Source organism: Bidens hawaiensis, unplaced genomic scaffold, assembly GCF_021521415.1.
Source record: "Bidens hawaiensis isolate Kalapana, Puna unplaced genomic scaffold, B.hawaiensis_p1.1 tig00019187_1, whole genome shotgun sequence".
Classification (NCBI taxonomy): domain Eukaryota; kingdom Viridiplantae; phylum Streptophyta; class Magnoliopsida; order Asterales; family Asteraceae; genus Bidens; species Bidens hawaiensis.
The window spans coordinates 1-65,897 of record NW_027492906.1 but is presented as its reverse complement, the minus strand read 5'-3'; the positions used below and the strand labels follow the sequence as shown (position 1 = coordinate 65,897).

Sequence of the window (65,897 nt, the reverse complement as noted above, 5' to 3'; positions counted from 1 at the left end):
AACTAAGACGTAAATAAATCTACGCTATAAGCATATGCAACGTTCATCTTTTTATATAAGTAAGCTTTCGGGTTAAAGTGATAACAGGCCACTTGAATGAAAAGGGAAAAGCAGATCAGATCACAATTTTGTCTCTTTCGTTTACCGATTAAAATTTACTGCAAGTGATATCTGTTAACGGGTTCTAAAGCTTGCAAGTTGCAACAGAATTTGTTCATCTTTTTAGCCATTCAAAATTCAAATAAGCACATATACATGCTGGGTTAGGTTATAATAGGAAGTATAGTTTTTGTAGGAAGGATATGAAGTAATATTGTCCATTGATTTTGAACATGGAAGGTTGAGATTAGTTAGGGGGAAATCAAGTGTGAACATAAGGGAAATGGTATAAAAAAAATAACACATTTGTTGACTTTCTCTCTCCACATACAAGACACATGCCAAATTCCTCCATCATTTTAAAACGTCCATAACTTTTTTTTACGACGTTTTTATCGAAAAACAAATTAACCATAATAACGAGTGTCTTTTTATCTTTTATATGAGTACCATATTGTTAAATAAAAGTTAAAAAAAAATAGTGGGTTTTCTACGTATTGTGTTTTACCAAAATTGTGTTATACAATTGTATTTATCATTGTATTTTTTTTCTCATAGTACTTTTTTCCATTGTGTCATACAATTTTGTTTTTTTATTGTGTTTTTATCATTATGTTTTTTTTTCATAGTGTTTTTTTCCATTGTGTTTTTAAGTTGTGTTTTTCATAGTGTTTTCCATTGTGTTTCTATCGGCGGCCGCTTTCCGGTGACTTTTTTTCGACGATTTTTCGGTGAATTTTTCAGCCATTTTTTCGGCGAAATTTCTCGGGAATTGCTTTCCGACGACTTTTGCGGTGAACTTTTCCGGCAAAGTGGTGGCGGTGGGTGACGATTGTGGTGGCGGTGGGCGTTGGAGTGGTGGTGGTTGTAGGAGATGAGTGAAGATGTAAGTGGGTTTTTGAAATTAAGTTAAGTGGGTTTTGAGATTAAATTAAGTGGGTTTTGATATTAATGTATTAAGGCTAAAATACCCTCCTTCCTAGCCTTCTTAGGAAAATCAAACTTCTTATTTAAACCTAACCTTATATATGCATACGGAAATCAGATTCATAAATCACAATATACAAATGTGAAATAATAATACGAATTGATAATACGTTATCTCAATGATGTATTTTTTAACACAAACATCCACTTATAATAGAAAACAATCATATACGAAAGATAAAGCATATGAAATATGTACATTTGACTTGGAATCAAACTTTAAACTTATATGAATTTAAGATGCATGAACAAAATAGTTCACTATTAACAAAAAAAAAGTCATTATTTCTTTATAATGATGACAAACAATTAACTGTATCCCGTGTTTTTTTTTTCACATTAAAAAGATTACACACAAAAATACGTGTCATTATTTTTTAAGATTTTATAAAAATTTGATATTTTTTATGACTCGTGCTTTTTTTTACGCGTCATAAAATCAATGTGTGTCATTCTTAGCTTGTCATTAAAGGTATATTTTCTAGTAGTTTCTAGTAAGAATGCACTTAGATTAACCATTCATTTTGGTTTTATACTTTGATTTTCAAAGGATGTTTACTTGTGTAACTTTTAGTTTTTTTTTTTTTTTTTGCAATATGGATGTGTAAGTGTAAAATTTCTTATATAAAATATAGTATTATTATAAAATCTTTTGTTTATATACAACTTGTTTTTAAGGATCGATTTTAACTTTAGATTTCTTCGTTATTTTTGCATTATATATAGTCTTTAATTAGTTTAAAAGAACTTTTACTCGGTTTATAGATAAAGATCTTTTAATCTTTATAAAAATAAAGTCATTTTTAATTTTAATAAACCTTATTTTTAACACGCTTCAATTATTACATCTATTGGAAAGTTAAAATACAAAGGATAACAAAATAAGAATGGTGAGAAGGAATCTAATCCATTGATCTTAGATTTAAATGGTGAAAATAAATTTAAGAAAATAAATTGATGAAAATGGCATAAAGGTAATAACCCACTTTTGTTGACTTTTTCTTTTCACATGCAAGAGACATGTCAATTCCCCCACCATTTTAAAACCTCCATAACTTTTTCATGCAACATTATTTTTTTTAAAAATTTTTCACCATAATAACAATCGTTTTTTTATCTTTAATATGAGTACCATATTATTATAAAAAATATAAAAAAAAAATTAGTAGGTTTTTTATATTGTGTTATTGATTGTTCATTATGATTTTTAATTGGGTTTTTCTATGTATTGTGTTATAGATTTTGATTATTGTGTTATCAGCTGATACTCATATTAAAGATAGCAATTAAAACAAAGATTACGTAATTTTGTCTTTTTGTTTGTCATTGTGTCTTTGTGCTCATCTGTCTTACTACTTATCATTATGTTTTAGTCATTGTGTATTACGTTCATGTCATTGTGTAATATGTAGTTTCCATTGTGTTTTACGTTTCAGGTCATTGTGTTATATGCATTCACCGTTGTATTTTACGTTTCAGGTCATTGTGTTATATGTATTCATCATTGTGTATTACATTTCATGTAATTGTGTAATATGTATTCATCATTGTTTTTATGTATTAGATAATTTGTTGTTATTTTATCATTATATTTACGTATTATTATTACACAACCATATTATTAGCATTTAAAAAAAACACAATGATGATTTGAAAAATACAATGACGAAAAAAAACACAATAACATACAGAAAGACACAACGACGAAAAGACACAATCACGTAATTTTTTTAAAAAATTTTTATATAACAAAGTGATACTTATATTAAAGATAAAAAAAACGCTTGTTATTATAGTGAATTTAAAAAAAAAAAAAATATTACATGAAAAAGTTATTGACATTTTAAAATGATGGAGGAATTGACATATGATTTGTATGTGGAGAGAGAAAATATATAGTATTACTTTTACTTTTATACCCTTTTACCTTTGGTCCTTGACACATGTCAATCAACTATGGCTTCTCACACTTCTCATTTTTGTTGGCCTTTGTAGAATAACTCAACCCTACATCTATTATACTGAATGATGTGTAAACATTAAATACGTTTTTTGACTTGAGAAAGTCTCGTATCTAATTGTAAAATGGTGTCTCATATCTGGCCAGCACATTTCTAGTTGTTTTTTATTTAATATTATTACCTAAAGAAATTAGAAACATGAAAATTAAAGGAAATGAATTAGTAGATTATTTTATTACTGAGGACAAAATCATAAGAATAATATAAAATATTTACGGATTTGGTATAGGTAAAGGGGTATGTATGTTTCATGTAATTGCCTAGGTATCACCTAATACCACAATTAGAAAAACTGTTAACTATTCGCATACTCAGTTACTTGCCCGAATACTAATCTCATCATCGGTGTCTAATGTTTCGGGCTTTCTCTTCTGGTTCAATCAAATTGTTATTTGTAACTCATAACTCCACTATATAAGTAATATTTATTCTGTTAAAAAATAATATTTTTTGATTTTGCTTCACATTATTAGAATTAAACTATTTGTACTCTAATATTTAATGAAAATAGTTTAATGATCATTTATTATATTGTCAATATTTTTAGCACCATTGATTGTTCATTATAGAATCAATGGGCAATGGTGAAAAAAAAGATTAATAGAACAAATGGTCATAATATACTAGAATACAAATAGTTTAATTTTAATAAATGTGACATAAAATCAATAAATATTACTTTTTTTTGTAGGCTATAAATAGCACCAAAACTTGTTTCATGTGATAAACTTTCCCTAGCCATTTTTTCTCCCTTGTTTTACAATGAAGGTTTTTGGTTTTCTTTGGGTGATGATGATGATAGTTATGACAAATTTTATGGTGCAAATGTATGCAGATGTGGCGGTACATTGTGACCCAGAGAAAGTACTTCGTCTATGTTTTCCTCTTCTAATCATTAATGGTACAGAAGCTCTACACGAAGAGTGTTGCAAAGTTCTTCATGAACAAGAAGATTGCCTTTGTTATTTCAACCAGCCCGGACCACATCAAATTCCTGGCATTATAGAAGCTGTAGAAGGTTGTAATATGCAGTGGCCGTATTGTTTATTTAATTAGTTAGATAAGTTAATCTATGAGAAGCTATTTGATTATGGTTTAATTAGTTACGAATAATTGTTGTTACGAGCTCATTTGAATACAATATAATTTAATTTAATATATGTTGGACTCGAGTATAATTGGTTACATGGTTTTGGTTTTAATGTTTTATTTGGGACCAAAGATCCAATGAAAGGAATATTAATCAAAATGCCTTGACAAGATTGTGAGTCCTTTTTGGTTTTCATCAAGTGTTATACGTCATACGTGTACACAAACAGAATACAGATTACAGTGTAAGAAACTTAGGCCTTGTTTGGTTTGTGGAATTCAATCAAGAACACTTTGAAAGTCAAAATAGAAAACAATAATTAATGAATTCAAGGAACTGAGATTGAAATTAAAAAATAAAAAAAACAAAAAAAAAAACTAATCACATAATCCTTTACCAAAGCTTATTTCAGAAAGTGATTAAATATAAAAACAAACCAAAAAATAATATAAAATTCAACCAAAGGTTCAGATAAAAAAACAATGATGATTATTTTTTGGGCTTGTAATCATGAAAAAAAAAGAGATATAACGATAAAAAAACAATGATGATTATTTGTTGACTTTCTCTCTCCACATATAAGACACATGTCAAATTCCTCCATCATTTTAAAACGTCCATAACTTTTTTTTACGACGTTTTTATCGAAAAACAAATTAACCATAATAACGAGTGTCTTTTTATCTTTTATATGAGTACCATATTGTTAAATAAAAGTTAAAAAAAAATAGTGGGTTTTCTACGTATTGTGTTTTACCAAAATTGTGTTATACAATTGTATTTATCATTGTATTTTTTTTCTCATAGTGTTTTTTTCCATTGTGTCATACAATTGTGTTTTTTAAATTGTGTTTTTTATAGTGTTTTCCATTGTGTTTCTATCGGCGGCCGTTTTCCGGTGAATTTTTTTCGACGACTTTTCGGTGAATTTTTCAGCCATTTTTTCGGCGAAATTTCTCGGGAATTGCTTTCCGACGACTTTTGCGGTGAACTTTTCCGGCAAGGTGGTGGCGGTGGGTGACGATTGTGGTGGCGGTGGGCGTTGGAGTGGTGGTGGTTGTAGGAGATGAGTGAAGATGTAAGTGGGTTTTTGAAATTAAGTTAAGTGGGTTTTGAGATTAAATTAAATGGGTTTTGATATTAATGTATTAAGACTAAAATACTCTCATTCCTAGCCTTCTTAGGAAAATCAAACTTTCTTATTTAAACCTAACCTTATATATGCATACAGAAATCAGATTCATAAATCACAATATACGTGTGTGAAATAATAATTCGAATTGATAATACGTTATCTCAATGATGTATTTTTTAACACAAACATCCACTTATAATAGAAAACAATCATATACGAAAGATAAAGCATATGAAATATTTACATTTGACTTGGAATCAAACTTTAAACTTATATGAATTTAAGATGCATGAACAAAATAGTTCACTATTAACAAAAAAAAAAGTCATTATTTCTTTATAATGATGACAAACAATTAACTGTATCCCGTGTTTTTTTTTTCACATTAAAAAGATTACACACAAAAATACGTGTCATTATTTTTTAAGATTTTATAAAAATTTGATATTTTTTATGACTCGTGCTTTTTTTTACGCGTCATAAAATCAATGTGTGTCATTCTTAGCGTGTCATTAAAGGTATATTTTCTAGTAGTTTCTAGTAAGAATGCACTTAGATTAACCATTCATTTTGGTTTTATACTTTGATTTTTCAAAGGATGTTTACTTGTGTAACTTTTATTATTTTTTTTTTTTGCAATATGGATGTGTAAGTGTAAAATTTCTTATATAAAATATAGTATTATTATAAAATCTTTTGTTTATATACAACTTGTTTTTAAGGATCGATTTTAACTTTAGATTTCTTCGTTATTTTTGCATTATATAGTCTTTAATTAGTTTAAAAGAACTTTTACTCGGTTTATAGATAAAGATCTTTTAATCTTTATAAAAATAAAGTCATTTTTAATTTTAATAAACCTTATTTTTAACACGCTTCAATTATTACATATATTGGAAAGTTAAAATACAAAGGATAACAAAATAAGAAGGGTGAGAAGGAATCTAATCCATTGATCTTAAATTTAAATGGTGAAAATAAATTTAAGAAAATAAATTGATGAAAATGGCATAAAGGTAATAACCCACTTTTGTTGACTTTTTCTTTTCACATGCAAGAGACATGTCAATTCCCCCACCATTTTAAAACCTCCATAACTTTTTCATGCAACATTATTTTTTTTAAAAATTTTTCACCATAATAACAATCGTTTTTTTATCTTTAATATGAGTACCATATTGTTATAAAAAATATAAAAAAAAATTAGTAGGTTTTTTATATTGTGTTATTGATTGTTTATTATGATTTTTAATTGGGTTTTTCTATGTATTGTGTTATAGATTTTGATTATTGTGTTATCAGCTGATACTCATATTAAAGATAGCAATTAAAACAAAGATTACGTCATTGTGTCTTTTTGTTTGTAATTGTGTCTTTGTGCTCATCATCTGTCTTACTACTTATCATTATGTTTTAGTCATTGTGTATTACGTTCATGTCATTTTGTAATATGTAGTTTCCATTGTGTTTTACGTTTCAGGTCATTGTGTTATATGCATTCACCGTTGTATTTTACGTTTCAGGTCATTGTGTTATATGTATTCATCAATGTGTATTACATTTCATGTAATTGTGTAATATGTATTCATCATTGTTTTTATGTATTAGATAATTTGTTGTTATTTTATCATTATATTTACGTATTATTATTACACAACCATATTATTAGCATTTAAAAAAAACACAACGATGATTTGAAAAATACAATGACGAAAAAAAACACAATAACAAACAGAAAGACACAACGACGAAAAGACACAATCACGTAATTTTTTTAAAAAAATTTTATATAACAAAGTGATACTTATATTAAAGATAAAAAAAACGCTTGTTATTATAGTGAATTTAAAAAAAAAAAATATTGCATGAAAAAGTTATTGACATTTTAAAATGATGGAGGAATTGACATATGATTTGTATGTGGAGAGAGAAAATATATAGTATTACTTTTACTTTTATACCCTTTTACCTTTGGTCCTTGACACATGTCAATCAACTATGGCTTCTCACACTTCTCATTTTTGTTGGCCTTTGTAAAATAACTCAACCCTACATCTATTATACTGAATGATGTGTAAACATTAAATACGTTTTTTGACTTGAGAAAGTCTCGTATCTAATTGTAAAATGGTGTCTCATATCTGGCCAGCACATTTCTAGTTGTTTTTTATTTAATATTATTACCTAAAGAAATTAGAAACATGAAAATTAAAGGAAATGCATTAGTAGATTATTTTATTACTGAGGACAAAATCATAAGAATAATATAAAATATTTACGGATTTGGTATAGGTAAAGGGGTATGTATGTTTCATGTAATTGCCTAGGTATCACCTAATACCACAATTAGAAAAACTGTTAACTATTCTCATACTCAGTTACTTGCCCGAATACTAATCTCATCATCGGTGTCTAATGTTTCGGGCTTTCTCTTCGGGTTCAATCAAATTGTTATTTGTAACTCATAACTCCACTATATAAGTAATATTTATTCTGTTAAAAAATAATATTTTTTGATTTTGCTTCACATTATTAGAATTAAACTATTTGTACTCTAATATTTAATGAAAATAGTTTAATGATCATTTATTATATTGTCAATATTTTTAGCACCATTGATTGTTCATTATAGATCAATGGGCAATGGTGAAAAAAAAGATTAATAGAACAAATGGTCATAATATACTAGAATACAAATAGTTTAATTTTAATAAATGTGACATAAAATCAATAAATATTACTTTTTTTTGTTGGCTATAAATAGCACCAAAACTTGTTTCATGTGATAAACTTTCCCTAGCCATTTTTTCTCCCTTGTTTTACAATGAAGGTTTTTGGTTTTCTTTGGGTGATGATGATGATAGTTATGACAAATTTTATGGTGCAAATGTATGCAGATGTGGCGGTACATTGTGACCCAGAGAAAGTACTTCATCCATGTTTTCCTCTTCTAATCATTAATGGTACAGAAGCTCTACACGAAGAGTGTTGCAAAGTTCTTCATGAACAAGAAGATTGCCTTTGTTATTTCAACCAGCCCGGACCACATCAAATTCCTGGCATTATAGAAGCTGTAGAAGGTTGTAATATGCAGTGGCCGTATTGTTTATTTAATTAGTTAGATAAGTTAATCTATGAGAAGCTATTTGATTATGGTTTAATTAGTTACGAATAATTGTTGTTACGAGCTCATTTGAATACAATATAATTTAATTTAATATATGTTGGACTCGAGTATAATTGGTTACATGGTTTTGGTTTTAATGTTTTATTTGGGACCAAAGATCCAATGAAAGGAATATTAATCAAAATGCCTTGACAAGATTGTGAGTCCTTTTTGGTTTTCATCAAGTGTTATACGTCATACGTGTACACAAACAGAATACAAATTACAGTGTAAGAAACTTAGGCCTTGTTTGGTTTGTGGAATTCAATCAAGAACACTTTGAAAGTCAAAATAGAAAACAATAATTAATGAATTCAAGGAACTGAGATTGAAATTAAAAAATAAAAAAAACAAAAAAAAAACTAATCACATAATCCTTTACCAAAGCTTAATTCAGAAAGTGATTAAATATAAAAACAAACCAAAAAATAATATAAAATTCAACCAAAGGTTCAGATAAAAAAACAATGATGATTATTTTTTGGGCTTGTAATCATGAAAAAAAAAGAGATATAATGATATTTTCCTTTGGGGGTTACTTTTGTCTTTTAGGGTTTTTTTTAACATTCTTTTTACATTAACTTACCAGCCAAACACGTTAAAAGCTTTAAGAAATTCATTCAAAGGATAATTACATTTCAAATTCCAATTCATTTACAAAACATTTCACGAACCAAACGACCCCTTAAGGTTTACTTTTATTTAATCATTTTTAAGCTTCTTTTTAGAATAGCTACTTAAAAATTCAAAATTACATATTTTTTCAATTGTTAAACTTGAACTCTCATCATCTGAAAAGACAAAGTTTTATATGACACATCGATACCGTTATGTCAAAGGCCCTTTAGTAATTAATATGTAAATATCTTTAAATGCTATATATGTATATTCACAAAAGTTAACTTTTTTTTTAAACCACAATACACACTCTATACTCTATTCCTATGTAATCGCCACACCTGCACAAGATCTGAACCCAAAGCCACATGGTCGGTTGGTTAGTAACTGAGTACCACTTACCACAATGATAATGTTAACTTTTAATGTCATAGATTCTAAATATTAATAAAAATGATAGGCAACAACATTAACTGATCATTAATTACAATTGAATACAATAATTTCTACACTCACAACCACTTGGTTAGGGAGTATACCGCTTACCATAACGATAATATTAACTTTTAATGTTTTTAAATATAAGTATAAAGGATAGGCATCAACATTAAATACTGACTATTGAGGCCATGCATTTAATAGTCATATCAACGCCACCTAATCATTTTCACCACTTTTGTTAACGAATTTGTGGATTATCAAACGGAAGAATAAACTGATCAAAAGATTCAATCAATTGCTCAAAAGATTTAACTCTCTATTGAAACTCTAATTGTTTACAGTGAAAGAAACGAAAAGCTGATTACAAGAGATGAACCAGAAAACAAAAACTAATCTAACAGAATTAAGAACTTGAGTTTATAAAATCCCCCAATCTGATACAAGCCCTAATTCCTCATAACGGCTCGTAACAACTTTCTCTCTCAAAGTTTCAGAATTAGTCCTGAGTTACAAAGTAGTAATATTCTGAACTTTATCTAACTTGTCACTTTCAGCCCAATACTTCTAACATCTTATTAACCAACTATGGTTAACCAGTCTTCAATTTCCATCTCAATACTTAACAATCTCCACCTTTGAGTTGAAAATTGAAAAATACCAGATATACCCTTGTACCTAAGAAATATGCAGCAACTCTAAACAGTGCACAAACTTAGTTCCAGAAACAATCTTTGTCAACGTATCAGCTGCATTATGTTGAGATTCCACATACTTGACTTGAATTTCCTTTGAATTTATTACTTCTCTAATCCAGTGCAGCTTCACATTAATGTGTTTTGATCTGTTATGAAACACCTGATGCTTAGACAATTGTATTGCACTCATATTGTCACAATGCACTAATGCATTCTCAGCATTCATGCCCATCTCAGTCATGAATCCTTTTAACCAAATACACTCTTTCATTGCCTCTACCAAAGCCATAAACTCTGCTTCAGTAGTGGACAAGGCTACTACTTTCTGCAAAGTAGCCTTCCAACTCACAGTTCCACCAAAAACTGTTAACACATATCTTGTTACTGACTTCCCACTATCAACATCTTTAGCAAAATCAGCATCTACATAGCCCTCCACCACTCCTGATTGCTGCAATTACCAAACATCAAACCAACATGTCTAGTGCCACTCAGATACTTTAAGATCCATTTTACCCCTTCCCAATGTTGCTTACCAGGGTTAGATAAGTACCTACTCACAACACTAACAGCATAACCAATGTCTGGTCTAGTACACACCATCAAATACATAAGACTGCCCACAGCATTTGCGTATGGTACATTAACCATTTTGCCCCTTTCTTCTTCATTTTGTGGACTATCAAGTTTTGACAACTTAAAATGTAAAGCAAGAGGTGTAACTACAGCATTGCAATTATCCATATAATAATTTCTTAGTACCTTCTTCAAGTATGATTCTTGAGACAACTTAATAACACCAGCTGATCTGTCTCTTTGAATCTCCATACCAAGAATCTTTTTAGCTTCACCAAGTTCCTTCATTTCAAAACCTTCCATCAGAAGTTGCTTAGTTTTATGTATTTGATCCTTATCTTTGCATGCAATCAACATATCATCCGCATATAATAATAAGTATAAAAACTCATTATTGAAATATTCCTTATAGTAAACACAAGTGTCATATTCACTTCTTTTAAACCCATTTGACACCATATGACTGTCAAACTTTAAGTACCACTGCCTTAGTAACTGTTTAAGTCCATATAATGACTTTTTCAACAAATAAACCTTTCCCAAATTACCCTTTTCCTCAAATCCCGGAGGCTGCCTTATATAGATCATCTCTTCTAGATCTCTATGCAAGAAAGCAGTTTTGACATCTAACTGTTCTAACTCTAAGTTAAAAACAGCTGTTAATGACAGAATTGCCCTTATGGATGCATGTTTCACAACAAGAGAAAATACCTCACAATAGTCAATACCTTGTCTTTGTGTGAACCCTTTAGCAACTAACCTTGCTTTAAACTTGGGTCATTCTCCTGGCAAACCATCTTTCACTTTGTATATCCACTTACAATCTACCAGTTTTTGATTTTTAGGCCTATCAACCAAACTCCAAGTTTGATTCTTGTACAGAGAATCCATTTCATCTTTCATAGCTGCCAGCCATTTTACTTTATCAGAAGAATTAAGAGCTTTTTGATAAGTTAATGGCTCAACTGTACTTTCCTCAGCTGCAACATGAAATGCAAAAGCTAATAGGTCTTCTTTATACCTGATAGGTGCTATAATGTTCCTTTTTGGTCGGTCAGCTGCAACACTCTGACTATGATCTGGTCTACTAGAACACTCTGGTTGTTCTGTAGTTTCAACATAACTTTCAGTCTGACTTTTCTCAGATGACTCCACCTCAATCTGAACTCTCTTATCACTTTCCTGGTTATTGATAGATTTACCCTTGGTGTCTATATACGTGATTTCTTCTCTAAAGACTACATTTCTGCTCTCTTATCACTTTAGGACTCACATCATCTAACTTCCATAACCTGCAACCCTTAACTCCATCTGGATATCCTAACATAATACACTTTTCAGCTCTTGGATCTAACTTACCTTGGCTAACATGCGAGAAAGCAAGACAACCAAACACTCTAAGATGACTATAATTGGTTTTCATTCCTGACCATTTCTCCATATCAACATCATATTAATTGCAGATGATGGTGACCTATTCACCAAATAGGCTGCAGTTTTTAATGCCTCTGCCCAAAAACTTCTAGTCATTCCAGCATTAAACAACATACACCTGACCCTTTCTAAAAGTGTCTATTCATCCTCTTAACAAGGCCATTTTGTTGAGGAGTTCCATGTATGGAATGATGTCTATCAATGCCTTTCCTTTTGCAGAAACCATCAAACTCCCTATTACAGAATTCTAACCCATTATCAGTTCTTAACTTTTTAATCCTCTTTTCTGTTTGTGTTTCCACTAACACCTTCCATTCTTGAAACTTACTAAATGCTTCAGACTTGTTCTTAAGTATGTATACCCATACTCTCCTTGAATAGTCATCTATAATGGATAAGAAATATGAAGCCCCACCCAAATAAACATGCTTAGTAGGGCCCCACAAATCTACATGAACATAATCTAGTACACCTTTAGTTCTATGAATCCCTTTTGAAAATGTGACCCTCTTGGCTTTACCCAATACACAATTATCACAATCTCCATATTCACAACTGACGACCATATTGTCTATCACCCCTTGTTTCTTTAACTCCACCATACCTTGACTACTCATATGCCCAAGTCTCTTATGCCAAAGCATTGCATTACTCATTAGTTCTCCTTCTGCAATTGATACAGAACCAAGAACTACTTTTCCATCAAGCACATAGATATTGTTTTCTTTCCTAGTGCCTGACATAACCACCAAAGAACCTTTAATGATTTTGACCTTTCCATCCCTCATGTTAACATGATAACCTTGTTTTTCAAAGGTTCCTAAAGAAACCAAGTTCCTTTTCAACTCTGGGATATATCTCACATTATTGAGATCAACTACAGTCTCATTATCCATCTTGAAAGATATAGTCCCTAGCCCTTTAATCTGACAAGGTCTATCATCTGCCAACTGAACCACACCCTGATTTTCTAACACCAAATCCTTAAAGAACTCTTTATTTGGTGACACATGATAACTACAGCCTGAATCTAACACCCATTCTTCTATTGACCCTTTGTTAGACACAACATAAATTTCTGCACTATCATATCCATCTTGTGCTTCATCAGATGAACCACTGTTTCTCTTTGCAGGCTTTGATTCTGGCCTCTTTTTCCTCCACTCAAGACAATCACGTTTGAAATGATTTTCTGAGTTGCAAACAAAACACCTCTTCTTTCCTTTGGACTTAGACCTGCCGAAACCATTCTTGTTCTTGCCACTTCTCTGTTCAGGCCTACCTCTAACATACAGACCATCAGACCCTTCATCTTTCACCTCTCCCCTTTTCTTCAACTCTTTTGAATTCATGGCTACCACAACCTCTTCCATGGACAAACTATCTCTTCCAAACATAAGAGTATCCACAAAATGCTCATATGAAACAGGTAAAGATGACAAAAATATAATTGCCCTATCCTCCTCATCTATTTCAACTTCAATATTTTCTAAATCCAATACAATTTTATTGAATTCATCAATATGATCTTCAAGAGATTTACCTGATGTCATCTGAAACATATACAGCCTTTTCTTCAAATACAGGCGATTTGCAAGGGATTTAGTCATGTATAACTGTTCTAAATTGGCCCACACACTAACTGCTATGAGTTCTTTGGAGACTTCACGAAGAACACGATCTCCTAAACTCAATATGATTGCACTGTGGGCTTTCTCGAGGATATCCTTTCTTTCTTTATCAGCCAACCCCCCTGGCATGTTTGGCTCGCCTAACAGAGCATCGGAAATACCCTGGTGAACCAGTAGAGCCCTCATCTTTACACGCCATAGACTGAAATCGTTCTTCCCGTCAAACTTCTCAATATCGAACTTTGCTCCAGTAACCATGATTGAACCTTCAATCGGAAATCAAGAAACCCCTTTCGTAATCAAGAGCCGAAGCTCTGATACCAATTGTTAACGAATTTACGGATTATCAAACGAAAGAATAAACTGATCAAAAGATTCAATCAATCGCTCAAAAGATTTAACTCTCCATTGAAACTCTAATTGTTTACAGTGAAAGAAACGAAAAGCTGATTACAAGAGATGAACCAGAAAACAAGAACTAATCTAACAGAATTAAGAACTTGAGTTTATAAAAACCCCCAATCTGATACAAGCCCTAATTCCTCATAACGGCTCGTAACAACTTTCTCTCTTAAAGTTTCAGAATTAGTCCTCTGAGTTACAAAGTAGTAACATTCTGAACTTTATCTAACTTGTCACTTTTAGCCCAATACTTCTAAAATCATACTAACCAACTATAGTTAACTAGTCTTCAATTTCCATCTCAATACTTAACAACTTTCCATTCCTTTTAATTTTATTTTTATATTAGTGAGAGAGAGATGAGATATTGTAGAGAGAGAGAGAGAGAGAGAAACTGAGAATAGGTTGATGGGCTAGACCATTATCACCACACCATGGCAAAATGGAATTAATGAAGAAGCGTGGTTTTGCATATGACCATTCTTCTCCCATCATTCACACATATCCTATAGCCTAACTAAAATTAAACACAATGATATCTAAATCTACGACCATTTGGTTGGGAAGTACGCCATTTACGAAACAATAAGTTAACTTTTAATGTAAAGTTCTAAATATAAATAAAAAGGATAGACAACAACATTAGTTGAATATTAATAATTATCATGGTCGTCGAGAATCGTTAAAAAATTTTCGGTTGAAAGTGAGGAAAAAATTTGGTCTTAAGTAAAGGGGGTTTTTAATTGGATTTAAACAATTAATTTAAATTGGTTTACTTGGTTATGATTTGAGTTGTGCATTATTTATTTATTTTTATTATATAAATGGTTTTAAATGAATTGAGTAAACTAGATTAAACGTTAAGAATACATAATTCTTTTAAAATAATAAAACTAAAAAAAATTAAACTTGCATGTGTTAAGAAGAAAATGAAAAACACATCATTATATTATGCATGATCTCGTGGACACTGAGAGCAAGTTCTAACTTGAACATGAAGCAACCTTTTCATACTCAAAATCTTGACCCACAAATATATATATATGAAACAAGAAAATAGGAAAAGGTTGACTAATATATATATTATAAACCCCCAAAACCCTAATCCGTATTCATTCCCATCCCAATGGATTAAGAATATATTCTATTCTATTCTATTCGGTCTAAAGATATCAAATTTATACCTCATACAATATTATGTTATAATTAAGTGCTTGTAATCTTGATATAAATTAACATTGTGGTTGGTAAGTGCTAAGCTAATTGTTTTTGTGTGTAATCTTGATTCTTGAAACTGAAAACCTAATAATGTTGTGTCAAGTGTAGTCATGAGTAACTTGTAATTCCATTTATTTTGTTTATTTATTTACTTTTTTGTGTGTGTTAATTGCAGCTTTTAATTCTTTGTGTGGGCGCAGCGCTGATGAAGTGAAGGATATGTTCAAGGCGTGGATGATTGAACATAAAAAAGTCTACAACAACCAAGCAGATAAGGAGAAGAGGTTTCAGATTTTTATAGAAAATACGGGGTACGTAGAAAAACACAACTCCAACGACAACCCTTCCTACAAGCTACGACTCAATCAGTTCGCAGATATCACTGATGAATCCCAATAACTTCGTTGAAGAGTTCTTGTGCAAGTATTTCAACGTTTCCCTACCCGTCCCAATAACTCCAGGTGTCCTTAAACCATAAATTTTCAAACTATGTTTTTGATTTCTTTCAAAACATGTGATCTTTTTTTTTAAAGGCAAGCTTGAAATAAAAACCACACCCGGAAAGAAAAACCTAATCGAAACAAGACAAAAATTACATTCTAAGTAACGGGTTTTTGAGCCATGCCACCCAGTTCAAATAAAACTTACAATTACGAGATGATAACTACAAATACGAAACTGAAACAATCGAATCAAATTACATGCTAAGTAACGGGTTTTTGAGCCATGCCACAATTGGTTTTTCAGCATAAACACATATATCTTAACATGGTGGAAAGTTTTGTAGCTGGTTTCGTGATGATAATTACAGTTTTTCATTAATTTCAGCATACAATCTTGCATTTTCTTCAATTTTCTCCAACATAGCTTGTTGCTCTACTTTTCCTCGTTCCAACTCTACCATTTTTTCCCGTTCCAACTCGGCTATTTTTTCCTCCAATTGTTGCACCGGTAAAAATATTATATTCACGCATCATTCTTAATTACAAATCAAAGTTCAATGCTCCAACCCTGTAAGGCCTGGTTCCCGGTAACCCTACTTTGGTGTTGGATTTACTCATAAACACAGTTCTAAAATCAGAGTTAATTAAAACTTTTCGCAGAATACTTAATAATGAACATTCTCACAAAACATAAATACTTGTTTTAAACAAAAATACATTAAGTCTTTAACAATAACGTAAACGACACGTGAATCTTTCGTCTCCGATGCCAGTCTTCATCCATTTGCCACGTGTTTCACCTCAAGCGATCTGCCTCATCCTACTCACCTGCGTGCATACTAAAAGTCAGCTACGCTGAGTGAGTTCTAGATAATCAATTGACATACATTGCATTCATATTCTTACTCATACATGTCCGAAGATACGTATTCGTACCTCACTTACTATTACTTCTACCATACATACCTTACATGCATGCATACATACTTACGTACTTTCTTTCATAAAACCCTATGGTATACCATAAGCGATTCTATCTTAAACATCAAAAATATTGTAAGGGTCTGGTCCCTAACATCACAGATATTATAAGGGTCTGGTCCCTAACATCACAGATATTATAAAGGTCTGGTCCCTAACATCACAAATATTATAAGGGTCTGGTCCCTTTTGTCTCGAATAACCATGCAACCATACAACCATACGTTCTACCATACATGCATACTTTACATACCTTCTAGTTATAAAATATATATATACATACTCATTCATATAAACATTCTGTAGTAACAACATTCAATACACAATCATACACGTATCATACACTTACCATTCAAGTAAGTGTATTATCTATCACATAGGAGTATGCACACAGCCCGAAAACATAACAGATAAAGGGGGCTAGAACTCACCTGCTGTCGGTTTCTCTCTGAGTTAATGGTGATACCCTTCCTTAATTAGCTGTGCACGGCTAACTGTGTAACACATCATGAGTGTCAATTATCTATCACTACTACTTCATACATCTATGTTAATGAAACCCTCAATTAATGGGGGTCCAGGGGCAACGCCCTTGGTAGCGGGGTCTAGGGGCGGCAGCCCCTACCATGTCAGTTTGAAAAAAAATTATTTTCATTAATAGTCCTTTATAAAAAATGCATCAGAAAATTGAATCGCATGAAATTTCACATGAAATTTTGCATGGAAATTTCGCATGGAAATTCGGTTCGCATGGAAGTTTCGCTTCGCACGCATGGAAGTTTCACTTCGCATGGCTTGTGCGATGCGAATTCATGTTTTCGCATGACCCGTGAGATGCGAAGTCATGCAAAAATAACCTCCTTTTCATCATTTTTGTCATTTTAAAGCCATCTTACTTCGTGACTCTTCCTTAGGACCCGATTCTACCATTTTTATGGGTTTTGGGTTGTACCAACTTTGTATACCCGTGTTTTTCATGGTCCAAGCATCTCCTTTTTGTCCTTTAACACACCCGTGAGGTTAAAACTCACCAAGTTTATGTTTTTCTTACATCTTACAACCCGATTTATCGTTATATCTGTTTGCATGTCGAATCCAACCTTAAAACTTAACCTTTTGAGCTTACCTTTTTCGGTCTTGGTTCGGGTTCGGATCTGAGCTAACCCGAGGATCTAGACGTGTTCTTGGTTGTTTGATGATGTTGAACAAGATATTCACCCTTCCTTTTTGCTTGGTTTAGGATCGAGTGCTTGAGAGAAAGTGTGTGTTCGTGTGTTCTTGAGTGTGTTTTAGTGTGAAAGAAAAGAAATGGAGTAGAGGATGGGGTATATATAGGGGGCCCATGGGCCCATATCCTCTCCCAAGCCTAAACCCAACATAATCTAATCACTAACACACAATCAATTTAACGACACATACGAAATAATAAATTTTCTTTTATTTACTATTCTCAAAATATGGATGTTACAAACCTAAACCGACCCATATGTAGTTAGTCCATTTCTGAGTTGTATTAGGTGCCCACTCCTGATTTGGGGAAAAAAAGACAAAACTATATGTTTTTTTTTTCTAAAAGAATACAAACCTTATCACTTTTCTCATATGGGAAGGAACTACCAATATTCACCTCTATTGGTGCACCCGTCAACACGACATACGGGTAGGTGATGTTGCTAATCCCATACAGCTGACGTTTTTCTCCCCCTGCAATGCTCAACCATAATTTCGTATCAAATTCAGCGTGTAAGGTAGTGTCATCTCCATACTTCTTTACAATCAATTTCTTACATGATTCCTAAGATGGAAACATTAAAAATTAGTACATTAACATTATATAATCAAACAGTAAATAAACATATATTTACAAAGTAACGAGACTTACATAAGCTTCAGCCGCCCTCATGTCGACCCAATCGAAAATTTTCTCTTGCGTAATATCTTCCACATCATCGGCTTCTACAATATCAACATCCACTAACGCGCTACAAACTGGCAGCTTATCTAGGGGTCTTGAACCTTTCTTTGCGTGTGTTTGTAACCAAAATTCACCAAACTTAGCATGGCGCTTCAATTTGTTGTCCTATCAAGTAAATATTTATAAGTTAGAAACAGAATATTATTAGTGATGTATTAAATAAAGAAACAAAAATAGATACATATTTATTTTATATTTCAAATTCTAAACTGTTAAACCAAACCGTTAGCAACGGTTCAGTTTGGATTCAAGTTCACTGCGTCTTCGTGCAACTTGCCTTATCTTTCCACCACGAAGACTATTACCAGTACCATGAGAACCACCACTACCAAGAATATCTTTACTACCATTCATAATGTATTCACCCTACATACAAATATAATTAAATGATAGAAAATACCTTCTATTAGTCCGATTGAGGAGAGAATGTGAGGCGAAGCATCTGATAGTCCGACTAGGGCTTCATAATCATCACCGTTGGGATGATTGAGGAGAGAGTGCAAGGGAATAAGAATGTGCAGGCATTGGGGTTGATTAGGGTTGCAGTATATGAGAAAAGAATGAGCGGCACTTTTGAGCGGGCTTAATTGATTGACCGGGATTATAGTTTAGGAGTAAATAAGAACGAGATTACGGGTTAGGAGAAGATTTAGGCACCTTCTAAAGAAGCTATGACTTTGCAATCTGAGCCGGTAAAGTCAATTGTTGAATAACCATTTAACCCAATATAACTTCTTTCTTTTCTTTTTTTTTTTTAAATAAATAGCCTGGTATTATACATTACACATTATATATCTATAAATTGTTAATGGCCTAATATATATTTACACTCCGGTTTGGTTTTCCGAGTCTGGTTGTGGATGTAAAAAGCAAATTAAACCGTCCACTATGGAATAAAAACTTTGAAACTGAACAATGAACACTCTAGAAAAAAAGGCCGTCAAAGTTCAAACCAAACCAGTGAACGGTTTAATGGTTTCAAAACGAACAATGACTACCCTTGAAGTGAGTCATATTAGACGTAACAAGCTAACGAGCAATAATATCACATATGCCTTAATGAGTCCTACCGGACTTGATAACCATATTGGGCCTTGATAGATCTTATTGGATTATGAAGAGTTTTTGGCCATCATATCGAGACTTATAGGGTTATATTAGGTTGTATTGCATCATATTTGATGTAACGAGCAATAACAAGTCATATATGTATTAATGGGCCATATCGGACCTCCATAGAATTTGATGGGTCGTATCGGACCTTGATAGATCATATTATGCCATATTGGGTTTGATTGGTGCTCCAAACTAGGAGTGCAAACCCGAGCCCAGAGGTGTACAAAAAAACCGGTTTGATGCCGGTCTTATGCAAACCGAACCGAACCGGTTGTAACAACTCGGATTTTTCGATTATGAAATATACCCATATTTCCTCCCGTTTTCGTTTTTGGGAAATTTAATCAATAAAATTATTAAATTAATTACATTATAGTTTTTCTTTTTCTTTATTTGTTATTTTATATTTGGATTTCATAACCCTTAACCCAAACCCAATAACAAAATCCGTAACCCGTATCCGTTTAACCATAACTGTGACCTGTTTAGCTTTCTTGAACCGCAATTATCGATCTAAATTAGGAATTGAATCAAGTATGTGATTGTTCTTACCCTAATCGGCCTAACCAACTCAATTAATTAGGAAACAAGATCATCTATAACGTGTAATCGATATATTATGAACCGTCCTAACCTAGGATTTGATTATATAATCTAGGGTTCATAATAATTCAATTCATCGTGTCTGAAGCTCCTCTATAACCCAACGACCAAGACCCCTAAGCTTAATTGCAATAAGATTGGCCGTATATACCTGTTCGTCGACCTCCTTTGTTGACACTGTTAACTCGCAAATTGACTCGTGTTCAAACATCTAATCAGGTAATAAATTATATGGTTGTGTTCGGCTTGATGTGCTGCACAATAGCCCTAACCTTAATTAAACAAACATTGAACAGATTGAACGATTGATGATTCTAGGGTTCTTGGGTATAATATCTGTTCTTTATCATAAATTTGTTTTAGTGTAATAAGTAATAACAAACAAAACCTCCTAGCCCAGTGGCAGGGGTGTGTGGTCTTAAACTCTGGACCGGTGACTTGTAACGTCCGTGAATTCCGACAAAAGATTTTGCCTTGTAGTGGTTGCGTACACCTTCGGGCTTGACCCGGCATTCTTCCGAGAGCTCCTTTCCACCCCGTAAACGTATCTTGCTTAACTTTTCGTGCAAGTTCAACTCTTAATAAAGTGGAGGGGCCAAAGTGTTTTATTGTTATTATATTTTATATAAAAAAAAATAAACCTTAAACCTAAACCAAGCAGCCGATCGGCGCCCCCACCCCCCTTTCCACCTCGTTTTGCGTGCAATCAGCCACCGTCCGACCGTCCAAACTTCAATTCCAGGTCGGTATTATACGTATACAACTCTTTTTCACCTTAATTCATCCTTATGGCTCGCTTATTGGTCGTTAAGATTGAGTTTTGATGATAACAGTTTGCTGACAGATTCGTATACGTTTATTGTAGGGTCTGTAAAGCGATGTTAATCCACTGTTTTTGATCGATTCTTGATTCCATGATGTTCTACTTTGAGTCTAGTTTCCAGAAAGGTATAATACGTAATTTTTGGACGAGATTTGAATAGTTTTTATGAATTTATAAAATCGAGTGTCAAAGCTGATGCAGGATGACGGATTCTGGTCTGTCTTCCCAACGTCATAAGCTTTTTTCGACAAGTCCAAATTGGTTGATTCCACTTCTGGAAGTTAGTGTTTTGAGTTAGGAACCAAACCCAATTGGAATAGTTTAATTTGGTTTGGTAATGAATTTTATAAAAATAAAACCATTTTGTTGCGCGTTGAAATAGATGCACATATCTTTCTGTTTTGGAAGAATTTTTATGATTTTTGTGTCCAATATAAAAATATAATAAAAATATTTTTATAAACCTAAGACTTTATTAAAGTCTGGTAAAAATTTGATAATTTAATTCAAAGGTTATCCTATGTAATTAAATACATCTTCGCATGCTAAAATCTGCACGTTTTACTCGTTATTAATCAACAAGTTTGTTTTAGGCTTAACCGGTGGTTTTGGTTAGTTGAAAGGTTTTAGGGGCCTTGGGCCAAGTTTTGGGCCTCGGGCCAAGTGTTGGGCCTTGGACCAAGTGTTGGGCCTTGGGCCAAGTGTTGGGCCTTGGGCCAAGTGGTTGGACTTTGGGCCAAGTGTTGGGCCTTGGGCCAAAGTATTAGGCCTTGGGCCGGAGTGTTGGGCCTGAATGGCCCATTAGGCTAGAGTGTTGTTACAGTCTAGTTTAGTAACGCGTTGTGTATAATTTACAGGCCCTTGTTTGTGATTGTGCACTTAGGGATTTCCTAGCTCATTGCAGGTGTTCGGTTGATTCAGGTGAGTTCATGATGCCCTTTTTACTCTTTTACGTTTTGGGCTAGCATAGACAACGAAATACAATTTTAAACGATTTTATTCGTTACAGTGATTTGAATAGTTTTACATGGTCTCACTCGTGATGGTGCATTTTGAAAGCTATATTTGAATTATTTTATATGCCTTAGGATATTTTAGACTCGTTCATGGGCTTGTATCCTTTAAGGTTACGTACATTATTAATGGTCTAGACTCGAGGATGCTAGTAGACTTGGTAGTGATTGAATATGAGTAGACCTATTACTTAGTTCCCGTATGGGATGGTATATATATATATATATGTGTATATATATGTATGTATATATGGAGGTATGTATGTATGTATGTATGAGTATGTGTTACCTTATAGCCTATGATTGTGTAATGATATTTAGTTCCTCGTGACTAAGAATGATGTATGTAGGCTTATTGATGTGTGTGTGCATGGTGATTCAAGGCCGGGTCAAATATATTACTCGGGTTGTACCCGTGGTGGAGAGGGCCGTGTGACGTGATCATCTTTTTGACGGGTCAAATATATTACATGGGTTTTAAAATCCCGTGGTGAAGAGGTCCGTTGATGTTGAGCCGTGATCGGTACTTGGGGAAGACCCGGGATGAGGAGGCCCGTATCACGTGCTTGGATGTATGAGCCGGGATCGGGTCAAATATATTACTCGGGTTGTACCCGTGGTGAAGAGGCCCGTACCCCGTGCTTGGATGTATGAGCCGAGATCGGGTCAAATATATTACTCGGGTTGTACCCGTGGTGGAGAGGCCCGTATCTCGTGCCTGGATGTATAAGTTGTGACTGAGTCAAATATATTACTCGGGTTTGACTCGTGGTGGAGAGGCTCGTGTCACATGCTTAGGTCTTACCGCGTCTGGGTCAAATATATTACTCGAGTCTTGACTCGTGGTGGAGAGGCCCGTGTACGTGTGTTCGACGATGATTGTATTACTTGGTGAATTATATGTAATTTATTTTATTTATACCTTCTCTATTGTTTATAACTATAGCTTTGAAATAAAGTATGAATTATTGTTTATGAAAACTTGAACTCACTCAGCTCAAGCTGACTTTGTGTGTATGTTAGATTGACTTTCAGGTTGAGGATTAGAAATTTCCGCTTGGACGTGCTAGAGACTACTCGGACGGTTGAAGGCACATCTAGTCGAAGAATTAATAACGTAAACTGTTTCTTTTAAATTATTACCATAAGTATTTAAATTTTGATTTTGGTCACTTTCCCGGGTTTTGGGAATTTTGATATTATCTATTCCGCTGTTTACTACTCTGAAACGATTTTAATGAGATGAAGATTTCAAATAAAACGAATATTTTATTTACAATTGATTTTGGACACCTGTACCCGTGTTTTGGGATTTTTAATACTTAAACTTTTCCGCTGTTATTTACTCTGAACTTGTTTTAAATACAAAGAATCGTTTAGTTTTAAATTTTTGTGAATTTGTAGATGTGATTACCAACTGTAGGATTCCCGGGATTCGGGGTCTTACACGACTGGCGCGGGTTCGAGTCCCGGCCAGCCTATATTTTTTGGTTGTTTTTATTTTTATTGTTTTTAATTGGTTTTAATAGTTTATAATATATTATAATTAATATTAAATATTAAATAAACAATATTTTATTTAACCGAAATCATAAAGTAAACGTTTCGTTTCAATTAACCTTAATACAAATTTTCGTGTATATATATATATGTGTGTGTGTGTGTGTGTGTGTGTGTGTGTATGTATGTGTATATATATATGATATTAACAAAAAACCGTTATTATTTTATTAAAAACCGACACTAATATTGGGACTTATCGTTTTTAAAATATTTTTTTTATCAATTTGCTTATATTTATTATAAACATATAAAAATATGTGTGTGTGTGTGTGTGTGTGTGTATTATTTTAAAACCAAACAATAATAAACATATTAACGTATTAAAAGTGTTAATTATATTTTTACTATTGAATTTTGTTAAAAAATTCTAAAATATAAATTTTATGTTAATTATATATTTAAACGTGTATCATTATATATCTCAACTCATATTTATTTAAACTAATTATTTGTAGATTCGATTATATAATAAACAATGATTCTTATAATTAAGTAATAACTAATAATATTGTTTTTTTACAATAACAATAATCCGTAGTGATCAATCGTTCAATCCGTAACGTACCCAACCATAAATATAACTCAAATCATATCTAAATCCTAAATTCGTTATACATATTGTATCATTTATAATTCACTCATAATATTATTTAATTAGGATTCTTGCCGGTAATTCTCGAAGAGCGTGATTTCCACTTTCTTGTCGTAATCATTCTCGTTTGGCTTAATTGATCAGGTGAGTTTGATCATTCCCCTTTTTATACACTGTTTTCAAACGTTTTGGGGACGTATGCGTATTTACTCATATTTTCTGTTCTATATATATACACAAAATCGCAAACATAGTCATTGTGTGAATATTAGTTGAATGCTATTTGTTAATTGCTACATGCTTAATTGTTTACTTGACAACATTTGGAGATTCTCATTAGTATGATCATATGACCGTCTTAGTGACCGGAGCCCGATTCGCTTGGCAAAGGTAAAACGACAACTTTAGTCATTGTAATAATATCTGATTCGCTTGGCAACGATTCCTTGGCACACTAGCAAGTCTTGGTTTTGTCTTTGGTTGTGATTTGGATATATACATGCTTTGTTATGATTTGATTGATTACTATCACATGATTGGTTTGCGCATTTATCACTTATCAATTATCTATCATATATATATATATATTATTTGTTGTGTCAAAATTGGTGATCATGTCACTCAACATGTGTTGTTGACAAACTTCATTTTCTACGCATATGCAGGTTGCTTAAATTGAAGTATGAATATTTAGTCAAGACCATAAGTTATAATGAACACGATCGTTAAACCATGTTTATAATCATTTATTTAAATTGTTTGTTCTATTTGGATATTGTGTGTATTTATTTTCAATAAAATAATTAATATATATTGTCACATGTTATGTATGATAGTATCTTCGAGCTGTGAGCAATCGGATCACGCCCCGGCGTTTCCGCCTTAGGTTGTGGTGTGACACCGGTTTGATAGTAAGACCGGTTTCACCCAAGTCGGTTTCCAAACTGACCCAAATGGTTCTGGCACTGGTTCCCTTTATGATCTACCAAACCGGTTTTAAAACCAAACTGGTTTGGTTAAAACTGGTTCTAAACCGAACCAAACCGAGCTGGACCAGACCTCTCTTGCTCCTAAACCGGTTTCTAAACCGAACCGGTTTGGTCAAACCAGGTTTTGACCATGATTCGTCCAACCCGGTTTGGTTTGGGAAAAAAACCGGTTTTATACATCTTTACCCGAGCCCAAGCTTCATTTGTTGAGTTCGAATCGGCTCGCGAGCCTAACCAAGCCTATCTTTTTTATAATATTATATAGATATAATAAAAATATTATTAGTTAATATATATATATATATATATATAGAAAATGGTTCAAATAAGAATAAAGAGTTTCCTAGGAATGGTAAGAACCAATATATTTTTGACATTTGGCATTAAACATATGGTAAAAGAATAATTCTAAGAAACTATGTCAGTTTTTGGTAATTTTAAATCTCAATCCGTAGATCTCCTAATCTAATGGCCCATAATTATTCTTACCATTCCTAGGAAACATTGTCTTTTTACAATAACATATCCCTATAAATATATATATATATATATATATAAATTAGTTAAATATACAATTATAATTGAAAAAAGTATAAAAATTAAAAATTAATTAATAAAGTGTAAATGAGCAGAGCTTGAGCTTGTAAAACTACCCACAAGCCGAGCCCAAGCTTTAAAAGTAGAGATCGAAACGAGACGAGCTCGAGCTTCTGTGTAAATTAAGCGAGTCGAGCTTAGGCTCGGCTCGACTCGTTTGCACCCCTACTCCAAACAATCACTTTTCTCAAAACAATTATAGAGAAATTTGACTTTATTTAGAGCATTCCCAACCTATCCCTTATCCTCATCTCTATAATTACACTAAAAAACACTATATTTCTCTTTTCTGTTTAATTAAATGATATTTTTTTAAATACTTTTACCATTACAGTTTTCTCTGTCCACCCTATAATTTACAAAAAATTGTTACCTTTTCCCCAAATTTACAAAAAATCACTACATTTTCTCTCTCCACCATATTTACATTCACAACCACTCAAAACCCCACCCTATAATTTACAAACTCCTTTCACACAAATTTAGAGATAGGATGAAAATGCTCTAAAAAAACTAAACATTCAAATCCCAAATAACAAAATTACATTCACACCCACTATTACTTTATATTAAAAAAAAAAAAGAAGAAGAAGAAAAATTCAAATCTAGAATAACAATGAATGTAACACAATTCGATCCAAGTTATCCAAATGGGTCAACTTGAACTGGCTATCACGTTGATAAGATGACATCGTTGACATTTTGTTAAGATTTTCAAAATTATTTTCTATGGACTTCGCTTCATATTTCATAAAATTAGTTTTAAAATGCTTATTTTATGTATATTTTACTACGCAATTTGCAACAAATTTTGTGTAAATATTTAAATTTTCTCAATTTTGCTATGGATTTCACAAAATTGGTTTTAAGATTCTTTTTTTTGATTTACTATGCATTTTGCAACGAACTTCGAGCCAATATTTTTGATTTCTCAAATTTGCTATGAATTTTGCTACGACTTTTACTAAACTTTATTTTACAAAGCTTTAAATATTTGTTCTCAAGATTTGCTACGGATTTTACTACCGGTTTTATGAAGTCAATTTTTTTCATAATTATTTTTTCATGTCTGCTAGAGATTTTGCTACGATTTTTTTTTCGCAACAGAATATCTGTAGCTAAGTCATAGCAAAATGTATCCCTAGCTAATCCGTAGCTACTTCGTAGCAAAATTGGCGACCGATTTTTTCCGTAACAAAAATTTCGTATCAAATACCTGTTTATGTAGCAGTGATGTTTCTATTTTTGTTTTTTGTATCTAATATATTTATAGTACTCAAATACATTCTTACAAGCTTAAAGTCAACATCTTCATTTCTAAAATTTTTTGCAATGTTTACACATAATTGGAAAAAAAGAAACCCGACTATAACTGAACCGAAACCGAAAACCGAAACTGAAAGGTTAAATTAAAAAAACCGAGGACTTTGGTTTTGATTTTGGTTTTACCTAAAAACCGAACCGAACCGTGCTCAGCCATAGTTTTAGTCATTGATTCATTCTACTTGATTTGTCTATTAGATATTTGTTATTAATTAGTAGCAGCGATAGATATACTCGACTATTTGTATGTAGTTTAGGAGTATAACTCAAAGGGTGTGTATTTGTTGCTAAAAAATAAAATAATCTTACTACTCTAACAAAAGAGTACTATATTTTATCACTTGTTATGCTCTCATCACTCCTCACTTTTTCTAACCCATAGCCAAAAAAATGGTATTCATTTCGGATTCGGATCAAGCAGCCCAAATAATGTATTTCGGATCCATATATTATTCAGCCATTTGTTTTCATCACCCCTCCCAAATAGCAAACCCTAGATGCAGACCCACCCCTCCCAAAAGCAACGCCGCTATTAGCTCCCAAACAACAACCCTAGGCTGCCTTCTCCCATATCTAATTAAAGCTACCAGACCGTTCATTCCCTCTGTTCTGGATCTCATCTTTTGAATTGAAGCTCGGTTTTCTAACTTATACGGTAAACGCAATTCCTTTGTTTTCTCTCTCTGGATTCATGTCTTTAGTTGTTTAATTGACGTTTTCAATTCCTTTGTTTAATTGATATTTTCATTATTAAAAATCAATTTCTTTGTTTAATTGACGTTTGAGGGTTTTGATTTGGCCGAAATTAGGTTGAGTCAATTGAACCCCATGGCGACTGAATTTGTGCCTCCGTCGCTCTCTGCAAATCATGTGAGGCCGGTTATGGTGTCACCGTCTCCGACTACTACAAGGGTATGAGTCTTTATTGTTATATATTATGACAATTAGTAAAACGGTCGGATCAAATTTATAGCTTGATGGGGAATTGTGGTGTTTAGTTTGCAAATTTTGAATAGCTTACTATTTGTTTTGATTCATTCTTAGGGATTTTTAGTTTTAAGGTTGTTGAAATACCAAATCTAAATCAAGAATTATAGTGTTTTTTATTTATTTATTTATTTAAATAAATATTTATTTATGAGCTTTCAAGTAATTTTCATAAAGAATATAATTTAAGTTATCTGATTCTGTAATTAGGGTTTCAAAGACTTCTGTTTGACTTCATTGGTGACTGTGGAATAACTTCATAGTGTGAAGAAGACAACTTTCATATGATTCTTGATCCAAAATATCAGAGAGTTCAATGAACCAATAAGCAACTTATTGAATTTAACAATGGCCTTCAAAAAAGATCTAAATTATATAATCATGATTTAGATCCTTTTCAGGTATATAATCTTTGTTACTTATGTGACTTACTTTTTCTTTTTATGGGTAAAAATTGGATTTTTTACGCATATTTGTGTTATTATGCATATGGTTTATAGTTTGAGGGATTTTTGCTCGATTTAATTAAAACAGAAACTTGAGAAAACATACAAAATATATCATCATGGTTGCACCCGGGCTATTGCTTATGTGTTGCAATTTTTTTTTTTTTTTGCCATTATTTTCGATCTAGAACGAAAGATACAGCTAGCGTGGTTCTTGCTAAGGAGCCAAATCCAAGTGAGCAACAATTTAAACATACTTTTTGTAAACATATTTTTTTCTTTCAACAAATAACTACCAAGTAATGTATGTATACTGAATATAATACCAAAAAGCATAGACCGGTGTTTGGATGTTTTTTAGTGCCCATTTAATTAATTCACCTACCGCCCATTAAAATGAGAATAGAATATGATTAATTAGAACTATGAATGATGAGAATATGATGATTTTAACATGAAAGCATTGACAAAAAAAAATAAGAAATAAAGATTACTTTAGACGTTTTCCACATAATATTACTAACAGCATCTAAGTTTTATTATATTCATGTTATAATTAGACTTAACATATAGATGATAAGAGAAATATTTTGACATAATGGCATGCACGTAAAGTACGTACGTGTATATAAGTGTAAAATTTATCCTTTTTATTAAATTAAGTTGCATAAATTTTAATCATCTTTTTAAAAATTTTCTCATTTAAAGATTTATTTTTTGTTTGCCATAGCAGGCATCATAGCTTGAATGTAGTAATTATATTTTATTTGTACATAAATAAATATTAATTAATCATAGCATGGTTATATTTTTTTTATGGTTATATGTATTATCTTATATAGAACATTGATGTTTGTTTTATTATTTTTATTATTATTATTTTTTTTTTAAATATAATTGCTGATGAACCAATCTAGTAGGGTAATTTAATATCAATTTCTTGAATTTTATCACAAATATATTCAAATGTAACTATTATGTGTAACATATTACTACCTAAACATGCTACTTGATTTTAATGAAATTCATAAATATCGTCAAATAAAAATGGTATTAGTAAGCAAAACATAAATAACACCGCCGCAACGCGCGGGTAACCTTAGTAGTAGTAAAACAAATACGAAATAATCATTTTTTTTATTAAAATATATTATATGACTCACACATGAAGATATCAAATTGTCTCCTGAAGTTCTCGTTTCATCAAAAAAAAAAAGTAAAAAAAAAAAAGAAAAGAAAAGAAATATTGTCTCTTGAAAAGTTGAGTGGGACGTTCCTCATTCTAGACATCCGTTTTAATAAAACAAAAAGTTAAGAAAAACATTATTTGATACACTCAAAAAAAGGTTTGAAGGTGGTTCAAGTTGACAATATTGGACGACCTAACGGTTTAAATTTTTTTGTGACGGATATTATTATGGGGTGGACCGTCATTTATATAAATATTTTGTAACAGATTACGTCATTTACACTAACTTTCGTATTGAATAAAACCGATACTGATTGAACAACGATGCTGGTATTGATATTATCCAAACAACCTTTGTTTTACTATCCAAATGGGACTTGAATCCTAAGCATTTGAAAAACAACAGTTTTATTTAGCATCTTGGTATTGTTAAGTCAAATGTTCTTTGGTATTTTTAAGTAAATAATTAATATCCTTTAACAATTTGCTTGTTCACAAATGCTCTTTGATAGGTGAAAACACACTTACTACTTCTAAAATCATCACAACTGCACATCATGAGATTTGAACTTACAATCAATTGGCTGAGAAGTACACTAACTACACGTAATTTCAAAAGATAAATAAAAAGGATAGACAGTAAATTAGTAATATTAATGTAATTGGCCTTCTAGTTCAATCACATAAGGGTGATAGTTAGAGATTTGAGATTTTTATGGTCTTAAGTTCAAAATCATGCTCAATAAGGTTTTCTGACAATGGTGAGTTTTCTCTAGATGGTTTTCATGGACGAGTCAAACATAAAACATTAAAATTAGTATGTACGATTAACATTATATGTCACACCCCAACCGATGGCGGAATACGTCGAGGTGAGACGGTGATTGTTCATAGCACATGATACGTCGTGTTACAATAGTCGTTAAATTTAATTTAATATCAAGCAATACAGAGATACAATGAATTGTTTTATAGTCATCTAGGTCCAATTATGCAATCCTATATCTTGCATCAAGTAATCTTCAACAAACAAATTTCCAATACCTGAAAAACATGCGAGAGTGTCAACTAAAAATAGTTTGTGAGAACATAGGTTTTAATAAAATAAGTTTTAAGTTGAAAGCAATCCATATGTGTTAAGTTACTTTGTATACTTTGTGATTACAACCAAACATCTGACACATTTAGCGAGTCGTCTAATCCACGATTAGACTATTATGTTTAATGTTTAACGATCGTCGGATTCTGAACACACAGGCCTCTACCCGAGGCCTACGTGGGCAGGTCGGGCCAATAGATCTATCATCATACTACCACGGGCTTAACAAGTTAATGGTTGTACATGCGATTAAGTATACACTTGTAATGATTACACATAACGAATATAATGAAATAAATCTTGAATCAAATAGCATGTATAAAACATAAAGTAAATAAGTTGCATGTTTCCACCCCGAAGTATAAAACGTTTAAAAGCATGAAAATGGGCTATGAACTCACCTTCGTTGATGAATTGAGACTTGTAACGCTTTTGTTTAGAGCCCTAATGATCAAGAAAGTTGTTAGAATGTGACCATATTTCGGTGGAATAGAATCTCCGACCTCAGGTTCCCAGGAAAAGGTAAGTGAGTCCATTCACGCCCGGACACGCCACTTGGTTTTTCCTTAGGCCGTAGCCTTGGTGACAGAACCCTTGGTTGAATATCTATAGACTTGGTGTTTGTTTGGAAGTACAATTGGATGGGTTTCAAGTGATACTTTATGGTTTAGGGTTTTAGATTATCTTTTCTTGAAAAGAATAGGTTGTTTACTGTTCAAGACACGAATTTTTAAAAATAGTAAACCTTTGAGTTAGATTACGAAAATTTTATATCTTGTAACCGTATGAGTTTTTTAACATGTATATTTTTTATAAGATTTAAGTGTTTATAAAAAAATATAAAATTCATAGACTACCGAGGGGTCTGATTCTGAGTCAGTTTAGTAGAAAAATCACTAAACATCGATACTTTAACAAATTGAGGAGATTCTAGTTGGATAATTTTTATAATTAGAAGGTCTACAATATATCCAAAAATTGGGTCATAATTCGTAAATATGAGTGAGTTATGACATTCGTTTTGAGGCTAAAGTTATGTGTTAGGATTTTCAGCAAGACCCTTTGTTAAAGAAAAATAATAAAAACGTTTTTAAAGTTTATAAAATTTTACACCAAAAATTACAGAGATACTAGACACATAAAGAACCAATTTAGGCTTTTGAAATTCGTGATTTGGATATAGTATGACCGAGATCTAAGCGTTGAAATAAAATGTTTTTCTGCAGAATGAAAGAACAAAACATTATACGGAAATTAGAACTTACTAGGAAGGAAACGAGTTATACATGGTTTAACCATGTATAACCATGTATAACATTATACGTTTAACCATGGTTAAATCTAGGCATTCCTGGTTAAACGTGTCACGTTAACGATTAACCATGTATAACTAAATGTACATAGAAACATGTAATTGTGCATATGAAAATAATATTAATAACTAGAAATAAATAATATATGATTCCATAATAATATAGATGGTGAACTAATACATGGATCTTATTAAATACGAGTATAAAAGACTAGTGATTTCATGCATGAAAATGCATAGTTGTTACATCATATATCAGAGAGGCTCACTTTGGTATTTGACAAACATTTTCTAAAAAATAATATTAGTTGGGTATTAATTACATTTAAAGAAAATGATATTATTTGTCTATTTAAATATTTCTTAAGTAAATAAATATCATTGACAGTCAGTTTAAAAATTAATGGTCTAGGTTCACAAAATCCTTGTGGGTAATAGCCTAATATGGGTTTAAATGAGCAAAACCACTCCTAAGCTACTCGTCTACTGAAATTCGACTCGTCTGTTTGTTGAGACTCATATAGCAAACAAGTTTAAGCACGAGCTTCACACACGTCAAGCTCGAGTTTGTTCGCAAGCTTAAACAAACTTTCTAGTTATATACTTTTTATTTGTTATATATAAATATATATATATCTATATAACCGTTAATTACTTTTTTATAAAACTGTACAAATAATAATTGTATAGTATCTTCATGCTATATATTACAATTATAATATAAATATATAAAATATTAATAATCAAATTTACAAATTAAATAATTAAATAAGTAACAGCTAATAAATAAACTAAGCCTAAGTTAACCTTAAGTTTATAAAACTACTCACGAGTCGAGTTTGAACTTTATAATATAGTTCTAGTGTTTACTAAGGGGTCATTTGTTATCCGTATCTCCATTTTAAAAGTAATAAATGTGCTTGAATATGTGAGAATTTGCAATGAGAATGGTATAACCAAGCTTGTAGTCGTTAAGCATGAAACGGTAGAGAAATTCGATCAATTTGTGATAACATTCCTCGATCATTAATTTCTTATATGTCAAGTGTGGCAACAACTAAAACTGACAATCAACGTGAGAGTTTGTGAAATGACAGTGTTTTGCTTTGTTAAAATCCAATTTTAAACGAACAATATAACTTTGTGATTTCGTTTTTAATATATAGAGTTAATTGCCCGTTTGCCCCCTGTGGTTTGTCAAACTAGCACGTTTGCCCCCAGTGGTTCCGAAATAGCACCATTGCCCCCTGAGGTTGTTTTTTTAGTACCCGGGTGCCCCCAAACATGAACGTCCGTTAGTTTTCACCGTTTGGTGTCATATCTTCTAGGGTATTTTCGTCTTTTAACCCAGTGGTTCCGAAATAGCACCATTGCCCCCTGAGGTTGTTTTTTTAGTACCCGGGTGCCCCCAAACATGAACGTCCGTGAGTTTTCACCGTTTGGTGTCATATCTTCTAGGGTATTTTCGTCTTTTAACTGCATAAAGATGGAACGTCACAGTCAGTTTAATATCAAAACATGACATAGTGTTAACAACAAAATGCATAAGCAACATGTTTAATATCCACCCTTAATTCATACCAAAATGGTGGCAAACATAAGCCGCAATAGTTTTAGGTAGTTTTAGACAACAAGACATCTACTAATGTTTAATACAACCAAGTAGCATAACAAAACAAGTTTAAGTAATATAATCAAAGCAGTTTCAACTAGCAGGAGCAGCTCCATCATCACCTAGCAAAGCACCTAAAACAGAGTCATCACAATCCATATCAGTAGCAGTTTGACCAACACTTTCACCACCATCTCCAGCAGCAGCTTGACCAGCAGCTTGACCAACACTTTGACCTCCATCCCCAGCTACATTCTTATGTTTTCCGCAACCTCTTGAATTGTGCCCTTTATCACCACACATCTTACAAGTTACAGTGCCACCCTTCCTTGTCAATTTTCCAGCAACTTCCATATTATCTTCAAGCTCCACCTGGTCCTTTCTTCTATTCTTCCTAGGCCTGCCTATTTGTGCTCTATGAAATGGTGCAATCAATGTTGTTGGATCCTGACATTTTGGCCATAACTTAGGACCATTCAGTGGCCCAATCTTGTACTTGTAAACTTCTTTCCAAGTATCCATAAAATAACATGGATTGACCCATGTCTCTAGTGGACCAACTTCTTGTTTGTGAACAACCATATCCCAGTTGACAGCAACAACATGCTTACATGGAATTCCAGACAATTCCCATCTCCTGCAAGTGCAAACCTTTTTCTCCACATCAACTGCATATTGACCTCTAGTCCCAGTTACCTGCCACCTTTTATCACCACACCACTTTACAATGCAACTTGGTGCATTTTTCTTATTTCTCTCTAAAATGATTGTAGCCTTTGGTGTTAGTGGACCATTCCATTTATCTTGTGCCTTCATCACATTGATGATCCTTTTCATCAAGTATTCTCTTATAAATTCCAAGCATGATATTATAGGCTTCTCTCTCCCATCAACAGTTTTTGAATTCAAGACCTCACACATGTTGTTGAGTAGAACATCACTTTGTGCTCTTCCTGTTCAATTATAACCAAAACAAAAAAGTTACCTCATTGAAACCTCATATTGATTAAGAAACATTTGAACAACAATGTACCTGTGAAATGAGACCTACTCCAATGTTGTGGTGGAATACCAGCCAACCACTTATAAGCTTCAATATTAAATTTCTTCAACTCTTCCATTTGTTCAATAAAGTCAGGAACTATTTGACAATTGCATAAATTAAGACAGATCTAACCTTGAAAGTACAATAAAAGTATTAACTGCATAAATTGATTAAGTTACCTGTTGTTGCAGTTGCACATGCCCACAAGCAATCCTTGAATGCTTTGCCTCTCCACTTTAACTTCATATTCTGGTGTATATGCCTAAGGCAAAATCTGTGTTCAGCAGCTGGGAATACTTGTGCAAGAGCTGGAATCAAGCCCTATTTAGAAGGAACATAAAAGATGTTAATTAACAATTTATGAGACATAAGGTTAAAAATAAGACAGATCTAACCTTCTGTCTATCTGAGATGAAAGTGAAATTGCTGTTACTTTGTAAATCCAGATCATCTTGAAGGCATTCTAGAAACCAGGTCCATGAACTTTTGTTTTCTGCCTCTGCAATTGCATATGCCAATGGATAGATTCCATTGTTAGGATCTAACCCAACAGCAACTAACACTTGACCTTGGTAAGATCCCTTCAAAAAAGCCCCATCTAACCCTAGTAATTCCCTCCCACATGCCTTAAAACCTTGCTTTAGAGGACCCAAGCAGATGTAAATTCTTTTGAATACTCTAGTTTGAGAAGATGGGTTAGGCTCTGACTCAACATCAATCTTCACTGTGGTGCCTGGATTTGCATTCATGAGCTCCATGGCATAGTCCCTCAATTTTGAATATTGTTCTTTGTAATCACCCCGGATCTCCTTTGAAGCTTTTACCTTTGCCTTAAATGCTTTAGGTCTGGAAACATTAAGTTCATACTTCCTTGATACCTCCTCCTGGATGGTTTTCGCAGAAATATGTGGGTTGGATCCCACAAGGTTAAGCACCGATTTATCTTTAGCCATGAACTTGGCAGTCAAATAAAGACTATCTCTTGATTGTACACAAGTGTGCTCAGGCTTGTAGGTCTTCACCATCCAAGTTTCAACCGAATCTTTCTCCTTAGATATGTATAACACATAAGGACAAGCTGCCTGTAAAAGTCTTTCTTTTCTTTTTCTACAGGCTATTGAATTGGCAGTAGGAGGATCTGCTGGTATTTGGTTGGGCCTGATAATAGGGTTTTTTTTTCTTGGGCTAGCCCTTTTAGCAGATATTTGTAAAGGCCCATCACCTTTATTGAATTGAGGAACACTTCCTTCACAAATGACTCTAATCCTATTTACCTCATCTTTCTTATAGGATAACTTTCTTTTAGTTTGAATTGCTTGCATTTCAACAAGCTTCTTAGCCTCTTTTTTAGTTCCAAATGTTTGACCAACAAAAAATCTTGCAGCTTGCATATGATTCTTGCCCTGCAACAAGTTAATCCCACAATTAATAACTAGTAAAAAAACAAAAGAGTACAATGAATATAACACTAACCTTTTCTTTACGTCTGATTTCCCTCAACATCTTGTTTCTCTTAGATGACAGGTCGGTAGTTGAATCATCACTCATGCTATCAAATGACTCGTCATCATCTACATAGTCATGGAAGTCCCTCATATCAACTTCCATGTCATCCGCATATTCATTTTCAATGTCCACCTTGAAATCACTATCTTGTGAATCATCATCTTCACTAGAATCCTCGATGCCACAATCAGTCTCACCATTGTCAACCTCATTCCCATTATCACCCGTACATTCGTTATCACCCCCTGGGTAGACCGTAGAAAAATCAAAATCATCAAAGTTATAACCATCTACAACCGGCTCACCCCCTTTTGCATTCTCACCCCCTTTTGCATTATCACCATCCTTTGCATTCTCACCCCCTTTTGCATTATCACCATCCTTTGCATTCTCACCCCCTTTTGCATTATCACCATACTCAATCATCAATAATTTTCTTCTAGGAACCATTTTTTTCCTAGGAACAGCAATGGCATTAGCATGAGCATCTCCATCATCTATTTCCTCAATAACAACCTTAGATGTTGATTGTGGTGATTTCAAATAAGTATCCACATCAGATTTATATTCTTCAATGAACAAGTTAATAATCTTATTTTCAGCCACATATTTGGACAAGTTAAGCACATCAGCATCACTACCTAAAGCTACTAAACCAGTATCCAAATCTTTACCTGGTATTTGAAAATGATAATATAGCGGAACATCATCTTTAAAAAATTCTAGCTCACGCAACATCCAATGGACTTCAATCACAGAAAACACATCTATGTCCACATCATCTATAAATGCAACCTTACCATTAGCATATCTTCTACCCGGAAAGTTCCTAAATGCACCACCATAGTTTATTCGTACAGAGAACAAATTAGGTTGTCCAACTGTTACAAAAAAACAAAAACAAACACATATAAAACATATAAACAGCAAAATTTAAACTGAAATTAATGATTCCAGCCTTTCAAGAATCGCAATTGAAGAAGGTGCTAAACCTTACCATATCTTATATGGGGGTTAAGGTTAGAGTATTTCTTCCTTAATTCCCAAGCCATCGTTCAAACAAAGATTCACTGGTATGAGTTTGAAAACCCTAGAAGAAATCGAAGGATGTGGGGGTTGAAGGATCTGCTGGTATTTGGTGTATAAGTGAAGAAATCGAAGGACGTTCCATCTTTATGCAGGGGGCAATGGTGCTATTTCGGAACCACTGGGTTAAAAGACGAAAATACCCTAGAAGATATGACACCAAACGGTGAAAACTAACGGACGTTCATGTTTGGGGGCACCCGGGTACTAAAAAAACAACCTCAGGGGGCAATGGTGCTATTTCGGAACCACTGGGGGCAAACGTGCTAGTTTGACAAACCACAGGGGGCAAACGGGCAATTAACTCTAATATATATTTATTAATATTTATTCTATTAAAAAATAGTATTTATTGATTTTGTTTTACATTTATTAAAATTAAATTTGTTGTTGTCTAGTATATTATGACTATTTTATATTATTAATTTTAATTTAATTGCCATTGATAAAAGGTGAACGATATATCAAGGTTTTCACATCTTTATTTTTCTTATGGTTATAAATAGCATTGCAAAACTTCTTCATTTGATACTATAAGCTTAAAAAAGTATCATCTCTTTAATTTTGCAATGAAGGTTTCTAGTTTTCTTTGTGTCATGGTGATGGTAGTCACAACAAATCTTATGGTGCAAGTGCATGCAGATGTAAAGGAACATTGTTCTCGGGATAAAGTAGTTTATGCTTGTTTTACTCACCCATTCGTTACTAAAACAGATTATCCACCTCAAGAGTGTTGCCAAATTCTCCGGCACCAAGAAGATTGCTTTTGTTACTATCAGGAGCTTGGACCACTTCACATTCCTGGCATTGCAATAGTTGCGAAAGGTTGTAATATCAAACCGCCTATTTGTTTACAAAAATATTAAATAGGTTAATTGTTGAGAAATCATGTTATATGTTTTTGTTAATTATGAATAATCTGTGATGTAAGTTTATTTGAAGAACATTTAATGTACTCAAAAATATAATTCGCTATATGGTTTTTGTTTTAATCTTGTATTTGATAACAAAGATCCAATGACACATGTATATTGCATAGTTGGTTTAATCATAATAGTATATTAATCTATGATAATAAATTAACCATATACATACTGATGCTATATAGCATCTTTAATTTAATTATTATTCTATAGTCTATACTCTATGCCATTTAGGCAATTGGATAAGCCTTTACGTGGACTAAGGGAGATAAGCATCAAAGATGGTGATGTCGTGATAGACTTCTTCTAAAGTTCTAATCATGTTGTATCGTTATATACGTATTTATAAGTACACATCTATATTCAAATCTTATGCTTAATACATATACATGGAAGCAAAACAATATAGCGAGTCTGAATGCTTGACAAATACTAGCATGATCTATCATCGATGTACGCTTTTTTGATGCAGTTCAACTCGCTCGTATATAAACAATTGAAGCGATTGAAGATGATTATTTGGTGGATCTGTTTCATAAGGGTAGAAAGTATATCCGATTCAAGGTCCAGTTAATCGAAGCTTGGATATTATTAGGTGAGTTTCATACGCTTTTTAAATAGTTTACACATGTTTTAGAAAATGTTATTACAATACATCAAATACCGCTTCTTTATAAATACGTAGCGTTATACATATAATTATGCATATTTATACACGATGCATGAGTATTAAAAAAATCGTTTTCATATAACAATATTGTACACAAAGAAAATAAAAATTATTAAAACAATAAAATATATAAAAGCTGTATGCGTTTAAAGTACTGTAATTAAATAAGAAAAAAAAGTCAAAATTGTGGTTTTTCCGATTTTGTTCTTTCGGTTATAGCTAAAATCAAATTATTTATGAAATTGTCATCTTCTAATTAAATCTATTTACATTAGCATTCCAGATTCACTTTACATCTCATCTTAAAGTTTACTTTTGATTTTATCCGAATTATCTACGTATAGTAAGATTGAAGGTTGGTGCCGCAAGGCCCTTATTAGGCCAAGTGGCACCACATAAATGACTCATTATTATTATTTTTTATTGGTTAAATATTTTTTTTTGTTTTATTTAGTTTCATATTTGTAACGAATGTTTTATCTTTTGTTTTACTGAATTCGTATCAACTTATCAACACAATGCCTGTGATTGACAATGCTCGAGTTTTGCTGATTCACTAAGCAACATCCGGCATTGACAATGCTCGGGTTTTGCCCAAGCCGGGGGTTGATGCCGCAAGTCTGGATTGGGCCAAGTGGCACCACCTCAACCAGAGGCGGATCCAGAAATTTTACATCAGTCGACTCATATCGTTCTTCCGATCAAAAGCCCTAAAACATCGGTTTGAAACTAGGGAAAAAACATAACGACGTTAAGTATTTCTTAACGGAGTACCAGTGAGACAAAAATATTTAAAAGGTGGGACCATTGCTAGTGATTTTTAAAGGTGAGATTATTATCGACCAATACACAAAATGTGGGATTATTTATTTCCAAATTTCCATTATAATATACATAAACAAGATAAACAATAAAAAAATATGCAAAACCCATGTTGTCATTATATATGTTGCATGGTGATAATTGTTACATTGGAGAAACTAATGAAAGCCACAAATACCCTAACTAAATAACTAATATTGACTAGGATATGAAAAAAATAAAAAACCAACAAAAGAAATAGCATGGTGAGACTTGAAACTGCAACCTCTCAAAGGTAAAACAAATGATTTTCCACTAGAGCAATTCAACCTTAACAATATGGGTTTCAAATATTAATTTTTATGAGGTCTTTACAAAATTTAATATACCACATCTAAGAAATTTTTAAAAAACATTAATGTCTTAGGACCTGACCCATGTGGGTCCGCCCCTGAGTATGGGCATAGGTTTACGACAACATATATGTTTGACGTCTAGTGGTTGCTTGGTACAATAGTGACTAGAAACTAGAAAATGAGAATGACATATTTTATTTAAAGTGATATGATGTGTGTATTTAACTCGTATTTAATTGCCTGGACATTTTTGTTTTAAGTTTTAATTTGAATTAAGTAATATATTTTAGCACTTAATTGTTTATTATAAGTATTTTAATATTAGAATTATTTGAGATTGACAAAAACCATCCATATCAAGCAGGGCCAGTTTTGAGAAAGAAAAAAAGTTTTTGAGTTAAAGACGAAAATTTTTTTGGGCCTTAAGTAAAATAAGTGTTTTGTTGGGTTTAAACAATTTAATTTTGATATGAGCTTTCTTGGTTATAATTTAGGTTATGTAAAAAACTTTTGTATAAAAATAGGATTAAACATGTCTCAAATGAAATTAGAACCCATAACCTTTTGGTTAGGAGTAAGACCCTTTTGCCACTAGACTAAGCTAGTGGTTATGTAATTGAGTTTAAACAATAAATATACATATTGTTGATTTAATAAAAATACATATAATCTAAAAGAAATAAATTCAGGCCTAGTGAGGGTGTCGGGCCTGTGGTCAAATTCGGGCCTAGCGAGGTGTCAGGTCTGTGGTTGTCGACCACCCCGCCACACCTTATGGCCGGCCCTGATATCAAGTTCTATAGAGTTAATTAATTGGGTTTGGCTTTAATACAAATGACTTTTATTGTGATAATTGTATAACTAATTAGAGTAATTATGTTAACACTAGAGTAATTATTACTCCTTACACTATATTATTTTTTTATAACACAATTACTCTAATTGAAAACTATAATTACACTACGTTATTTGTATATTTATTATGCTAATTTTATTTGTACAAATCGTATTTTATATTATTTGTATATAAATCGTATTTTATATTAGTTATTAATAATACAAAATCATATGGTATATTGGTGGGCAACCTTCATTTTCACACACACACTAAGTATCTCAATTGTGGTTTAATTTGATGATGAATTAGTTACCAAATTTTTCACATACTTTGAAACAAATGTAGTATAACGATTCTCATTCGCTTACCCAAACACATTTACAAAATCAAAGCAAAACATGCTTCTCAAATATCATATAAGACTAACCGTAGTGAGGTGACGCCACTATAACCTCACTAACAATTTTTCACCAAACCATTTAGTCGTCGTTAAGCATGGACGTCAAACTAGAAGAAGACCCTTGGGCGCTAACCGGGTAACAAGCTAAAGCTTTTTTCAAACAATCAGTTTTAGCCGCTTAGACCACACGTACCATTGTTTTATATTTTATTTATATTAAAAAGTTAAAAAAATAACAATTGTGTAGAGATTGTAAAGGGATTTTGAGACCTTTTACCACTACGTCACTTTTATAAAACTAGTCATTGTTGACTGAGACGCCACGTGTCGCAAAATCCCCCTATGTGCTTAGTTACCATTATGCATGGTCATACATTTAATAAAAAAATGGTTAGATAACAGATGGTAAAAACAATGTTTAAAAACCGGTACGTACCGGCCGGTTGAACCGGTTATACCGAATTTTGGTAAAGTAATCGACATTTAGAACCCGATATTTTTGGACAGTTTGCTAGAACATCATACTGCCTGCTTTTTAAAAATAGCGGTTTAAACCGGCAAACCTTGTTTTAAATAAATAGATTTAGATTTTTGATATTTTTTTGCGGCTCATATTTTTAAAAATGACTTTTAACCTAGCGGATAAGGTTGAAACGAGTAAACAACGATCCCCTAATAAACAAATCTAAGGTTAGTTTTTTTACATACGTTGTAGTTGATTAAGTTGTTACTTGACTTATATTGTTCATGTTTGATGTTTGATTCATGTTTGAGATTTATTAATGTATTATTGAATTATTTTTAGTGTTGAAGTTATATTTTTATGGAATTACAGCTAAACTTTTTAACCCAGTATACCCCGATTGCATCATTTTTAATCAGACGGATACAAATAAAATAAATACCGGTTTTTAAATATCGGGTAAAACAAAGTCCTCATGACTCCCCCTAATGACGTTTTATGTTAAAAGGTATAATATAAAATAGATACATTATAAAAGTCCTAATGACATTTTTCACATTTTATGATAAAAACTATAATATAAAAATAAAAACAATTATTTCTCAAACAAACAAACAAACTCTTTCATCATCATATTCATATTGATTTTGATTTTGATTTTGATTTTGATTTTGACAGAGATGCAGAGTTTAGCTAGAAGATCACGTAACCTTCAATTTCACCTTCGAACAGCAAGAAGCAGTTACAGCAACACCAACGCCTCACTCTCCGATCATCATTCCGTTATCGGTGATGCTGATTCAACCGTAACTCCTTAATTATTAACCAATTCATCACACACACACAATATACATATTATATATATATATATAATTTGATAATGATAATGAATGCATTTGCAAGGTGTTAGTTGAAGGCAATGCATGTTCCAGATCTGTTATTCTCAATAGACCGTCCTTCCTAAATGCACTTAACACTTCCATGGTTCGATTATTATTATTAATTGCTGGTGCAGTTTAATTAGGTTATTATTATTAGTATATGAATTGCTGGCCTAGTTTAATTAGGTTATTGTTGTTGTTGTTGTTGTTGTTATTATTATTAATTGCTGGTGTTGTACTGTTGTATAATAAGGTTAATTTTTTAATAGGAAGGAGACTTAGATTTAATTAGATTTTTTTTTAAATATGTTTGTAGGTCAACTTGAATATTTAATCTCTCCATGTTTCTGATAATTTCTGATTTTTCATCCATGTGGTGATTTGTTTATTTCTTGATATTTAAATGCTGAAAATGCTTAATTTGACTTACATGTTAACTGCTCTACTTTTTGTAAAAAGTCAAGCTGATATTCATACTATATATGCTTGACTGACTTTAAATCAAAAAAGCGTTTGTGCGTGAGCCTAGGTCCTCAGGTGAAGCGAGGCGCTTGCCATCCAGGCGATCAAGCGACCTTCGACCCAGATTTTGCTGATTTTGGTCAGATTTCACTGAGATTTTGGCCAAATCCTAAAAATTTAAGCAAAATTCAGAAATTTATGGATAAACTGGTCTGAAACATCCTAAAATGGCCTGGAACCAGCCTAAACTAAAACATGCCTAAAAGCCTAAAAAAGGGTGTGTTTATGCTATGTGCCTTGCGTATCCGGGCCCTGGCATTTAAAGCGCCTTGCGCCTAGGCCCAAGGCTCAACCTTTGCGCCTTTGACAACTATGCTTTAGAGTAGAAACATTTCGCCTTAAATTAACAGCATGTTGTTTGCGTTTTCCGTTGGTTTTCTGCTACTTATTATCGGCTATAATTATGTTATTTGGCACTGCTGGTGCTGTTCAGGGAAAGAGGTTGCAGAAGCTGTATAAAAGTTGGGAAGAAAACCCTGATATAGGTTTTGTTGTAATGAAGGTAGTTCTGCAAACTAATACCAAACATTTGGTTTCAGTTTTCTACAAACTAATACCAAGTAACTGATAGTTGTGCATATCTTTTATAGGGCAGTGGCAGGGCTTTTTGTGCTGGTGGTGATATTATTTCTGTTCATGATATGATAAGAAAAGGTATAAACAGAAACCACTTATGTCGGTTTAAATTCGGTACATTGATATTATTTCTTATTGATAGTCTGATACAATCAATATACAGGTAATATTGAAGGATGCAAGGAATTCTTTTGGACACTGTATAACTTTATGTATCTTGTAGGCACATATTTAAAGCCACATGTAAGTAGTATACTGCAACTCTACCATCACGTTTAATTGGAAATGGTGATTATTGGAACCAGGTTGGATTACCGGTAGTTACTATTATCCATAGGTGGCTATATTGAACGGGATTACCATGGGTGGAGGGGCTGGAGTGTCCATTCCAGGAACATTTAGGGTTGCAACTGATAAAACTGTAAGCGTTTTTATACGCACTTTCTTTTTATTTCTATGTTTTTTTAATTTTAATATGAACACTTATAAGTTATAACATACTGCAGACTTTTGCTACACCTGAAACGCTAATTGGTTTTCATCCTGATGCTGGAGCTTCGTTTCATCTTTCACATCTTCCCGGTTATTTAGGTACAAAATTTGCTCATACTTTTCAAAATCTATTAAACATATGGTAAGTGATGGTGAGTTTTATAAAATAATTTTTATGCAGGGGAGTATTTGGCTCTAACAGGAGACACGCTAAATGGAGTAGATATGGTTGCATGTGGACTGGCTACACACTATTCACCCAGTGCGGTAAGTTCTACTCGTGACATATTAATTTTTCTTAATTTCATGATAACTATAAAAAAAACTATGAGATAAATTTCTTTGCAGAATGTTCCAGCAATTGAAGATTGCCTTAAGAATCTAGTAACCGATGATCCTTCTGTTATTGAAACGTGTCTTCAAAAGTACAGTTATATTGACTTTCCGAATAATGCAAGTTTTATCAGGAGGACCGAGAGGATTGACAAATGTTTCAGCTATGATACTGTTGAGGAAATCATTGATGCTTTGGTAACAATGAAACTGTGAGCTTGCATAATTGGATTTTATAGATAAGTTTAGTAATAAAAAGATAAAACCGACAGGAAAGTGAAGCTGGAAAAACTGATGATGGATGGTGCAATTCAATCTTAAAGAAGCTAAAATACGCATCACCATTGAGCTTGAAGGTTGCTTTGAGATCTGTAAGTGTCTTCAAGATTTAGCTTCTTCAGCTGATCTTAATTTTTAACTTTATAAATTGATTTTTTTTTATTTTATTTTATATTGTATTCAGATACGAGAAGGCCGGTTTCAGACTTTTGATCAATGTCTAATTCGTGAATACCGGATGTCATTACAAGGAGTTGTTGGGCATGTCAAGTGATCTCAATGAGGTATTGTTATCACTTCTTCATCTAGTCATGTACCAATGAAAATCATCTTTTAGAAGAGTATCGCCTTATTGGGTTAATATCTTCATCAGGTTGTTCGGGCACGACTGGTAGATAAAGATCTTGCACCAAAGGTATCAGCTTTCTGTATATTCTTCTTGAATATTTCTTGAATGTTTTTGGATCTTTGTTAATATTAACTTGGTCTTTACTCTTAAATTTGTACAGTGGGACCCACCGAGCTTAGAACACGTAACCAAGGACATGGTCGATCAGTACCTCTCCCGCCTCACTCCACTAGAGCCTGATCTGGATTTGCCTACAAAGCAACGAGAGGCATTTACGTAAATGATGGCATGCTGTTAAAAGGGTACGAATTAGGGATGAACGTAATTAATTTCGTAGAAAGTGAGGATGCCACCAAATTACGACACATGTATTTTTGGCAAGGGATATAAATGTTCACATGTAATCAATCACAAACCAATTGTTTTGTTTAATGCATCGCATGCGGGTTTATATAATCAAGCACCACCATCGTAATTGTTCAAAACAAAAACCGAACCAAACAAAACCAAGTCATGTTTACCCCTGTATAAAACGACTTTTCGTACCATTTCAGCTTTTAAAGAATGAACTGCCAATATCCCAAGGTTAAATATCAAGAAAATAAAGCATTACTAGTCCAAGAATCAATAACCTATTTTTCCCATTCATTGCTTCCTTTCAAACTAAACAAACAAGATTTTTATCCTCGTTCCATTTACTACCTATCAAACGTAATTTATTCGCGCTACGAAATAATTAGTGACAAAACCACCACCATTTGACACAAAAAGAAAGTGATAAAATGATACAAATAGTCAAATGGAAAAGAGACAACATGATCAAACCCATTCAAGTGTCTTATGCTTTCATGTATCATCAAAACAGAGTGCTTGCTATCATTTGCCTGCATAAAAAGCACATAAAGAACCCGTTATCATCACCGTTAAAACAGGCTTGATTGAAAATTCATGTAACCTTTTAGGGGTGTGCATAGTTCGGTTTGGTGCGGTTTTGGGCTAAATCTAAATCGAAAAACCAAAACTTCGGTTTTTGGATTTTTATGAAACCGTTCAGTCTTGGTTTTTTCGGTTTTGGTTTTTCAATTTTCGTTTTGGTTTCGGTTCGGTTTCGGTTTTTGTAAGTTTACCATTTGAGTTTGAAAATTTTACGCCAAAAAAAAAAGTTGCCAAAAAATAATGAATTTATGTATTTATAATTTTGTTAATTGTTAACTAATAGACTATTATATATTTAACCAAAAATATTTGAGTTACATATTATTAACTTCTTATAAATTACTTAAAATAACAAATAAAAAAATAAAAATTTAGGAATTCGGTTCGGGTTTTTTCGGTTTTTATTACATGCAAAACCAAAACCCGTCGGTTTTTACAAAAACATAAAATCAAACCGTCGGTTTTTGTTTGGCTTGGTTTTTTTTGGTTTCTTGCACACCCCTGTAACCTTTATGCATTTCTGATATTGAATATTACATGTTCCATTTGTTGAATCAAGCGGGAATATAAGACTCAAGCAGCATCCTTGACGGGGATGGCGAGTGGATCTCGACTTGAAGATACATAAACTTCCATTGCTTATCCTCGTTGTCTTTAAACATTTCGCTGAAAACCTTACCAGCTCCGTGTGGGCCCCGGATATAAAAATTAACCTACATATATCCAATAATTAACAAAATTAAAACAGACGTATTTTCCTAAACATAATTATACGATTCAAAAGAAGTTAAGACGACTAACCTCGACATGCTCAACACCATCATCGTCCTTCCAGACTCTATTAGGGATTCGTTGGCGAGCCGCACGGTTTCTTGTTTCTTGACCGTATCCAGTGATAGGTGAGCCTATCCTAACCCTAACCTAGTGCCCATAATAGATATTACAATAAATAATATTAAATTTTATTCATTTCTTGATAAAAAAAAGTTGTACGTGAAACACGATAATGAAGAAACCTGACTATCATCTTGAATCCTGCACAGAGCCTTGTTAAAAACCTTGTACCTAATGAACAAAAAAAAAAATCAGTAAAATAACAAAATAGGTATAAAATGTAATACTAATGCTACCAAGTCGTACTCTTTTGGTTCAAATATAAGTTCTTTAAATACACCATATCCCGCTGCAGCAGCAATTCCAAGTCCTGCCAAAATAACAACACTGTACGAAGCTCCTTCGGTAAATGTCATTGGCTTTTCGGGTATATTGTAAGTTGGTGCATCAAATGGATCTTCAACAGTTGTAACATCTTTCCTGCTCTATAAAGCAAGATGGAAAATAAGATAAGTATAAGTCCAAATAATGACTTTTAACAGTCTATTAGCTTATCAGCATTAAATAAACTCATTGAAGAAGATTAACAGGCCTGCAGCTTTTCTAATAGAACTTACTTGGTTTAGTATTAGAAACTTAATATTTGCAACATAAGAAACTGAACTAGATCAAAAGCTAGTTTCTTTTTGACACAGGTTCATATTAAGGCTGCCCAACTGCTCAACGCTCAAGATTCGCTCGAAGATGCTTGTTCTATTTCAACAAAAAAACTCAGTCGGTTTATTAGAATTTAGAAACTTAATATTCACCGCATAAGAAACTAAAATCGATCAAAAGCTTGTTTCTTTTCGACACAGGTTCATACTAGGGCTGCTGAAACTACTCGACATTTGACAATTGCTCGAAAATTGCCCATTTGATTTCGGCACGGTTTGTAAACGAACCAAGCATGAGAAGGTATGCTCGGTTCTGTCACTTTCAGGCTAGTAGAAGTTTGTTTTCAGGTTCATTATATCAAACTTCATACTTTTTTCTTATAGAAATTTGCATGCTACTAGAAGTTTGTCTAAAAGCTACCAGTTTGTTTTCAGGTACATTATATCCGACTTCAGACTTGTTTCTTATAGAAGTTTCTAAAGCGAAAAAAGCGATGAAATAAAGAAAATACACAACACAAACTTGGTAGCCGGACTGAACCGTTAACACTAACCATTCTCGGTTAGTCCAATAAAATATAACATTGTTTGTGTTCGTGAAACATTCATGAACAAGCTCATTTCATAAACGAATGAACACGGACAAGAAATTCATTCGCTTAGCTGTTCATGAACCGTTCGCTTGTCCGATAAAAGCTTAACACACAAACAAGAACGTCTTTTTCGGTTCGTTTACAGCCCTATAGAAAACGGAAACCGATCAAAAGCTAGTTTCTTTTCGATACAGATTCATACTGACTTCCAAAAACACACTAATTTATTTCCCTTCTTATTAATGTTTGCTAAATTTTGTCTAACTGTTTAACATTTGCAGACAACTAAAAAAATCACTAATTTTTATCATAACAAAAGAACTCAAAACACAACCTGTGACGCATTCGCACTCCTCGACCGCGGGCTTTCGACGCAAACGACCTCTCTCCATTATATACAACTTCAAACTTGTTTCTTATAGAAACTTTTTAAAGTGAAAAAAGAGATACGTAATACTCGGAAACTCGCTCAATGCTCAATCAGAAAATGCTCATTCGGTTTTGTATTCGGTTTGTAATCGAGCCAAGCACGAGTAAGCACTCGCTCACTTCGGCTCAGCTCGTGAACAGCCTTCCAAAAAGGGAAATTGGTGCACTTTAGACACTAATTTATTGCCTTTCTCATTAAAATTAGCTAAATCTTGTATATTGTCAGCCAAATAATGTTTACGCTCACCTAAACACAAAATAACATTTGTAGACAAACACTAAAAGAATAAACTTCAAACTTGTTTTGCATAGAAATTTGCAAGCTACTATAAGTTTGTCTAAAACGTCTAAAAGCTACTAATTTGTTTTTTTAGGTACATTATATCCAACTTCAAACTTGTTTCTCATTGAATATTTTAAAGTGAAAAAAAAGGCATAAGTAACGCTCGGAAACTCACTCAATGCTCAATCAAAAAAGGCTCGTTCAACGTTCGGTTTTGGCTCGCTCGGTTCGGTTCAACGTGAAACAAAAAATTGATTAATTTTTATCCTAACAGAATACAAAATACAACCTGTGACGCATTCGCACTCGTCGACCGCGATGCTTTCGACGCAAACGATCTCTCTCCATTGACCCAAGCCGCCGCATGAAACCGAGAGCGTAAAAACCCGAAAGCACCAAACTTTCCTGCAAAAAACCACACAAATCAACAAAACAAACGAAACCCATTACCAATTACACAAACCCATACCCGTTTCTTGTCTATTTGGTACCGTTACATCGGTTGTTAACCGCCGAATCGCAGTGACAGTTGACTGGGAAGATGGAATAGAGGACATGGATCTGTACAAGGATGTTAATTTGCTTAAAGAGCGTGAAGATGATCGAATCATGGTGTTGATCGATTGATTGGTGTTCAGTTAATTAGTGGATTGATTGATAATGATAATGATAAACCCTAGTTTTGAGATTGGGGGTTTTTGTTAAATAGTAAAGGGGAGAGTTTGAGTTGTGGAGGTTATGTCGGATATGACTTGATGTGGGGCGGGTCCACGGGTCGCGTGTCCATTAAAAACGTTTGGGTTTGACTAGTTTATTATTTATTGGTTTCCAGATGGCTCTACCAAAGGGAAAGCTTATGAACGATTCCGTCTTGATTTACCATGAATTTTTTTCCGAAATAGAAATGGTTGAAGATGTTAGAAAAAGAACAACGCATTTAAATACTTTCATATGCTAATTGTCTGAAATGCCTCTTACTTTGTTAATAAACGAGAGGTTGGGGGTAGCTCTTGAAGTGAATTACGAGTTGGAGTGATATTCGAATCAACTCGTCAAACATAGCTTTTATAGTTGCTTTATATGTCTAAAGTCGTGTAAACTAGCACTCCTGGTCCCGATCAAACCAAAGATCTAGCGATTAGAGTGGAGGGGAAGGCCTGTTTATAATATAGTTCAAGTCTAGCCCAGTTACTTCTCTTTTATGTGCTTCCTCTAGTTAAAGAGTGAATTAGGAGTTTCAAGCAGGTGATAGAGGCTTCATGGTGGAAAAATCTTGGTTGTATTGGATGCCAGCGGGGATTGTTGGCATACTAACTCATGCTTAGGATTCGCTTATGACCCTTCGACCCTATAGTTTTGAAAAGAAAGGTTCATTTCCCCACGTAGTTGATGGTTGGGTAATAATATTATATATTAAATACTTATAATTAGATTAATAAATGAATGAGTATTGGTACTTCAAGCATCGTTATGTGTTTCAGGACATTGGACGCTACGGAGGCTTATGGGGATGATTTACGAGCTTGAAATGAAGACTTAGAAGTGCGGGAATGGGAGTGCATGCATCACGAGGCAGAATAAAGAAAAGAAAATAAATCTGCTAATGTTTTTGTCCTTCGTGCGACGCGAAGGACTGAAGAGAATCTTCGCGACGTGAAGTTCTTGAAATCATGCCCCGACTATTTTGTCCTACGTGTGACGCGAAGGACATGCCCATTTGTCGTTCACATGACGCGAACCGCCTTAATTCCGAAGAGAATTAGGGTTAATCACTATATAAACCCATTTAAGCCCCCATTCGTTATATCATTAATTCCGAGGCTAAAGAGACATCCTAGGGTGATTTTTGAACATCCCGAAGCTTCCGGTTCGTCTTGGGTTTGCATGTTCATGTTTATTAAGATAAGTAATTTTAGCGATATGTCGATGCTAGGCTAAAGCCTAAAACCTTAGTGCTCATTCTTGGTTAGGTTTTTGTGTATTCTTTTTGAAGACCAGATTCATTGTGCTTTATGATAAGAACTTGATTGAGTTTATTGATTATATCTTGTTCTATTATTACTTGATTGTTTAAAAAACTTGTGTTTTCGATTATTGATTAAATACACCACTTGTTTAGTTATGTTCATCAACACTTAGGGTTAGGCTCTTGTGTCATTGGGGTTAACGTTACTTAATTAGTTTTCATAAAACATAAATTGGTAATTGTGTAGATCGAGTTCAATTGTATCAACAATTCAGTTAGGGTATCGTTTGTCATCACAATCAATCTAATAGGTGTAGTAATTACTACGCAATCAAGTCAAGTGAAGCTGGGATTAAGATTGAATATCACATTACCTGAACCTAGAGTGAATACTTTTTATTAATATTATTTACAAATCTTTATCGTTTTAGTTTTAATTAATATTTTCAAAAAGCGCTTAACATCGTCTGTCCACCTAGATTAATTAATTAGTTAAAAATTATAAATTTGCACTTTCCTTGTGTCCCATTGGAGACGACCTTACTTATCCGTACTCATATAGGTATTTAAGTTAATAAAAATAAATTGTTTGAGTAAATCGCGACAGCCTACGTCAAAATGGCGCCGTTGCCGGGGAATCAACGCGCAAAGTGCTAGTTTAGTTTACTAATTTAGTTTCAGTTTTTTTTATATTTATTAATTTGATTTTATGCGAGTTATTTGTGTGTCTCATGTGTGTAGGTAACTCAAGATGACATCTGTAACATTCGTTCTTTTTGGAAACCCGAAACCCGGTTCAATAATAAAATACATATATAATAATTAAAAAAATAAAATAAAATAATCAATTTTGTTTTAATTATTTCATTTTTTTTTCTCTTTCCCTTCCTACCCATTACCACCGTCTACCATACCCCCCTTGCTTCCTTGATCCATATTTCTCGCCGGAATTGATCATCCTAGATCCTTTGCCAACTAACAACACGCTCACCGACACTCTAATCTTGGTAAACAATGATGAATTGACAGCGAATTTCGTTAAATACGAACCGCGAATATATTGACCTCAAAACGATATAAAATCAAGTCTATAATCTAATTAAATCATAACACACCGTCCTCACATCGTCACGAAGCTAAACCCCCTGTCTATTGCAACCCAAGTGCCGTCCTCGATCGTGATTGAATTCGTTTGTTGGCCTTAAGAACCCTAGGCGCCGTAGACCACCATTACGAACCTGTTTACGGTAATCATTTTGGGTTTCCATATCGTTTTGGTGTCAGTAATCAAAGCCCTCTGTCAATTTTGATTGAAAGAGGGCAATTGATTATCAATTGGAAAAATCAAACTTCTAGGGTTTATATGATTTGGGGATAGTTAAGGGTTCTGATTAAATTTTATTGTTTCGTCTCGGTTACAAGTTAACACACCAGTCCAGTTGGCTGGTGTGTGTTGTGTTAAAACATAAAGCAGCCTAAAGACCTGGGTTCGAGTCCCTGGGTGCTCATTTTTGGTTTTATTTACTTTTTTTTTTCATTCTTTGTACAAACATTTTTTTTTTTAAAATAATAATCATAATTTTTATATTTAAGAACTTGGTAAATCATTCGTCCCAAAGACTCGTCAAACTTTTATGTTTAAATTTGCCAAACGTTCTTTTTATATATTTACTTAACTTTTATAGACCCTTAATTTCATTTTATTATTATCCACAAAATTACCCCCTTAACTTGTTAGTTTTAATACTCGCTCTTATATATATATATGAACTCGTAACTAAACATATTTATTTTATTTTTATTTTTTTTATTTATTAAACACGTTTTTCGAGTTAAGTTAAAAGCTTAATAAATTAATAGATAAAGAATTCCAACTCATCAAAACACAAGCTTTCGTTAATTTTTAATGATGAGAAAAATAATAGCAATAATAATAATAATAATAATAATAATAATAATAAAATGATGCATGGTAATAATCCTTTTAAACATATAAAGTCGTATTCGGTTTAATAACACCTTCACAACCCAAAATAAAAGAAATATTTAACGCATCTATAAATATCCAAATTCGTCATTTAGCCATTTCATTATTGTACTTGTTCGTTTATCTCTTTGTATATTTAAAACTCGGAACTTTTGCCGACGTATCTTGAAGAGCTCGTCCGCTTTTATCTTAATTTTTATCGCCATCTCATTTTCGTTAATCCACCCGTTAAGGTGAGTTTACATACCCCCCCCCCTTTTTCCATCTTTTATATTTTGGGGGGTAGCATGTATACCTTATTAACTTTACTCGTGTTTTATTTCCTCATCTATTCAAACACACAATTCAATTTATGTTTATGTGTGATTATTGCATGCTTTATGATTATGCTATATGTGCTTAAGTGTTTATTTTATGTTTGGTGGTTGGTATCTCATCCTCATCTATTCTCATCTAGTATGATCATACACTTACCCAGGTGCATTGATTTTGTTTCAATAAGAACGGGTCCACATCTATTTAGTTGTTTACATTTTCGTAAGTGTTGTAATGCTCACAATTTACATATGAATTGTGATTTACCTATATATATATATACAACTAAAACTTATGTATTCTTACCAACATTCGTGTTGACAAACTCTATTTTTATACATGTTATAGGTTTAAGTATTTGATATATTCAAGATCGAAGATAGTTAGTTAACCTTAGGATATTTATTCAAATTACAAGTTATGATGTATTTACTTATTGAACTTGTGTACTTGTTTAATGTTAATGAAGTTAAATAATTATTATCTCTTTGATTAGTGTCTTTTGAGCTACTGTCCAATCAATACGTTACGCCCCGATATGTTCCGCCTTTGGTCAGGGTGTGACAGATTGGTATCAGAGCCGAAGGCTATAAGATAGGTGGTTAGATATAACAACCTAGTAGCATGCTTAGAGTCCCTATACGTGATATGCCTTTACGTGTTTGCACCCTAATATATATGATTGATTGCAGTAGCTTAAATATTATTTAGTGATTTGATATTACTCTTGTACACAAAGCACACACACTTCCGAGGCTGCGCCTCACTCTCAAAATTATTTTTCAAAACCCTAGTTATTTTTTAAAAAAAAATTGGGAAATTCCTTAAGAATTTCCACCATTTTTACTCCCTTCTCCTTGAGGATGATTCATGTAACGGATACGTAGTAACTGTAAGGAGGACACACATGTACACCGATCCCTTGACACCAAGGCTTGCGAGCCTAAGGAAGTGCAATGCGCATAAATCTCGATCAGCCGCGAGCCCTGGTTGCCTTCCTGGAGGGTGAGGTGTGAGTGTGAAACTTGTTAAGCCAAAGCGTATCACACTAAACGTTCACGAATCTACTACCCTCATTGTATCAATCGTGGTTATGTGACGATCACATCATTAAATCATAACCGAATTCACGGTGATACGTGGCTAAACTCGGTTCTTCCTTATGATATTTTAGTTGAAAGGATTGGTGGGAAAAGCCATGGTGATACATGGATACTCCAACCATTCATCTCGACGCCCTTATCTGGATTTCAATCAATTTTAAATATTTGGAAAATTTAGCCATGGTGATACATGGATATTTCAACGATATTTTTTTTTTGGTTTAAATTTTTGATTTCGTTATGAATGAGTATTTTCATGTACATCTCAAGCCATCGTTTAAATCTTATTGTTTTATTTAATTATCAATTTTATCAATACTTCAAGTTAAGGCTAATAAAAATTCCATTTTGCTTATCTCTCTCGAACATATGCTCTGATACCAACTTGTAAGTCCCCGTTCCCGGTAACCCTACTTTGGTGTTGGATTTACTCATAAACACAGTTCTAAAATCAGAGTTAATTAAAACTTTCGCGGAATAATTAAACTTCATGCATTACATTACAAAACATCAATTCACATCTTAACATACAAGTTGTCTTTTGATCAACGTTAACATAAATAGTCATTACACTTCTTCATAGATGCCAGTCACTTTAGCTCATGCCATGTGTCCCTCTTCAAGCCAGCTGCCTCAATCTATTTGCCTGCGTGCATACTAAAAGTCAGCTACGCTGAGTGAGTTCTAGATAATCAGTTAGCATACATTACATTCATATTCTTACTCATACGTGTACGAAGATACGTATTCATACCTTACATGTTATTACCTTTCTCATACATACTTTAGATACATGCATACGTACCTACATACTTTCTTTCATAAAACCCTACGGTATACCATAAGCTATTCTATTCTAAACATCACAAATATTATAAGGGTCTGGTCCTTAACATCTCAGATATTGTAAGGGTGTGGTCCCTAACATCTCAGATATTATGAGGGTCTGGTCCCTATCATCTCAGATATTATGAGGGTCTGGTCCCTAACATCTCAGATATTATAAGGGTCTGGTCCCTTTCTGTCTCGAATATCCATACATTTATCATACGTGCATACTTTACATATCTTCTAGTTATAAATACATACATACTCGTTCATACAATCATTATGTAATAATATATTCAATACACAACCACACACGTATCATACACTTGCCAATCAAGTAAGTGTATTATCTATCACAAAGGAGTATGCACATAGCCCCGAAAACATAACAGATAAAGGGGGCTAGAACTCACCTGGAGTCGGTTTCTCTCGCCGTTAATGGTAATGCCCTTCCTTAGTTGTGCACGGCTAACTGTACAATACATTACGCGTGTCAATTATCTATTACTACTACTTCATACATACATATTAATGAAACCCTCAACTAACGGGGGTCCGGGGGCAGCGCCCCTGGTAGCGGGGTCTAGGGGCGGCAGCCCCTAGCAGGGTCCAAGGGGAAGAGCCCCTGGCTGGGGTTGAGCTGGAAATTCACATGGAATTTCGTGGAATTTTGTTTTCATTAATAGTCCTTTATAAAAAACGCAACAGAAAATAAATCGCGTGGAATTTTGCATGGAAATTCACATGGAATTTCGCATGACCATTTCGCTTCGCATGAACATTTTGCTTCGCATGGCCATTTCGCTTTGCATGGCGTGCGATGCGAAATTCTTGAATTTCGCATGGCATGCGATGCGAAGCTCTTTTTCATGCAATTAAGACCTGATTACCTTAATTTGTCATTTTAGAGACATCTTATCCCGAGACCCTTCCTTAAAACCCGTCTGAACCCTTTTTATGGGTTTCGGGTTGTACCAACTTTGTATACCCGTGTTTTACTTAGTCCAAACATCACTTTTTTGTTCTATAACACACCCGTGAGGTTATAACTCATCAAGTTTGTGTTTTTCTAACTTCCTACTACCCGATCTACTAGTATAACAAGTTGCATGTCGAATCCGACCTCAAAACTTAACCTTTTTAACCAACTCACCTTTTGTTCTCGGGTTCGGTCCAGATCCGAAACAACTCGAGGATCTGGACGTGATTCTTGGTGTTGATGACGTTCACACACGAGGTTCTTCCTTCATTTTGCTTGGATTCGGATGTGGGTGCTAGAGAGAAAGTGTGTGCTCTAGTGTGTGTGTATGTGTATACTTGGAAAGGAAAAGAAAAAAAATGGGGAAGTGGTTGGGTATTTATAGGGGTTTCATGGGCCCTATGGCCCATAACCCATTCCCAAGCCCAAATCTCATTCACAATGCACACTTACCACACGACTAATTTAACGACACATAGATAATCATAAAACTTTCTGTTATTTACTATTTAACAAAAGTTGGATGTTACAGTTGGCACTGCTTAAGGACCTCAGCATGAGGATGGAAGTTCATGAAAAGGTTAGTGTTGCTCAAGATGAATTGATGAGCGAACTCTTTGATGATTTAGCCCAAATTAAACGAGATCGTGAAATGGTGGCCGGTAATAAAGAAGATGAACTGGAAGTAGAGGCTCTAGATCTTTCAAAGAATGAATTCGAGTAGGTGGTTGTGGAGAATAATACCACACCAATTCCTCTAGTTACCAAAGAGCCAATGAATGCCTCGGTTGTGGTTATTGATGGCGATGTTGAATGTGTGGACCCAGTTGAAGACAAAGTAAATTTCAAGATATCAGACACTTAAATAGTCCCAAGTTGTTCTGATTATCCTCAGTTGCATATTCCTCAAACTGAAAAAGTTGGGTATGTTGGTTTGAACTCGAAGAAGAGAAAGGTAAAGGTAAAGGATGTTGGGAAAAATAGTAAGAAATGGGCCCATATTGGTTCTATAGATGCTTCAACCACAAAGAAGAAGGGGTGGACACAACACCTTAACTACCGAGCATACATGGGAAAATCAGTGGGAAAATGTCGGTTCACCCCCGATCAACATTTGATGCCTCAAAGATGAGGAATAATTAATGTTCGGGCTAGACGTGTTAACTACTGGCATATGTTGGAAATTCTGAGGGTAAATGTGCATTCACACCGGGCCGAGATTTTATAAGAAACTCAGCAGGTAAATGTTCCATGCAACCATCTTAACCGCCAAATCAGGTAACGGTCCGACTGAATACCTTAACAAAAACTTACCGCTGACGGGGAGGCAACCCAAATTTTATTTTTAGTGTGTATTTTATTTTATTTTTATAGTTTGGTTAACCATTTTGTTTCAAGCGTAAAACTGTAGCAAAGAACAAGTGTAGGGAATCCACAAGGTGGATCAGAATTCAGGTGTTTCAGTAAGTGAGTTATCAAGTGGACGGCGTTCCAGGTACGTGTATACTTTATTGGATTTGAACTTTGTGGGTGTAGTTCACTATAAACCCTCACGAGACCATGCTCGTCCACCCGGGCTACCGGGGGGTTTAAAGGGCTTATTGCATACGCTAAATGCAACCGTGATTCCTACTAAAGTGAGTTAGGTCTTGTAACATTTTTACTCGTTTAACAAATTTGATTATGAAATTTATTTAACTCAGTTGGTAATTTAAAATTAACGGTTTTGCAAAAACGGTTTAAAAGACCTATTTTAATACTTGTGAGAAGCGCACTTCTACATGTTTGAGAATTTGCAGTTATCGTTTCGAGAGTTGAGGAGATAGGTTCACCGAGGGTACGAGAGTCAGACATGAGTGCCTTTCTTATTTATCAGGTGATTTCGTTTTCATAATCTTCTTTGTTTTGCTAGTTTTTGTGTTAAGAGTGTAATTTTATTAGTGTATAATAAATGACCATCACATTAAGCTCGATTTTAAAATTGGTCAAAGTAAATTTTAACCTCGTCCCTAGTTATGTTGTGATAAATTTAAACATTGAGGACAATGTTTGCCTCAAGTGTGAAGATGGGGGAGAAATTGAAAATTTTAAATGTTCCTTGAATTAAGAATTTTTTAAAAATAAATGGAAAATTATAGGAAAATTGGAGATTGTTTTTCAAAATTATTATATATATGAGACAATAAAAACGGGAATGCACTTAATTTGGGATGTGCCGGTAGGCTTAGCTTTAAGAATGAAAGGAGGATTTGGTTGTTAACTTAATTGAACCTTTAAAATGCTTGATTTTCAGTGGGAAATGTCATCAGAGTTTTGTTTGTTTAGTAAGCCTACGTAAGAACTGGAATGAAAGATTAGGCCATACTCAAGCCTTTTGTTAGATTTGATCGCTAAAATGAAATTTTAAATATGAATAGACTATTGAATAATGATTGGATAGGCTTAATGTTAGAGTATGCTAGATGGCTTGTGATATAAACATAAATAAAAATACTGCTACTTTAAATGGTTAACGCTTCATCGGCGTATGGTTTTATAGCCTTAAATGGATGCTCTGGGTTCAGAGACAAGTGGATTTATGGATATTGAAAAGCTTAAAAAGAGAAAACCCGCATTTTATCTGCCAAATCGTAAGTCATTATACATGATCACTACGTGTTTTAAAAGTACAAATACACTACTGACTTGATCATCCACGCTGTTAGTCATATGGGGTCCCCATGCTCGCGTCACATTATCATTAAGTAACGGACCACATGGGACACGTCATATATAAGCCTTGCAGATGAATTCGTGCATACTCACCTATGGAGATGGACTTTGGGATATTGCTTGATAACAGGGGTATGCCATGTAGTGGGGACTATTTGCTAGTTAGTTACTTAATTGCATCTTAATCGTATCTAATGGCCATTCAGGTAAACTTTGATGCTTAAGTTTAGGTTTGGTTCGATAAAAATATCCATGATTGTCTTAGCTATTACATAAGGGCTTAAAAATTGTATAAATGTGCAAAATTTTTGATCATCTAATCTTAAGGTTTAAGTCAAGTTGGGGTGATATGGTTCGGTAAAACCCATAATGAAGCATGGTAAGGTGGCTTCAGGGCTTTGAAAGTGTGGGTTCCATTTTAATCATATGAATTAATAAAACTGTTACACCTTATTTTTTCCCGGTAAGTATTGAGACATGGTTTAAGTGGACAACAATATTGGCAATCGCGGTTTTTGTGTTCCTTGTGCTTAATTAAGATAACCAAAAAGCATTTTGTGAAAATAATCTCTGATTCTGATTCCATTGCAAAGTCTATTCCGGGACGAAATAGTATAAGTGTGGGGATGTGATGGTTGGGTAAAAGTTAGGTAATATTATATATTAAATAATTATATTTAGATTAATAAATGAATGAATATTGGTACTTCAAGTATCGTTATGTGTTTCAGGACATTGGACGTTATGGAGGCTTATGGGGATGATTTAAGAGCTTGGAGTGCACGCATCACGAGGCAGAATAAAGAAACGAAAATAAATCTGCTGATGTTTTTGTCCTTCGCGCGACGCGAAGGACCAGAGAGAATCTTCGCGTAACGCGAAGTTCTTGAAATCATGCTCGGACTATTTTGTCCTTCGCGTGACGCGAAGGACAGGCCCATTTGCCGTTTGCCCGATGCGAACCACCTTAATTCCAAAGAAAATTAGGGTTAATCACTATATAAACCCATTTAAGCGCCCATTCGTCATATCATTAATTCCAGAGGCTAAAGAGACATCCTAGGGCGATTTCCGACCATCTTGAAGCTTTTGGTTCGTCTTGGGTTTGCATGTTCATTAAGATAACTGATTTTAATGATGTCGATGCTAGGATAAAACCTTAGTGTTCATTCTAGGTTAGGCTTTTGTGTATTCTATCTTATGACCACATTCATTGTGCTTCATGATAAGAACTTGATTGAGCTCATTGATTTTATCTTGTTCTATTATTATTGATTGTTTAAACAATTTGTATTTTCGATTATGATTAAATACATCACTTGTTTAGTTTTGTTCATCAACATTTAGGGTTAGGCTCTTGTGTCATTGGACTAATAATCATCGGTTAATGCTACTTAATTAGTTGTCATAAAACAAAAATTGGTAATTGGGTAGATCAAGTTCAATTGTGTCAACAATTCAGTTAGGGTATCGTTTGTCATCACAATAAAACTAATAAGTCTAGTAATTACTGCACAATCAAGTTAAGTTAATCTGGGATTAAGATTGAATATCACATTACCTGAACCTAGAGTGAATACCTTTTATTAATATTGTTTACAAATATTTAAAAGCAATCATTTTAGTTTTAATTAATATTTTCAAAAACCACTTGACATTGTCTGTCCGCCTAGATTAATTAGTTAAAAATTACAAACATGCACTTTCCTTGAGTTCCTGTGGAGAGTAGACGACCTTACTTATCCGTACTCATATAAGTATTTAAGTTAATAAAAATCAATTGTTTGAGTAGACCACGACAACCTATGTTAGTTGTTCGTCGGTTAAACCAACAAATCTACGAATCGAGCGAGTATACGTTTTTAATTGTTTTTATATAGTTTGAGAAAAACTTTAAACAAGCCTAAGTTTGGCTCGAGTACGCGAAGTACTTTAAATGAGCCGAAGCTCGGCTGTGTAGTGTGAAACTATTACATAGAAGCCCAAAATAAGTAAAACTTAAAAATACACAAGGTTCGTTGAACCTAAAAGAGCTTCCCACAAAAGGATCGAGCTCGGACTTGATAATTGAACCAGCTTTATTTGAGGATCATGCTTGTTTCAAGCTTTTTATCAATTCCATATTGAGTAAGTCACTATTGACTTCACTCGTTTTCATCGTTACTTTCACTTTTAATATGCACCACATTTACCTCTTTATTTTGATACTTATGTTATATTTTTCATATACATTTTTAGTTACGGGAGAATTTTATTTTCTATTTATTTTAAACACCTATTTGATAACGACAATGATGCTAATGAGCTTTAGCTCAAATGGTATTGGAATTGGAGGGGAAGTAAAGACTTGGGCAGGAGGTCACAAGGTCTCTAGTTCGAATCCAATCTCAGGCGGGTTTTACCGCAGTACGGTGGGCCTTTGGGCGGTGGGTTTTTCCTGGAACATGAGATTGTGGGCTTCAATTAGCCAACGCTGTCTACTTTTGCGGGTGTATGATGTCGCATTTTATCATTGGATTACCCCGGGTAGTCGGACTTTATTCGTTGGTTGTTCAAAAAAAGATATTGTCAATGATGACGTTAACGCTACATACAGTTACAAAAAATGTCGCTAATACACCATCCGTCGGGATGTATTTAGCCCACGTGAATGGGTCCGCAAAGAGGATTGTATTGGACCAAATTGTCCGTAAGGACCTCGCATGTCGCAAAAGGCTTTCTAGAGAATGATTGATAAGGATGTTTGTATGGCTAGAGAGAAAATAAGTGTTATTTATTTATTTATTTATTATTATTTTTTTAAGATTTATGAAAAGTTAACGTGGCAGCTAACTAAAGGTGTAAGTAAGTACATTTAGCTCTTTGCACTTACGGTGGTCTAAAAGGATGATCGTAACTAATAACAAACAGATGCGCAAATTGGAATGAATGGTTTTTCTTGGTATAAAGATTATGTCCAGATAGAAATAAGTTTATGAAACCTATACCATAAATTAACTATGTTACTATTTCATACAAGTAAACAACTCATTACTATTTCTTTTTTTTTCTAAAACATGAGCACAATTATCTTAAGGATTGAAGATGTCCGCATGCGTGTATTTCACTCATATAGTAACCACCTGAAGCTCTGTATTCTTGGCGTTTTCACCATCTTGTTGGGAAGACGAAGCATGTGATGAAGAAGTAGGCACGCCATCTTTTTCATTTCGTTCAACAATGGGCTTCATCTCTTGAATGCTAGGTGGGCTAATTAGGGTTTCTTCAACGCTGTCGGCTAGATGCACCTTCATCTCACGATGCTCTTGACATAACGCACACCAATGCAAGCAACAATGTACCGCACAAGGGTCACAAGGCGAATTCTATACAAAATAGTAAACAAAGTTAAAAGAATATGCATGTAGCATTTGTTAATTTTATGATATGAAAATGGTCCAAAATGCTACACAATATACCTTTAGGTGGTATTTTCTTTGTAGTGTTTGTCTTGCCATACCGGTATAAATACCACACATCCACCAAGCAAAGAAAAGACACTCAGTAAGGAGACACAACGTGCCAGGATCGATTCCTGGGATGCATGCAGTTATTCCGGCTAAGGCCATGCCACCTTCGACACATAGCGCGTGACACATACATGCATTGTTTGCCGGAATCTCTTCATTTAAGGTCTCTATGTTACGCCCAAACAACACACACGGACAAAAAAGTCCGGTCATACCTAAAACAATATTCAAACAAAATGCTACAAATTTAAGAAATTTATAAGAGGCTGTAGCTTATGCGTAGAGTTTTGTTTTTGTTAAATTATAGGTTGTCTACAGATTTGATACGCTTTTTTGGACCTTTTTTATGAAAGATTTATTTTGTACATGATAAAAGATGTCATAGTCAAAAGACTTGATCATCTAAAAGTGATCCAATTGACGTTCTTTTTCTTTTTTCAATATAACATGTAATTTGATTTTTCCTAAATTAAAATACGCAGATTTTAAACACTTCGAGATAAATTTTATTACAAAACCGAGTTATATTTAAAATAATTATTTTTTATCTTGTAAATTTAAAAATACAATATTTTTTAAATGCAACTCAGTTTTCGATGAAATTTATATTAGATGATTCGCAAAAATATCTTTAAACAATAATGAGCATAAATTACTAGACAAAATTCAAATTAGATCACCGACGGTCAAATCCATTGGTGATAATCATGACACTCTTTGTTTCGTTGTGTTATATGTTAATTGAAATATAAAAAAATAAATAATAGGAATATGAATTCCAATTGAAGTTCACGCTTCTCGTGTAAAATTTGACTTTTGTCATCTTTTAATATAAGTCCATTATGCGTTTGATAAACTCTAAAAGAATTCATGATGTATATATTCAAAGGTAAAAAAAACACTTACAACTTTCGGAGTCGTCTGCACAACTAAGTAAACCCGTAGACCAATCCTCATCGGCTGGTGGTTCATATGATGAAGGTAATGCTTGCCCACATTCTGGACATCTTCGAGCATTTAGCTATGAAAATAACAAAAGATAATAAGCATTAGCACGCACACACATACATGCATCATACACACATATATATTATCATTACTATAACCTGATGAACATCGATAGGTTGATTGAGCTCCCCAGGTGTGACATCTTGTAGCGACGATTCTTGCTCTTTGGTAAGCTTCACATAAGACTTGTCTCCCATTTCTCTATATTCTTTCGAATTGTATATACATACGAAACATTTGTCATGTGCACATAACTTCCACCATTTTTTGTGTACAAGTGTGTGTTTCCACGTCTATATATGTATGTATTCTCATCCCCTCATCTTAGTTTAAGAGAGAAACTCTCTTGTTTGTTTGAAACGTGTGAACCAAATTAACTTGACCTTAATAGTTACAAGTTTAGCTTATTACTAGTAGATATCACTGACGCCTACTGACTGACCACATTTGTCATGATTGACAATTAATACACAAAATATGAAAAAAATAAATAATAAATTACATATCGGCAATTAATACCAATGTACTTCAACTATGGTTAGCCTAAACCAGGAAACATGGGTTATCAATTATCATCTATGGATTACCCAGAAATAACCCACACTAGTTTGTATTGAAAGGAAGATAAAAGGGTTGAGACGGATAACGTCATTAACATATTTTTAATGTTTGTTTAATATTAATATTGGAGTGGTTTAGTGGTATGCGTAAGTCAATTAAATAGGAAACATTATATTAAGACTATTCATTACGGAGGGGCTTTAAAATCCCTCCATTTCATCTTCACGTTATTATCATGTAGGAAACGGGGGTTTTGAAGCCCTTCTTCATAATGCCCCGTTGTTTAAAACCCTTTTAACGCCACATTATATATATACCTATATATGTATGCGTGTGTATGAGAGGGAGAGAGAGGGCCCACTGATGTGTTGGTAAAATAATGTGTGTTAAGTAAGTTATATCGTGTGTTTTATGTGTTTATATGCCTTGGACACGATTACTTTGAGTGGCTTTACGTTTACAGTGTGAACGGAGCTTAAAGGATATTAAAGGAGCTAAATTGGAACATATGAGATAGAATGGAAATGAAGATTTTATTGCATGGAATGATAGAGAATTCAAAGACGAAGACGTGGCCGAAAACGGTGCGTAAAACGGAGCTACAACAAAGAAGTTATGGCAAAACAGTGCGAGGGGGCTGTCACCGTAATGCAGAGTCTGATGACCGTAGGCTACAGTCCCACCGTAGCTTACGGTGGGGGAGAGCGTAGGCTACGGTCGCCTGGGCGGAAAAACGCGATTTTCAGGTTTTTTCTTCCATATTTAAGCCTGGTTCAACCCTAGGACGACTATCCTTCATACCCTAGTCCCCTTTGACGATTTTGGGGCCATTCTCCACCATCTTAACACCTCCAATCACCATAATCATCCATGCCATCATCCATTCAAGCATCAAGAGACCTATTGAAGATGCCTATGCAAGGTTAATCCACTCGTGACCATCTCCGGGGGGTAGGGTTAAGTTGTTCATTGGATTGTTTGTACTCTAAACCTAACTTTTGGATTTTGTTTGTATGCTTGAAAGTGTTTTTGGTTATTGATTGATTTACAGTTTATCAGTTAAACGATTTGTGGTCATCAACAATTAGGATTAAGTTCTTAGTGTCATTGACCTAACTATCTTTAACCATAGAACTAATAATTCATCAATACCTAAAGTTAACAATCAATTAGATTATTGTTTTAACCGTATCAATCAATTGGATTAAGTTCTAACGATCAACATAGTCAAACATCTAGTCTTTTGGTTTATTGATTCAAACAAAGGTTATAACTAAATAGGTTTAATCATCAATCTAATTTGCTTCACAACCTGAAACCTGGAGTTTGGTTACTTTTCTTTTAATTGTTTTACAACTAAATCAATATTTAATCTGCTTGACATCGTTTGTCCACCTAGCATAGTTAGTTACTAAGTATTGAACTTGATTAGCACTTTTCACTGATTCCCTGTGGATTCGACACCTTACTTGCCCTAGCTAGTAAAGGTAATTTATAAATGT

At 33.5% G+C, this 65,897-nt stretch overlaps 3 protein-coding genes across 3 annotated transcripts; 1 reads left to right on the top strand and 2 right to left on the bottom strand.

Annotated features, from left to right (window-relative positions):
- The first annotated feature begins 43,173 nt into the window (after window positions 1–43,173).
- Window positions 43,174–45,636, top strand: LOC143557795 (3-hydroxyisobutyryl-CoA hydrolase-like protein 1, mitochondrial). Its single transcript, XM_077046785.1, has 10 exons — window positions 43,174–43,248; window positions 44,101–44,169; window positions 44,258–44,321; window positions 44,407–44,486; window positions 44,581–44,664; window positions 44,750–44,834; window positions 44,917–45,002; window positions 45,084–45,266; window positions 45,341–45,439; window positions 45,532–45,636. Exons 1-10 carry the CDS (start codon window positions 43,246–43,248, stop codon window positions 45,619–45,621), a joined length of 843 nt encoding a protein of 280 aa, XP_076902900.1. The 5' UTR covers window positions 43,174–43,245; the 3' UTR covers window positions 45,622–45,636.
- A 1,534-nt stretch (window positions 45,637–47,170) lies between these two features.
- On the bottom strand, window positions 47,171–50,038 carry LOC143557794 (putative mitochondrial import inner membrane translocase subunit TIM21). Its single transcript, XM_077046784.1, has 6 exons — window positions 49,897–50,038; window positions 49,717–49,832; window positions 47,773–47,951; window positions 47,649–47,697; window positions 47,434–47,553; window positions 47,171–47,345 (listed from the first exon to the last, which is right to left on the bottom strand). Exons 1-6 carry the CDS (start codon window positions 50,036–50,038, stop codon window positions 47,187–47,189), a joined length of 765 nt encoding a protein of 254 aa, XP_076902899.1. The 3' UTR covers window positions 47,171–47,186.
- Window positions 50,039–62,424: 12,386 nt separating this feature from the next.
- On the bottom strand, window positions 62,425–64,097 carry LOC143557800 (cell number regulator 6-like). Its single transcript, XM_077046788.1, has 4 exons — window positions 63,933–64,097; window positions 63,733–63,847; window positions 62,776–63,041; window positions 62,425–62,682 (listed from the first exon to the last, which is right to left on the bottom strand). The coding sequence occupies exons 1-4, from the start codon at window positions 64,029–64,031 to the stop codon at window positions 62,425–62,427; spliced, it is 738 nt and encodes a 245-aa protein (XP_076902903.1). The 5' UTR covers window positions 64,032–64,097.
- Window positions 64,098–65,897: the final 1,800 nt, after the last annotated feature.

Excerpts from the sequence above, each read along its gene's own strand:
- LOC143557794 (XM_077046784.1), bottom strand. The coding sequence starts at position 50,038 with ATGATTCGATCATCTTCACGCTCTTTAAGCAAATTAACATCCTTGTAC. Across the intron at positions 49,833-49,896 it reads ACCAAATAGACAAGAAACGG|GAAAGTTTGGTGCTTTCGGG; the intron begins GTATGGGTTTGT and ends GGTTTTTTGCAG. Across the intron at positions 47,554-47,648 it reads GGATTCAAGATGATAGTCAG|GTTAGGGTTAGGATAGGCTC; the intron begins GTTTCTTCATTA and ends TATGGGCACTAG.
- LOC143557795 (XM_077046785.1), top strand. Across the intron at positions 44,487-44,580 it reads GCACATATTTAAAGCCACAT|GTGGCTATATTGAACGGGAT; the intron begins GTAAGTAGTATA and ends TATTATCCATAG. Across the intron at positions 44,835-44,916 it reads ACATCTTCCCGGTTATTTAG|GGGAGTATTTGGCTCTAACA; the intron begins GTACAAAATTTG and ends ATTTTTATGCAG.
- LOC143557800 (XM_077046788.1), bottom strand. The coding sequence starts at position 64,031 with ATGGGAGACAAGTCTTATGTGAAGCTTACCAAAGAGCAAGAATCGTCG. Across the intron at positions 63,042-63,732 it reads TGCAGACGACTCCGAAAGTT|GTATGACCGGACTTTTTTGT; the intron begins GTAAGTGTTTTT and ends ATATTGTTTTAG. Across the intron at positions 62,683-62,775 it reads AAAGAAAATACCACCTAAAG|AATTCGCCTTGTGACCCTTG; the intron begins GTATATTGTGTA and ends TATTTTGTATAG.